We start from the raw sequence: 72,089 nt of genomic DNA, 5'->3' as shown, positions 1-72,089 counted from the left end.
GCCATAAAATACAGCTTTTCAGATTAGAACTGTGGGGCTGATAGCAGGTAAAGATATGGCTATATTTCTGGTTTTATTTCCCATTTGCCGTAGTCATTTAGAAAACACGAACAAGATGGTGTATGCAATTTTTTTAAAGTTAGAACTTTACTAAGATTTCCAGCTTTTTCTTATCCACAATTTCAAGTTATAATTGATGAGACTCTGTAAATTCGTAGTATTTATTTTTTTCAGACTGTTACAATTAAGAGTAAAAGAAACACAGATGTGGTATTTTAGATCAAATAATTTTCTTTATTTTTACTCTGAAATTTTAATCTGAGGCTTTTTATCTGCAAAACATTACTCCCAGGTTTCCCTTTCAAAGAGGAAATGTCCATTTTTAGAACTTTCTTTATCTTTTAAGGAAATATAGGAAAAGAATATTTGAATCATATTTTCAGAGAATTTCCTGAGTTATACATAATTATAGCTAAGAACCTTTCTTTTGACCTCAGTTTCTCCAGTTATAAAGTAGATATAGTAGCTTTTGCACAACAAAGGAATCTATAAGCAAGGTGAAAAGACAGCCTTCAGAATGGGAGAAAATAATAGCAAATGAAGAAACAGACAAAGGATTAATCTCAAAAATATACAAACAACTCCTGCAGCTCAATTCCAGAAAAATAAATGACCAAATCAAAAAATGGGCCAAAGATCTAAACAGACATTTCTCCAAAGAAGACATACAGATGGCTAACAAACACATGAAAAGATGCTCAACATCACTCATTATCAGAGAAATGCAAATCAAAACCTCAATGAGGTACCATTACACGCCAGTCAGGATGGCTGCTATCCAAAAGTCTACAAGCAATAAATGCTGGAGAGGGTGTGGAGAAAAGGGAACCCTCTTACACTGTTGGTGGGAATGCAAACTAGTACAGCCGCTACGGAGAACAGTGTGGAGATTCCTTAAAAAACTGGAAATAGAACTGCCATATGACCCAGCAATCCCACCCCTTGGCATACACACTGAGGAAACCAGATCTGAAAGAGACACTTGTACCCCAATGTTCATCACAGCACTGTTTATAATAGCCAGGACATGGAAGCAACCTAGATGCCCATCAGCAGACGAATGGATAAGGAAGCTGTGGTACATATACACTATGGAATATTACTCAGACATTAAAAAGAATTCATTTGAATCAGTTTTAATGAGATGGATGAAACTGGAGCCCATTATACAGAGTGAAGTAAGCCAGAAAGATAAAGACCAATACAGTATACTAACGCATATATATAGAATTTAAAAAGATGGTAATGATAACCCTATATGCAAAACAGAAAAAGAGACACAGATGTACAAAACAGACTTCTACTCTGTGGGAGAAAGCGAGGGTGGGATGTTCAGAGAGAACAGCATTGAAACATGTATATTATCAAGGGTGAAACAGATCACCAGCCCAGGCTGGATGCATGAGACAAGTGCTCAGGGCTGGTGCGCTGGGAAGACCCAGAGGGATGGGATGGAGAGGGAGGCGGGAGGGGAGCTCAGGATGGGGAACACATGTAAATCCATGGCTGATTCATGTCAATGTATGGCAAAAACCACTACAATACTGTAAAGTAATTAGCCTCCAACTAATAAAAATAAATGGAAAAAATTAATATATCTTTGACAAAAAATAAAGTAGATATAGTTATTCATTCATTGAATATATACTTGTGGGCTTATTAGGTGTTGGATACTTTATGTATGATAGTCATTTTTGTCTCAGTGTTAACAAAAAATTATGGAGTTTGTTACTCAATCAGTATTTTTACAGTTAAATTTCTTTTCATAGAAGTAAACCAAATTTGATATATTGAAAAAACAAACTTAAAACTCCTTCTGGAATCATGAGATGCAAATATATCAACTAGGTACACATTACACATAGCAAAACATGCATTGTGAATCATTACATATAAGGATACTAGAAGATAAATATTAACAATTTTCCTATTTAAGAGTAAACAATATAATATGAAATGGCTTTGTGAAATACAACACTTACCCCTAGTAAGCTGGGGGAACTCTAAAATAGATGCAGCACATTTTTAAAAAATTTATATTAATGTAGCTATATTGCTGCATCTCTAAGGAAATACTTACGGTGTCACTGTGTTCCAGAAATATGTGAGAAAGAAAATCATAGTAGAATCCTCTGTAATGGGAAATGTCATAATAATGTTTCCCCTGATAGAACTCAAAACTGCACGTCTGGGTAGATGAAGAGAGTTCAGAGTCAGAGCCTGAGGTTGGGGGACCGTGGTTCACTGTCTGTTACCAGTTGTAATCGCCTTCTGACCCTGGCCACACCAGCCGGACTCTGGACCTGCTCGCTCTCTTCTGCCGGAGCGCCTGGGGCGGCAGCGGCCGGGCAGGAACCTGGCGCTCCTGGGAGCCTGGCGACCTGCGAGGTCAGGAGAGGGGCCGCAGAAGTCGTTTGAGTCCTTAACAAAGAGCGTGTCTATTTCACATCACAAAAGGCACAGGTCCCTCCATGTCAAGTCTGGACTCAAATGAGAAGCAGATGAAGTAGAGTCAGTGGGGAGAGGTGGGGCGGAACGGATGGCCACACTCGGAAGGAGAGCATTCCGAGAGAAGGGAGTGAATGCGGGAGTTCCCCAAGAGCCACAAGTAGGTTAATACACAGAAGTTTCATGCGTTTTCCCGTGTGCCCTTAATCTTATTCAGACAAATAAAAAAATTATTTTTAAATTTTTGAACATACTCCATAGCTCACCTCTGCCTTGGCTGGCTAATTGTAAGTGAAAATGTGCCTGCTTCTTGACCAAAAGCTTGTCCTTCCTACTGCTCAAAGTCAATGTTGTTTTTATAGTATGATGTTTAGAGTCTCTTTTTTAGCATTTTTTCTACTCTGTAAATTTCTCCCCAGATATTTCTGCCCTCTATAATAGAACAGCAGAACTTGAAGCCCTATCAAATGTCAGTACTTAGATTAACCAGTAAATTGGTGGCCGATATTCATCCTCAGTCTCCGATGACACTGTTGTTTCTCAAGCAAGTAAGTGGGCCCAGAGGAAGCCTGGAATGGCCAGTTCCAGCTATCTTAGGAGCCTGCGGTCCCATCAGCCAAGCTGCTGAGCAGCTTGGACCTTTTAACTTCAAAGTGGACCTTTAAATTTCCAATTAATGGAGATATGAGCTGTGTTCTTTGTTGAGGAACAGCGGCACAAGAAGGAGATTTTTAAAATGTGTTTTGTCGTAAAAGACAACAATAGACACACGTTATCACTTTTGCCAAAACCAATGAATTCTGCTATGTGATAATCTTACAGTAATTTCTTCCTTTGACTACAACCCCATCTTCCTCACTCACTGCCGCCAAAACCGATGCCAGATCTGAATCCTGAAAATGACCCCTTCTCCTTCCTCCCGTGTCTTCCCCACCACAATTCTCACAAAACAGACAACCCTCTACAATAAACCAGGAATGAGAGGAGAACGGCCGTTAGAGCCAGCCCATGTACTACAGCACCAAGTAGCTTCCTTTATCCCTGACTTGTAACATCTCAAAGCAGCAGTGGACTCAAGATTCTTCAGGATGGTTAAAAAACTGATGCTAACCTGTGAGGCAGAAGAAATAATACAAAGCGGACCTTTGCCCCCAGAGAATGACTGAGGTCCTGCGGGAAGATTCTTCAGCCTTGCAAAGAGCAAACTTATGTGGCAGTAACACAAGCAGGTGTGATGAGAGAAGCAGATCAAAGAAACTAAAAACAGAGTATGTGGTTAAATTATTTATGATGATGCCGCAGCTGTATTGATCAGAGGCAGTTTTCTCTCTTAACCCCTACCTTCCCCATACTTATAGAAGGACGTGTCATCCATCCCCCAAAGAATTATGCCCCAATGTGAACAGGTTGGGGACAGGGTGTGGGGTTAGTTTTCAGGACCTTAGTTACGAGAAGCCTGGTAATCTAATATAGCTCTACCATATCTAATGACAAACAAACCAGTGATCTCTTTGCATATCTCATTTCCTAGGAAAGAAATGGTGTATCATTTCACAGTGTACCTTGCAGGAAAAAAAAGTTCTGCCCTCCCTGGCAAGATCATATTACCTTCAGCATCAAAAAGTCTAATAAGAAATTGAAGTTTTTAAAGTACAGCATGGTATTGAAAGGGCATTTATATTTTAAGAGTCTTGCTTATCTTGTTCACTGCTGAATCTGCACTGCCAGAACACTGCTGGGCACACAGTAGGTGGTCAGTCATATTTGATGAATGAATGAATGTTGTTGGTATACTTATCGGGACTCAGTGAATGGACATGGAATGCAGACATTCAAGTCTCTATGCTCAGCAGCTTGGCTGATGGGACCGCAGGCTCCTAAGATAGCTGGAACTGGCCATTCCAGGCTTCCTTCTGGGCCCACTTACTTGCTTGAGAAACAACAGTGTCCTCCGAGACTGAGGATGAATTTAGGCTATGTGCACACAGTTCCAACTTTGCAGTTTGGGAAACTCTGAGACAAGAATTGATCCTCTGTCCTTCAACAAACCACCCTAAAGCAGTTTGCCTCTTTGGGCCAAAGATTGTCTGTGATAAACTTCTGAAGAAAAGAAACTGGTAGAAAATACAATATCCTTTTCACCTCAAGGGAAAGGGGACTTAAAAGGAAAGCTCTTCTTAATGTTGCTCAGGTAACTAACATTTCATTTGGAAAAAAAAAAAATCCTTATTCTGATGCAGAGGGGAAAAAAAGATTGGTAGCTGATCAAGCTGGTTCATGCTAAGAAAGTCTAAGAATTTGTCCCAACTGAGTGTTGAAAAGTCATCTAGGGAAGGCAAATTATGACTTATCTCTGTAACAGACAACTTTGGCTAATGTATTACTACCCTTATTCCTAACAGCTAACATTTTATGGAATTTAACCAAAAACCACATTAGAAAGAGAAGAAAATGTGTTTAGCTTCTGGTGATAGTTAAACTGATCAGAGAATACTAGAAATTATCAGGTTCTAGCAAGAGTCTAAAATGGCATCAACCTTGGATTTTGAAGAAGATGGAAAATAGAGCCATGCAAAGGCCTCTGTTCCTTCCATTTCAGGTTCCCGGAAACGACAGATCTTTTTGCTTTTTAAAAAAATTCATAGCAGTACTAGGAAACAGGAATTGATATACTAGGCGGGCCAGAAATTATTATAAGGAATACTGAAATACATGCAAAGCAGATGGAATAATGTTAACAGAGAAAAGCTACTCAGCTAAAAATGGAAATGACTTCAAATGGGCTACTGACTGAGGGCACATACAGGGAACAGGAAGAATCCTAGGCCCCCAGAAACTGATCAAATGAGACAAATATGGGATTGAAGCAAAAATGCTGAAGAACATGTTGGTACATCAGATTCAGTAATGTATTAATAGATTTATATATCATAACCAAGCAGGACTTATCCCAGAAGAGAGTCAACACTGGAAAGAAATTAACATAATTCACTCTATTACTAGATTAAAAATGGAAATCCTACAGTCATGTAAACAGGTGCCTCATGAAAGAATTCAATTAATTTCAACATGTATATCTGATAAAAAATTCTTTTTAGCATAGTAAGAATAGAAGAAACTTTCTTACCCCAATAAAGGATATTATTAACCCAAAATCCTTAACCCCCACATCCTCAACTACAAAGATGAACTATTTGGAAGGTTTCCATTAAAATCAGAAATAAGTCCAGAATGACTTATCATTTCTGCTAGCCAACATTATAATGAAAGGTATAACAAAATGGGTAAAAAATTCTCTAAATATTGGCAAAGAATAGGAAAAGTGAGCTATGTGTATTCAGATAATATAATGTGGTTTTTTTTTTTTATTCCAGGAGACTCAACTAGCAAACTATTAGAAATAATAACAGAGCTCAACAGTGTGACCAGAAACAAGATAAACAGACAGCCTTCAGCCTTAGACCAAATGCATGTGTTCCCTCCAAAAGGCTTGTGTTGAAATCCCAACCCCCTATTGTGATGGTATTAGAAGGTAGGATCTTTGGGAGGTGATTCAATTCAGTTCAGTCGCTCAGTTGTGTCCGACTCTTTGCGACCCCATGAATTGCAGCACGCCAGGCCTCCCTGTCCATCACCAACTCCCAGAGTTTCCTCAAACCCATGTCCATCAAATTGGTGATGCCATCCAGCCATCTCATCCTCTGTCGTCCCCTTCTCCTCCTGCTCCCAATCCCTCCCAGCATCAGGGTCTTTTCCAGTGAGTCAGCTCTTCGCATGAGGTGGCCAGAGTATTGGAGTTTCAGCTTCAGCATCGGTCCCTCCAGTGAGCACCCAGGACTGATCTCCTTGGGAGGTGACTAGGTCATGAGAATGGAGCCCTCTAGAATGAGACTAGTGGCTTCTATGAAAGAGATATTTTTCTTTCACGAAAAATGTACCTCAGTTAACATTGATATTACTAATTCTTTGAATTCTTTGCCTAGTAAATTGTTTATTTTTTTCCCAAGGGGTTTTCTTTTTCTCTTTCAATTGGGACAGATTCCTCTGTCTTCTTGTTCGTTTGACTTTGTCTCTCTGAACTTATGTGAGACAGTTACCCTTTGTGGTCTTGGAGGAGTGTCCTTGTGTGGGACCGTCCTCATTCGGTGAGTGCCCAGTGGCTTTGGCAAAAGAGCTGAGCCTGCTGTGGTCCTGAGTCACATCTCCCCCAGGGCGTGCTGGCAGCTATCAGCTTGGTAGGAGGTGCGCTTGAGTTGGAGGGGCTCGGGCTGGAGCCAGGTGTGAGCTGGGTCTTCCTGTCTTTCCATGACCATCTGGGGCCGGCTTGGGTCCCAGGTTACGGGAGCAGAAGGCTTGAGGATTGGGTCTGAGCTGGTTCCATCCCCTGTTAGCGGGTTCTCCCGCCCATCCCGGCACCAGTCCCCTCACCCTGTGGGGAGGCAGTGCTGGAGAAGCAGGGCTGGTGTGGGCCCCTGGCATGAGTTGGGGGTGGCCTGTATCAGTCTGGCTGGGTCAGAGGCCCAGGCTGCTTCCAACGTGCCGCCCGTGGAAGAAGCAGTGACAGCTGCCCCTGCCCGGCTCGGAGGTCGCATCAGGCCCGAGTCACATGTGGTCTCTCTGCTGAGCCCTCTCCCTGGGCCCCGGCAGCCCCGGGCCCAGTGCAGAGCTGTGTGGTGATGCCAGCCGCTGAAGCGCCCACCTGTCTCGGGCTGGGGCAGGCTCGGGGGCCGCGGTGTGCCGTCTCAGTCCACCGTCTCTGCCGTGCTTCGGGAGCAGGCTGGTGGCCATGCCCTCCTCACGAGTGGTGTCCCGGCTTTCCGCAGGCCTCCTGTTGGTCCCACCAGCCCTCCTGCCGGCCACGGGGCCTGTCCTCCCTGGGGTGGACCCCAGGGCTAGGGGGCCGGCTTGTGCCTTGAATGACTCACTCCCCGGGCGAATCTCCACCCATGTAATCCCTGTTTACCTCTGACACTCTCCCAGGACCGCAGGTCCCAACCTGACTTTCCTTTCCCTTCCCACCTGATTCTGCTGCATGCACCTTTCGTACCGTATTGCGTCCCCAGTTACAGTGTGAATTCTTCCACAAGTGATTGTATTTTTGATGTGCCCACAGGGACAGGTGAGTTCTGCATCCTCCTCTTCCATCACCTTGCTCTCCACCCTTTCATCACTGATTTGAAGTATCACCTTTATTACTTAGAAAATAAATATAAATCATGTAAAATCTAATCACAAGTTTTAATCTAGATTTTCTATTCTGTCTTATTGATCTACTTATCTACTCTTACACCAATTGTTCTAATTATTATGCTTCATTTTTGTATTTGCTAGAGCATTGTTCTTTTATAAATTGTCTTGACTAAAATCTTGTGTATTTCTCTTTTGAATTAATTTTATAATTAACTTGGCAAATTCCTGGAAAATCCTGAGAGTACTTTTATCGTGATTATTTTGGATTTACAGACTAATTAAAAGATTGAAGGAATTTGTTGCTATCACACTGTCTTGCAAATATACTAAAGGAAGTTTTCGGAATGAAAGGAAATGACTGCAGATAGCAGAGAGTGAAGAGTACCAGAAATGATAAATCATGAGCAAATACATTGTGTACACATGTTTTTTAACTCAATTTCTTTTGCAATCTTAGACTGCAATGTTAAACTGTGTAAAGCACTAATTATAAGAATTATTCTTGGGTTTATAACATACATAAGTGTTATACATACATAATACATATGGCAATTGAGGGGGCAGAATTGGAACTACCTTCTTAAGCTGCTATGTTTTACTGGTATTAAGTCAGTATTAACCTAAAGTAGATTGTGACGGGTAATATTTGTATCGTAACTCTTAAAGTAACTATTAAGAAATAGGAATTTTGTTAAAAATCAACAGAAGAATGAAATAGGTTCATTAAAAAAATATTAAACACAAAAGAACACAGTAAAGGAGGAACAGAGGAAGAACAAAGATCTGACACATGGGCTTTTCCACCCAACAGCAGAATGCACATGCCTTTCAAGCATACATGGAATATCACCCAAAACATAATATTTTAGGGAACAGTAAACTACAACCCAAGCGCCAGGCACCTAATTTTTCAAAACTATTTTAAGTGTGTAATTCATTGGCATTATTTGCATTCATAATGTTGTACAGCCATCACCATTATCTATACCCCAAATTTTCATCATCCACAGCATAGTCTCTGGACCCATTAAGTGGTAAAATTCTCCATTCCCCGTGCCCTCCAGCCCATGTAATCTATTTTCTATTCCTATGAATTTATTTATTGTAGACATTTTATGTAATTGAAATTACACAGTATTTGTCCTTCTGTGTTGAGCTTACTTCACTCAGCCTAATGTCTTTAAGGTCTGTCCATATGGTAAGCATATATCAGAAGTTCCTTCCATATTACAGACAAATAATATTCCATTATATGTATCTAGTATACTACACTTTGTTTATCCAGTCATATGATGATTAACAGCTGGGTTGTTTATATCACTTGGTTACGGTGAAAAATGCAGCAGTGAACGCTTGTATGCAAGCAAGTATTCTCTGAGTCCTGCTTTCAGTTCTTCTGAGAGGTGGGATTGCTGGTGATTTTATGTTTAACTTTTCGAGGGACCACTGAACTGTTTCTCACTGCATCATTTTCTACTACCGCCAGCTATGTACTAGACTTCCAGTTTCTCCACAGCCTTAATGTATTTAAAAAACACTGAAATCATTTTTTAAAATGGATTTTGTTCAAATTAGATGAGAAATCAACAGGAAGAAATATAGGAAATCTAAATTATTTAGAAATTTGGAATAATTTGGAAATAAGCAATATATTTCTAAATAGCCTGTGAAAGGGGGAAATTAAAAAACATTTCTTTAAAAAATGTGTGCATTTTTACTTTTGCCTGTGCTGGGATTTCGTTGCTGCACACAGGCTCTCTCTGGTCTTGGGGACGGGCTACCCTTTGCTGTGCTGCCCGGGTGCTCCCTGGGGTGCTCTCTATTCTTGGGGAGCACGGGCTCTCGGCGGTGGGCACAGGGGCTTAGTGCCCCACGGCATGTGGGATCTTCCAGACCCTGCCTTGGCAAGCGAATTCTTAACCACTGGCCACCAGGGAAATCCAAGATTGTTTCTGAATGAATAAAACAAACCCACAGTGTATCAAAATGTATGGAATGTAGCTAAACCAATATTTACAGTTAAGATGGAGTGCTTCTCCTCTACTATTAGGAATAGGCAGGGATGTCAACTCTTGCCACTTTTATTCAGTATTATAACAGAGGTTCTAACTAGAGTGATAAGGCAAGAAAAATCAAGGTATAAAGACTGGAAAGGAAAAAGTAAAACTTTCTCTAATTATGAATTAATAAATTTTACAACATTGCAAAATACAGTCTACCATGCAATTATTTGTTGCATTTCTATATACAAACAATAAACAACCCAAAATGAAATTAAGAAATCAGTTTCTTTCACAATAATAAGATACTTTGCAATGCATTTAACAAAAGCAGTGCAATATATCTGAACAATAAAAGCTATAGAGCACAACTAGAGAAATTAGAGAAAGTCTCAATAAATGGAGAGAGGCCACCATCCTCGTTAGTATAGTGGTAAGTATCCCTGCCTATCAATAAATGGAGAGATATTCCAATGTTTTAGAAATGGATTATGAGATACCTGCATAACTCCATAATTTAATAAAAATTACTAAACTATATACCCTTATAATTGGTGGGTTTTATGGTATGTAAATCATACCTCAATAAAGCTGTTAAAAATTGTTTTTTAAATGACCTTTCTGGGTATAGGTGCTAGGGTGCATTTGTGTCAGAAAGCTATATTTTATTAATATGTTTGCACTCAAAGACTGCCGAAGTAAATATGCAAGTTTATTAAAACCAAGATATTTTTATATTCCTAATTCCAGTCTCTAAGCCTTAAACTGCTAAACATTCATCATCATAGATTTCAATTTCTAAACTTGTACAATTATTTATTTGTGTCCACAGCTATAAGAAAATTGGAATGTGTATTTTTTGTGTTATTTGTTAAAACTATTGTACTATGTTGTTTACTACAAGGAAGAGAAAATAGGGTGTCTTGGGTGAAAATGAAGCTAAAAGTTGTGGCTCTCTACGCATGCTAAGTTGCTTCAGGATTCTCCAAGCAAGAATACTGGAGTGGGTTACCATGCCCTCCTCCAGGGTATCTTCCTGACCCAAGGACCAAACCCGCGTCTCTTACGTCTCCTGCGTTGGCAGGTAGGTTCTTTACCACTAGTGCCACTTGGGAAGCCCGTGGCTCTCTACACGTTACAATTATTTCAGTAATCCACATGGCAGTCAAGCCGTTACAGTGAAAAGTTTTCCATTAGATGGAAACTAGCAATTAGATTTCCCACAGCGAGGGACTCTTCAATATTGCTAGACTTCTCCATGTGAAAAATTCACACATCATGTAATCCCTCTATTAAGTATCTTCCTTTTAGGTGGGTAAGTTCCCTATGAAGCAGCACCTGCCTTGTTACTTTTATTATTTTCGAGAAATGTGAATTCACTTATTTCTTAATTTTAGTTTCTCTGGGGAATGAAGTTAGATATTAATTTGTATACTAATCTTACTGTCTTAGAAGTAAGAGAAATAATAAAGCAAGTTTTGTTGGGTGCCTGACCCTGTGTCTAAGAAGTCCATACAGAGAACGTCAGGGGAAGTGTTAATGCTGTTTTCTTCTTTGAAGGGGCTTCCCTGGTGGCTCAGATGGTAACAAATCCGCCTGCAATGCAGGTGACCTGGGTTCAATTCCTGGGTTGGGAAGATCCCCTGGAGGAGGGCAGGACAACCCACTCCAGTATTCTTGCCTGGAGAATGCCGTGGACAGAGGAGTCTGGTGGGTTACAGTCCACGGGGTCAAAAAGAGTCGGACACGACTGAGCGACTAATGACAGAAGTGCATCTTGGAAAGGTTCTTAATGCTCCATAGTGCTGATCACTAAACTCAGTGCTGACTAAATAAAGAGCAGTAAATACCGCCAGGCACCTGAATAAATAGATGCTCCGTGTTTAACTTGTGGACACATACCTAGACTCTCATGGGCAGGGTTCACTCCCTGCCTCTACAGCAGCTGATTCTAAGACCCTTGCCCCCAGCCCCATCTTGGTCTTGCGGGGGGGAATTCAGGCAACTGTTAAGCATATTGTGCCTGAAGTATTTCCTAGTAGCAAGTAATTGAGTGGACAGATCTTTTATAATAGCAGGGGTTTTTTTGGGGGGGAGAGGGGGAAGAGCCGCTAGTGCTACCATGTGGCAAAGGGATCCTTAAATGGGAGATATTAGCACTAAGACCATGAAGAGGTTAGAGACAGTTTAGTCAGTCATTTTACAAAAGAGAAAATTGAAACTCGGGAAACTGAGTGGATTTACCCCAGGGGTAGCTGAAACTGACAGTTTCCCACTCAGTATCTGTTTCTTCTTCCTCACTAATGAATCCTGGATTTTCTTTATAGAGTGGCAATGTTCCCAGAGTAAAAGAATCACCTTTTCAGCCTTCCTTGTAGCTAGAGATAAAGACGTATGTCCCAGTACTCACAAGGGAGATGTAAGCGGAGGTCGTTGGATGGGGTTTTGGAGAAAGCTTTCTAAAGGGAGACGTTAGACTTCTTTTTGTCTCTTCCTTCCTCCTTACTACGTGTCACGCAGACACAAGACTAGTTGTTTGGTTCTAACGTGATTTTTATTATTTCTGGGTGTGAAAAAACTTTCTTTTTTAAACAATACCTCTTTCTGGCAATCTATCAAATATTGGTGGAGAAGGAAATGGCAACCCACTCCAGTATTCTTGTTTGGAAAATCCCATGGACAGAGGAGCCCGGCAGGCTACCGTCCATAGGGTCGCAAAGAGTCCAACACGACTGAAGTGACTTAGCGTCACATATTGGAGGAATCCATTCATGAATGCTGCAGATCTTACTTGAATTCTGTATCTAGCTTTTCTTATGGAAGCAAAGGACATACCAAGGTTCTACAGAGCCTGAGAAAGACAAGAAGCTTCTCAGCAAGACACATGCGTGTTTCTCAGTTTCTGCTGACCCCTCACTGTGAACCCCTAGCACATTAGCTTCTGCTGCGTGAACAGGGGATCAGCGCCAGCTCAGAGGACAGTACCACTACCACCAAGAAGGTGGGAGGGAAGTAACTCCCTGAAGAAGGAGCAAAGGGGCAACGTTCTTAGAGCTTCATGGAGATGCATGTAGGGAAAAAAGAAATCATTATGTTCTTTTGGATTTCTGGGCCAGAGAAGAAAGGGCTTTTTTTTTTTTTTTTAGAGAAAAGTTCATGCCCTTATCACTTTTCTCCTTTTCAAGAAAGATAAGAGACTGCCTATAGTGGAGGAATACAGTAGACCTCACTTTGTTCAGCCAAGTTTTCTTCTCAAGAGAAGCAAAGATTGTCAGGTTTGAATGAAGCAGAAAGAAGCCTAAGAGGCCAGTTTCAGCTGCAGCCTGCTAGGGGAGCTGCTATTTTAAAAAAGAAGTGTAAAATGTGAGAAACACGGCACTTAATGTTTAACTCCATGAAATGAAAAAAAAAGAAAAAAAGAAAAAAGAAAATATTTGGAAAGCGAGTTAGTAGTAACTAAAGGGTGAGAATGTTTAGCCAGGAAGCACACCTTGATGGCCAGAATCGTCTTTTTTTTTTTAATTAAAGGAAAGTTGAGTATCAAGAGGATATAGAGATATAATCGACCTTACACACTTTGTGTGTTTAAAATACAATCCTGGTGTTTGTTCTCATCACAGGAGCGCTGGCTTGGTCTTTGTTACCTATCGGATGTCAGGAAGGCTGACTTGAGATGCGGCGTTGCCATTTCCTGGGCCCTCACTTATTTTTTTTCCGGCGCTGTCAGCCAGATCCTTTGTTGTGCCTGCTCTGCATTCACTCTCTCTGCCCTCACACCTCCAGACAGTGGGATGGGGATTTTTCCCGGGCCTTGCAGGAAGAGCTCCGGACGGCCACCGTCTCAGGCATCGGATAAAGGACAGCTTTAACCGGCCAGCGGGTGTCGGGGCCGGCTCGGCGCCACGCCGGGAGCAGACACGCTTTTGTGTGGGTGTTTGTCTCGGCGGCCTTCCGACCCCCGGGCGGGAGGCGCGGGCCGCGACCCCCGAGGAGGCGGGGCCTCCGAGCCGGGCTCCGCCTGGTGCGGATTCACGGCCGCCGCCGCCGCCCTCGTTGTTCCGTTACACCGCCCTGTCCAGAGCTGAGAACGCCAGACGTGGCTGCCCAGGAGCCCTCCATGGCCTTCCTCCCACCCCACTCCGCGTTTTGCTTTTCCCCCTTGCTTTCTCGTTTTTCCTCGATAACAGCATCCTGGCGGGGCGCTTGGCAAAACTCAGGCTAAAATCAGAGAAAAGAGAGAAAAAGGACACATTCGGTGCACCTGCCTCGTTCCTCCAGAGTTTGCGAAGGATCTTAACCATGTCTGAGTCGGGGGAGATTAGTGAATTTGGCTACATCATGGAATTGTTAGCCAGAGGCAAGGTAAGTGCCGGGGCGCGCGGAGCTGCGGCCTGGGTTCCGCCCCCCGTCCCCGCTCCGGGCAATATTTGGCCTGTGGCTGTAGGTGTCCCGGGCCCTGGCAGCCCCCGGGGAGGGCGGGACTGGAGTCCCAGGTCCGTGTTCTCAGCCAGGACGCCCCAGTCGCTGCTGAAAGCAAGGCAGACGTCTGACCTCCCACCCTCTCCACCCCCATTAATAGCGCGGCACCTCTGCAATGAGCCAAAAAGAACTTGGCCAGCTGGGTGACGGTGGGGACTCTGGGGACCGAGAGGGGCAAGGGCTCAGCCTGCGAAGATCGGGAGGAGGGCCGGGCGTTGGCCAGGGGGCGCTCCTCGGCGCGCCCAGGGCTCCAAAGCGTGGTTGACAACGTGTGGTTGACCTGGTCTGTCCAGGCGCAGGGCGCGGAGGGAAGGCTGGACCAGACGGTGGATAGGCTATGAGGGTGGGATCGGGCTCACGCAGTCCGACCTTACGGCAGATAAGAAGGGGCAAAACCCTAGTTCGCCCAGCCCTGGTGTTTTCAGGTCCTTGGCCGTTGTCCCAGGCCCGCAACATTTCAGGCATCCTTCCTTTGGAGGGGAGCGGGAGATGCCAAGGCGCCAGATTTCAGCCAGGCACCTGTTTCGGAGTCCTTTGGAAACCCAGAGTGGCGCCTGCTGACCACGCCCTCGGCCGGGCGGAGTGGCGCCTCGCTGAAGCGGGAAGCGGAAAGCGGAGTCTACCCTCCGAGCTGCATCTGAGAAGGTGCCTGGAGAGGCTCCTATGTGGTTTACAGGCGGGAAGAACTGGGAAATGCGAAGGTGGCGCGCTGCGCGGTCCGCCGGGATTCGCCTGTGCCTAGAAAGCGAGAAACGGCGTCTGCATTTGTCCTCTGCAGTTGGAGTTTCGAGAAAAGGTTATGGCACAGACGAGAGAAGGATGCCCTGCGCAAGGTCATCATAAAAAGAAGGATGATCTGCAGCTCTGCTGTGAGCCCCTGGAACAAGAGTCTCATATCTCACCAACCCCAGCAAAGTGGATGCTTCAGGCCAGACAGTCCCACGGCTGGGGAGCAGGTTAACGTCCTCCCCGACCAAAGGGTCCTGGGCTAACTGTGGGCCTCCTGAATTCTCTCTCTTGTTGTGCAAACACGGAATATACTCACTCAAAACAGAATGCTTATTCCCTTTTCATTAGTAGAGTCAGTGTTTCAGGCCATCCCTGCCATTTACACCCCTGACCAGAAGTACAAACGGAGGACACCGGTTCGACTTTCTTTCGTGTCCCGAGGCTCCATCATACACTTCGAGGGGCCTCCAGCACACGCGTAGGGACATGCTGGCCAGCATCTCCAAGCTCTTCGTCACCCCAAACAGCTTCCCCTTGGCCACGAGCACCGCCTTCCCCGACCCCCGGTCTGGAGGGCTACCACAACCCTCTCCACCCTCTGGAAGATCGACCCTGGGGACAGAAGTTCAGAAAGAAGTGCTGAGTGAGGAGGCTGACTTCCAGGGGGCGAGAACCTGGCCTGTCTAAAGCACACAGCAGGACCCTGGTTGCCCAGGAACCAGACGGGGGAAGGACTATGCCTTTTGTAGGTTACAAAGTAAATGGACCACCCTTGATGGGATCAGGAGTAGAATGACTGAGAGGTCAGTTTAGGCCCCTGGTGCTCAGATATTCTTCAGAGTTAGCCGGATTTGTATTCGTTGGCTAATACTTCAGTAAGCAGGCAACACTTGATATTAGGAGAGAATAGTTTTGAGACAGGATCCAGGGATCTGCAAGTTGACACCCCAGGTGATTACAAAGCAGGCAGGTGAACTTCTCATAAACACTAAATGGGCAAGGAGGGCACAATCATTCATGAGCCCTTAAAACGCCTTATAATAAAGTCAGGTGAAGAAAATGAACGTCTGCAATTAGCATTGTGTTTCAGAGTACGCTCACTGTAGTGAAAAAACGCAACTCAAAGCCTTCTGGCTTTATCCACAGAATTTCTCTGCCTCACTCTCCACTAGGCGGACCCTCTTCCCTGGCCTTCAGTAGTGGGCCTGCAGGTGAGGCAGAGGCGTGAGCTCAGCTGACTTCCAGAGTCAGAGGGGCAGGTGTGCCTGTGAAATCTCTGGGGTGGGAAAGTGGGTTCCCGCAGTAGGGTCTCTGCCTTTCATTTGGGGGAGTGAGGGGTCAGGCGTAGCCTCTTAACCATTACAACTCAAGCTTCTTCTCTGCCCTCTTTCCTCACAACTCTGCTCCTCCCAGTTCTGCTTAAACCCTCCTCATATGTGTGATTTGTACAGGATTTGAACACTGAATACCTCACTGAGCATTAGCCATGGACTAACAGACCTTTGAGGTTTGACTTGCTTTCTTTTCCACTGAGAAGTTAGGTTCCACCTTGTAGCTCAAGTTGGTAATGTAAAGAACAATATGAAATGGGTCTAATTACACCAGGTTTGTGAAGTTTAAAACGAAAGAGTTGAGGCTCTTGTCTTCCTGCCCCCTCCCCTTCCCTCCCCTTCCTTCAGAGTTGGGACCGGGGTGTTGACCATCATCATCATTTCTTTCACTTTTCCTGATGGCTTTAAAGTTTTAAAGCATTTAATGTATGGTCACTGCAAAATGTTCAAACTTTACCGAAAACTTTACAGTCAGGGTGGAACTTCGCTCCCACCTCCAACCCACTGCATTTCCCGGTGGCAGCAGTTTCCTTGATGCCTACCTCAGATTAAATTAGCCTGCTGTGTGTTCTCTGAATATGGGAGGTGAGTCTTTCATCTCAGGGTAACATAAAACCCACATGATGAGCTCGATCAGCGTATTGACTCTCCTGTGACGATTACTTTAATATTTAAAGTACACAGTGATCTCTACCACTGTGGTCTTTCTGTTCATCCAACCCTATGAGTATGGGTAATACCTATGATAATTCTCAAGAGGTTTAAAAATCAATGTAAATGGGCTCCTTATATTTCACTGTCACAGAAATTTGTACCTTTTCTGGAAGCCGCTTTCTGAAGTTTGCTGGTTTTTTTTTTTTTTTCTTTTTCAAATAAACATCATATCTTGTCTTGGGGCATAGCCGATTAACAATGTCGTGACAGTTGTAGGTGGACTGCACAGGGACCCAGTCATACATACACGTGTATCTCTTCTCCCCCAAACTCCCTTCCCTTCCAGGCTGAGTTGAGCAGAGTTCCATGTGCTGTACAGTAGGACTTTGTTGGTTATCCATTTTAAATATAGCCGTGTGTAGATGTCCATCCCAAACTCCATAACTGTACCTTCCCCCCATCCTTCCCCTGTACAGCCCGCTGGCCTGCCTCACCCAGAAACCACAAGTTCCTTCTCTGAGTCTGTGAGTCTCTTTCTGTTTTGTAAGTTCACTTGTATCATTTATTTTTAGATTCCACAAATAAGGGATGTCATACAATATTTCTCCTTCTCTGTCTGACTTACTTCACTCAGTATGGCAGTCTCTAGGTCCATTCATGTTGCTGCAAATGACATTATTTTATTCTTTTTAATGACCGGGTAATATTCCATTGATACATGTACCACATCTTTCTTATCCATTCCTCTGTCAACCTGTGAACATTCAGGTTGCTTCCATGTCCTGGCTATTGTAAACAGTGCTGCAATGAACATTGGGGGTGCATGTATCCTTTCAGATCATGTTTTTCTCCGGATATATGCCCAGGAGTGGGTCATATGCTAGGTCTATTTTTAGTTTTTTAAGGACCCTCCATACTGTTTTCCCTTGTAGCTGTACCAATTTACATTCCCACCAACAGTGTAAATGAGTTCCCTTCTCTCCACACCCTCTCCAACCCTATTGTTTGCGGATGTTTTGGTAATAACCATTCTGGCTGGTATGAAGTGATATCTCACTGTAGTTTTGATTTGCATTTCTCTAATAATTAGCAGTGTTGAACACCTTTCCATGTGTGTCTTGGCCACATGCATGTCTTCTCTGGAGAAATGTCTGTCTGGTCTTCTGCCCGTTTGTCGACTGGGTTGTTTGTTTTGACGCTGTTGAGTGTCATGAGCTATTTGTAAATTTTGGAGACCTTGTTGGCCAGATCATTTGCAAATATTTTCTCCCAATCTGTGGTTTTGTTTTGTTTTTCTTCTGTAACTCATCTCTTTGGACTGAAAGAGAGCTTTCCAAATCTGTGATCAAAATCTATCATTACACAATGCAGTGTTTTCAGACTGTGTTGGTCTCTAGAAAGATGTACCTTATTAATTTGTTATCATCATCACACATTTGTTTTTTCCACACCATTGCATACTTTTCTAGAATCATATAATGAAAACTTGATGACAGGAAACCTAGAAGAATTTATATTTAGTAGACATCCTTATTTAGAGTTTATTTATTTATTTATTTCTTATTTAGAGTTTAAACATATTTATATGTATTCACAGCCAGAAAGCACTTATTTCCTACAGTTCAATAGTTACTGTTAGGGCACATCCAAAGAGTATGATGAAGTGAAGTCACTCAGTCGTGTCCGACTCTTTGTGACCCCATGGACTGTAGCCTGCCAGGATCCTCTGTCCATGGGGTTTTCCAGGCAAGAATACCAGAGTGGGTTGCCATTTCCTAAAGAGTATGATAGTTTGAGCAAAATAAAGAGGCTTTGGAAAGCTTACATTTAATTTTAATAGAGAAACAGTGATGATTCTATTACTTGGTGAATTATTACTTTTAACTTTGAATATCTTTGTTGCACAAAGAATTGAAGAACTTTTAAAAACACAAAATTTGCTTTCAAACAAGAAGATGCTTATACACTGAAAGAAGTACGTTTAGAAAATCCTCAAATCTAGACTAATGTGAAGTCTTAAACATCTCCTGTGACCAAAACAAAAATACCACCAAATGATCTGTTTCTGAAGACTCAATAGATAGTTGCTCACACAACTGAATCTAAACTGGGTGATAATAGTAAGGCTGTATCCACTGCAAAGTGTTCTTTAAAATATTTTTTTATATCTTGGGGTTGGGTAAAGTGTGTGTGTTGTGGGGAGTAGAGAACGCAAAGAGAAGATTTAGGTGTTAGCAATATCACTTGAAAACAGCTAATTTTGTATATATCAGAATTTTTCTCTGATTTTTTTATTATATTGCTCAAAGATAATTTGGGAGGGAAAAACTCTGTGAAATGACTTTGTCAAAGAATGTTTAATCACATTTTCTATGAAATTGTAAATTACGTGTTAGAAGCTTGCCTGTGGGGAGTGATAAAGTACGGAAGCTAGAGTGAGTCTCAAGTTTGAATCTTAGCTCTTGGTATGTAGGCATGTGACCTTGACAGTATTACTAAATCTCTGGATAAAGCTGGAGAGAAGTTGGCATTGTTACATGTCTCTCTGATGGGAAGTATACCTATTTCACAGGGTTATTGCAAGGATTAAATGAATATTTTGTGCAAAGTTCCTAATGCTGTTATTAGCACCCAGTAGGCCTTCAATTGCCAACATCCGCCAGATCATCAAAAAAGCAAGAGAGTTCCAGAAAAACATCCATTTCTGCTTTATTGACTATGTGAAAGCCTTTCACTGTGTGGATCACAATAAACTGTTGAAAATTGTGAAAGAGATGGGAATACCAGACCATCTGACCTGCCTCTTGAGAAATCTGTATGCAGGTCAGGAAGCAACAGTTAGAACTGGACATGGAACAACAGACTGGTTCCAAATAGGAAAGGGAGTGCGTCAAGGCTGTATATTGTCACCCTGCTTATTTAACTTATATGCATCATGAGAAACGCTGGGCTGGAGGAAGCATAAGCTGGAATTAAGATTGCCGGGAGAAAGATCAATAACTGCAGATATGCAGATGACACCACCCTTATGGCAGAAAGTGAAGAAGAACTAAAGAGCCTCTTGATGAAACTGAAAGAGGAGAGTGAAAAAGTTGGCTTAAAGCTCAACATTCAGAAAACTAAGATCATGGCATCTGGCCCCATCACTTCATGGCAAATAGATGGGGAAACAGTGGAAACAGTGGCTGACTTTTTCTGGGCTCCAAAATCACTGCAGATGGTGACTGCAGCCATGAAATTAAAAGACGCTTACTCCTTGGAAGGAAAGTTATGACCAACCTAGACAGCACAGTAAAAAGCAGAGACATTACTTTGTCAACAAAGGTCCATCTAGTCAAGGCTATGGTTTTTCCAGTATTCATGTATGGATGTGAGAGTTGGACTATAAAGAAAGCTGAGCGCAGAAGAGTTGATGCTTTTGAACTGTGGTGTTGAAGAAGACTCTTGAGAGTCCCTTGGACAGCAAGGAGATCCAACCAGTCCATCCTAGCGGAGATCAGTCCTGAGTGTTCATTGGAAGGACTGATGTTGAAGCTGAAACTCCAATACTTTGGCCACCTGCTGTGAACAGCTGACTCATTGGAAAATACCCTGATGCTGGGAAAGATTGAGGGCAGGAGGAGAAGGGGACAATAGAGGATGAGATGGTTGGATGGCATCACCGACTTGATGGACATGGGTTTGGGTGGACTCTGGGAGTTGGTGATGGACAGGGAGGCCTGGCATGCTGTGGTTTATGGGGTCACAAAGAGTCGGACACGACTGAGCGACTGAACTGAACTGAAGTCCTTCAGTAAGTAAAGCTATTACATCTACTTACTTTGACGACAGGTTTTGGTCTTGAGAAACCTTATATGCAAATTATGATCATTAACAATGGGAAGGTAGAGGTGCCAGATAAAATACAAGATGTAGAGTTAAATTTGACTTTCAGGTACACAAGCAATTTTTTAGTCTAAGTATATCCCATTCAATATTTGAGATATATGGATACTAAAAAAAGTTCATTATGTATGTGAAATTCAGATTTATCAGGGTGTCCTGTGTTTTTGTTTGCTAAAACTGGGAACCCTAAGTATAGGAATAGTGAGACGCAGTTAAAGGGACCTGCTTACAGCCTCTAAGTATTATCAATGTTCACCCTAAGTTGGCTAAAGGACCCCACTGTCTACCAGTTATGCAGCCAATACACTCCTGTCATTAATGGGAAAATGTCTGCCAGGGCAGCACTGTGTACCTCCTGTCAACTCTGAAATTGTTGGTCTGGTGCTATCAGTTAGCCGATGAATGCCTCCAGGATTTTCTTTTAAACAAACAAAAGCTCGAAATGGATGGGGAGATGCAGTTTATAAAACATCAAACGTGAGTGTATGGAATAAGAGCATGTAATCGCGTTAAACTGAGCAGTAAGGGGAGGGCTCCAGCAGCTCAGAGCACCAGACTCATGAGGATGGAGACTAGATCTGCAGCCTGAAAGGGGAGCAGGAGTTGGCCCATCGAGGGAAACCTGAACTTCCTGGCTGGCTGGATTCCTCTCCTCTGAGGTTGTTCCCATAGAAACTCTTTATGACAGGTAAGCTTGGGCTGTCAGAGACTTAGGTCAATAACTGGTAAATTCATTTCCTGTCCCTTTCCCTCTAACTTCCTGGAACCCAGCAGCACAGACAGGGCATGTGCCAGTCCACGGGGGTACCCTGTGGTTGACGTCATTGCCCCCTTCCTCACCACTTAAGTCCAGGGCTCTCCTAATCGAAAACCCAGATTGTTTCCAAACAGAGGGCAAGGTTTAGGAGTATGCTGGCCATGTCAGCTGGTTGCTCATTCTTGGTCAGGATATACTCACAGAATGGTACTCTGCTTGTTTGACCTCAGACTGAACAGATGACGAGCCAGTGGGGCCTCATGGCACTGCTGAGATACGCACCATGGCCGTTAGGACCTGACTCAGCCTGGAATTCAATCTCTTGTTGGGTATTAGGAATCGGTGTGGAAAGAGAGCTGGTTAATTTAATGAATAGTGTATAGCCTAAAGGGTATCAGGTTTATATTTTAAGTGTGAGCTCATGAACATTTTTTGGGCCTCTATTTTAACAGACCTGAATAATGTGTGTGTGTGTGTGTGTGTGTGTGTGTGTGTGTGTGTCTGTGTGTGTTTTGGGCGTGGTGGTTGTTAGCAAGTGAAGGAGGAGAAATTGTCCTTTTGGACTTCAGGAAACAGATTCAAAACAGCTTACGCCCCAGTGATAGAAGAGCAATTACACAATGCCAACAAGCATAAGATATCATAATGTAGGCAAGAGTATGAAGGTCAAGGAACTGAGTGGGTGACAGGTGTGGAATAGGCTTCCTTGTGTTGAATTTTGACCCATCTTTTAAAAGAAACTTGGAAAAGAAGGTGCTAGGATACTCCAAACTGAGGGGGAGGAGGCACCAAGGGATAGTATATGCAGGACAAATTGGGAGAATAATGATTTATAAGACAAAACAAAACACATCTTTTGTGTCATTCCTATTTAAACATCTTCAAAAGCTTCCCAGTACCTACTAAGAAGAAGCATGGTAGTTCTAGGCCCTCCATACAATACTGGACTCTTGTGTTACTGCAAGAGGATTTGAAGGCTGTCAGAGAGAGGTATGGGGAAAGGAGAGAGAAGGATTTTTAAAAATCCCCAAACCATAGGATTTTCAGTTGAGCAACTGAGAACGATCTTGGCTATCTTTGATAACTGGGAGGCTGAGATGGATGGATATTGGGAGAAAGTGATAAGATGACCCCAAGCATGGCAGCGTGGGAGAAGAAATGACTAGGTAGATGGGAGAGTGGTAGGTTAGACTGGCGGTTTTCAAATTTGCCATGTTCTTACCAATATTCACCCTCCCCTGTTTTGCTTTTAAAAGTATATGGATGAGTTTACGTAAGTTTAAAAACAGTGATGGGTTAAATAACATTGAAAATTTCTAGAACTAAAACAGGTACGTATGATAAAGTGCAAACAATACAATGTGGACAGAAAGTGTCTTCCACACCTGCTTCATCCCCTTCTTCACAACACTATTAGCATTATCTTGTGCTCTATTGCATTTTTATTTGCTTATTTGTGTACATAAACAATATACCTGCTTGTCTCATCTTTTTATTTTTGCCAAAGTGGCAACATACAGAATCCATATGGTTTTTGTTTTTACACTATTTTAGAAATCCTTTCTCATCAGTGCACTCATTTTAACTGCTAAATAGTATTCCATGGTGTGAATGTACTTTATGAATGGTAGATATTTAATTTCTACAAATAAAGTCCCTCAGAGATCTTTATACACGTTTTTGTGCACACACACAAGTCTTTCAGTGGGAAAATTATTAGAAGAGGAATTGCTTAAAAGTAGAAGCACTGAAATTTTTTGATAGGATTTGCAAAATTTCCCTTCAAATAAGCCAAACCAACCTGCACTGTTAGAAAAAAAGTTTGAAGGTGCCTGTTTCCCCCATTCTCAACCAAGTGTATTGAGGTAACTTTTGAACTTTGAGAATAAGATGGAAAATGGCAACTCATTGGCATTTGATTTGCATAATGGAAGGACTTTCAAGTTTATTTTCAGCCAAATGTTGTCTATACAGTTTTTTTCTTTAGTTCATGTTAACGAAACCTTCTAATCTCTTTTAGTCTGTACTAAAACTGATTAGTTTTGGACTAACGCACTATTGAAGTGGGGTGGTGTAAGATTAGAGCGACAGGGGAATTATTGAACCCAAAGACCATAATTAAAAACAGAAACGGATTTATAATGCTTATTAATGGTTGAGCCTTTTAAAATCTATATGAGAACATGGTGTTGGACATCATACAGGTTACTAAATTATGCAGGCATTTGCTATTTTCCTCAGTTCCCCCGGATTAGGGCGCTTCAGACCCCGTGGGGAGCAAGCAGCCTCAACTTCAGCCTGGAAAGCCACGCAACCAGGCATCAACCGGGATCGGAATAGTCCAGGCATTACTTGGTGAGGTGTTCATCCTCTCTGGACCTTATCTGTAAACTGAGGGCATTCCATTACAGACCATCGCTATGGTCCTTTGCTGTTCTCGGTTGTACCCTGCAACACCGTCATTTAATCGCCGGCTGGAGAGGAGGCTACCTCTGCTGACAGTGCTGTGGGAAGACGGCGGAACTGGTCACAGCGAAAGACTTGTCCCAAATAGGAAATAAAAGTGGGAAGCGTGTCAAAACCCAATCGGGATTCCGCGCTACAGCTCTGCGGTTCCCTCGCCCAGCTGTTTGTCTAGAGCGCGTTTTCTCAGTCTATACATAAGAGAATGGAATTATTTAGCCCGCTGGAAGGGCAGGGGCGTGATCTAACAAGACGGCTTTCAACCACCCCAGGTTCATTTGTTTTCGATTTGTCTTGAAAACTGGGGGAAACCCGCTTGGACTTCAGCAGGTGAATTTTGCGCAGCTAGTCTCCGAGCTGGAGAAGCGGGGCCTGACCACAGGCTGGGTGCGTGGGTGCGGGAGCAGTTCAGGACCACCTGGCCCCCTATCCCCGCATCCTCCGTGCCGGGGCTGGCTGGCAGGGACCCGCAGAGCGGCGGCGGCGTGGACGGGACGCACACCCTAGGCCGCGTAGGGAGGCTGCCGCCTCTAATTCCTGGCCAGTACGCAGGGAGAGGGACCCTTACCCTGCGGCCCGTCTAAGCGCCACTTGGCAGGAACGTGCCGTGCGTGACGGCGCCGCGCCCTGGTGTGTAAAAGCAGAAGCTGAGCATGAGTGGCTGGTGAGCAGCCAGGGAACGTACAGCTCGCCCTGCGCAGCGGGCCGAAGAGGAGGGGTGCGGGGCGGAGGCAGGGGCCCACTCGGGGAAACCCCCGGCCCGGGGAGGGGCGGTGTGAGCCGGCTCCTTCCCTGGTCGCCTCCCCGCGGCGCGCGGCTCCGGTGCGACCACACGGGGAAGGAGGCCTGGGCTCGGCCTCGCCCCGCCGCCCCGTCTAGAGTCAGGAAGTGGTGCTTGTCTGTGATGTTCGAGGCGCGCTGTAGCGAAGGCGCGGACGTCCGAAGGCAGAGCCGAGGGTTGGCGCGGAGAAGCGGCCCAGGATGCAGGCGGCTGCGGCGCCGCCAGGCCGCTCCACCCCGGCCCCGCCCTCCGCCGCCCCTTCCCCGCCTTCGCTTCCGCCCCTCCGAGGCTCCCCAACCCGTCAGGGGGCTTCGGCCGCTGCTCGGGCAGGCGCGAGGGGCGGCGGGGAAGCGGGCCGAGGCCGCGACTCGGGCTGGCGCGCGGGGCGGAGGGGAAGCGCGGGGATTCCGGCGCGGGCCACACCCCGCCCGCCGCGCGGCCGCGGGCCTCTCGCCCGCTTTGTGCGGTGGGCGCTGTCGCCCGGGCGACGCCGCCGCCCCGCCCCGCCCCGCCCTCCGCGGCGCCCGCCCGGGTCTCCGCGCGGCCGCCCGCCCCGCCGCAGTCCGCAGTAGCTGCCGCCGCAGCCGGCCGCGGCCCGCGATTCCCGGGGCCGTCGCAGGAGCAGAGCTCGGCTCTCCGCGCCTGTGCTGTCGTCCGCCCTGGCCGCCTCCTGCCCGCGTCGGTCCGCTGGCCGGGGCCGGCTGACCAGCTCGCCCTCCGGCTCCGAACCGAGGCTCGGCGGCCGCCGCAGGGACCCGCTCGCCAGAGCCTCCCCGGGGCCGCGCGTCTGCCTGCTGGGGTCCCTGCCGTTGATGACACCTGGCGGGAGGCTGCCATGGAGGGGGACGGCTCAGACTCGCTGGTGGGTAGGGGCGAGGGCGGCTGCCTCAGCCCGGAGGGCGGCGCGCCGGGGCTCCGCGCGCTCGGTCCCTGCTGCCCTGAGCCGGGAGCTAGCCGCTCCTCCCGAGGAGCGGGGGCGGGCGTGCGGTGGCCCCGCTTCCTCTTCGCCTTCCGCGTCCTGGGCCGGTTCCGCAACCCCGGGCGCCCCCTGCCTGCCCCTGGGAGGGGAGGGTCAGAGTCGGGGTCACCCAGGCCCGGAAGGGGGCGCCCCTCGGGCGCGGCGATGGCCCACCTGAGAGCCTCGGGGAGTTGGGGCGGGGCTCTCCGGTGGCCTTTCAGACTGCCGAATTCGCCTTAAGGACTCGGGGGCCAGCCGCGGCCCCGGGCGCCCGCACCGCCGCCCTTTTTCCCGGAACGTAGCGGGGCCGGTGCTCGAGTCCTCCTCGGACCCCCGCAAGCCCGGCCCGCGGTCGCCGCGAGCGCAGGCTCCTCCCCGGCTTTGCCTGCCCGCGCGGGGCGGGCTTGCTCCGGCAGCTGTCAGGGTTCGAGTGCTTTTGTTTCAGGGAGTGCAGTGCAGTTCTCAACTTGTTGGTTTTCCGTCGAACCTCATTTATTTTGAAATGGCTTAATTGGGGGAGCCACCACACCACATTTCTCGTAATCAGATTGCTTCCCTTCAATGCATGTAAAATGAACACTCGTTTTTCTTTTGCGTAAGAATTGCTTTATATCAATCGTGATTAGAAAGTTTGTACACTGCTCTGTGTACAAGAAAAGTGGAAATGATTTCAGATCTTCCAGTGAGAGGTAAACCTCCCATAAAGTGGGGCGTGAGAATCTGTTTTGGACTTTGAAGACAATATTTCCCTTTGAATTAGATGTCAAGTTCTTTATGAAACGAGATAGGATGTGAATATTCTGTATTCTTTGATGTGAATTGTGAAGTGTGGATATCTTCCTGATTTTCTAAAACTGTGACGTGATGCGGGCTTTTACTAAGTAATTTATTGAGTGATGCAGCAAGAACCGCTGCATTGCACGACTCACTGACAGTGATAAAGCCCGTTGGCTGAAGTGCTGTCGTCAGGGTTTATTAACTCACTGGGTATCATTTTAAGGGGAATAGACTCACAAACATTTTTATTTAACTAAAAGAAGTGAATTAATTCAGTTTTAATTTTCTGTGTGTTTCCAGTAGTTGAAATGGTTGACTAGCATTGTACCATCCTTACAGTTGCAAGGATGCTAAATATAGATTCATAGCACCTGAAGCTTGGGATCCATGGAGGGAAAACTGCACAGGCAAAGGATGGGAAAGCTGGTATGAGGTTATTAGACCTTTATAGTTGTGATGAGTCTAAGTGTTTCTCATTGAAAATATTGTAAGCTTGTACCATTGAGAGCACTTACAGTGGTTCTTTGTAATCCTTGCTACCCTTTTAGTATTCATAAAGTGCTTTCAAGATAACTGCTTTGGTATGCAGCCTGAGAACCTCAAGTATTTTACATACATTACAGTTGCAGCATGTGGAAAATGGTCACGTTTAATGTAGAAAATTGCTGATAATTCAGCTTGTAAGTAGATTTCAAATAGGGTCCAGGAACATAATGGCTAGCCCAGTTTTTAACAGCTCCTGTTATTTGTCAGTTACAGAGCTTATGTGCTAAATAGGAATAATCCTGTTCTTAGTGCTGTATCCTTTTTTTTTTTTTGGTGCTGTATTCTTAATTTTTATTAAAGTAATCTGCTTTCAGAATTTCACTAAAGGTGAAGTATTATGGTTGGCAAATATTTTATGTTGATTTTTCTCATATTTCAAATATATATATATATTTTTACCATCTCATGTCCGTTCACTTCTAGGCCATGTGATGATGAGGGGGTGGATAAATAATGGTGTAGACTTCCCTAGCCAAAAAGAAACTTCAGATTTTAAGAAATCTTTAATTCTTTTCGGTAGTATTTATATATGTATTTATACATGGGGTATAAGCAAGTTAACGTATTTACACACTAAAAGCCTTTTATTCTGATTTCTGCTTCTCATTAAGGTTACCATTAAGAATATCGAAAGAGAGCTCATTTGCCCGGCATGCAAGGAGCTGTTCACCCACCCGTTGATTCTCCCTTGTCAGCATAGCATCTGTCATAAATGCGTGAAGGAGCTCTTACTGATGCTTGATGATTCATTCAATGATGTGGGGTCTGACAACTCCAATCAGAGCAGTCCTCGACTTCGGCTTCCCTCCCCTAGCATGGATAAAATTGACAGAATTAGCAGACCAGGTATGTGGTAGAACCAGGTGATGGAGCTTGTTTATATGTTCAGAGATAATTGTAGAAGGGAAATTTCGTCATTTTGGGGGTTAATCTTTCCAGGTGAATAAATTAAAACTGTACTTATAAAAGAATCTCTGTCTCTCTTAAAATGAACTTTTAAAATATCAGAATGAACTTTTAATTGTGTTTTGATATTCATTTAAAGTGGATATTGGATGTTGAACACCAGCTTTGTGTTAAACCCATTGTTAACTGTGTCTGTATTTTAGGGCATGTTCTAAGCCTGTGATGTCCTTTACAGGAGGGTTGAAATAATGGACTACTGAAGTACTTACTAGGGACTCTTGTATGTTTGGTAATAGGTAAATAAATATGCAAACTTAAAGGATGAGACCACATAATGCCTAGTCCCAGAAGCCTTTTAGAGGAATGTTATTTGGTGTCATTTATTCTTCATTTTATTCTTCAGCCATTTTTTTGATCCAGATTTTAAAATAACTATTTTGAACATCAGCTAAACAGTAGTGGAATTCTGTAGTAGTTAAAAAAGTGGATCTCAGTTCAGTTCAGTTGCTCAGTTTCCAACTCTTTGCGACCCCATGAACCGCAGCATGCCAGGCCTTCCTGTCCATCACCAACTCTGGGAGCTTACTCAAACTCATGTCCATCGAGTCGGTGATGCCATCCAACCATCTCATCCTCTGTTGTCCCCTTCTCCTTCCACCTTCAGTCTTTCCCAGCATCAGGGTCTTTTCCAAGGGGTCAGTTCTTCACATAAGGTGGCTGAAATATTGGAGCTTCAGCTTCAGCATCAGTCCTTCCAGTGAATATTCAGGACTGATTTTCTTTAGGATGGACTGGTTTGATCTCCTTGCAGTCCACGGGACTCTCAAGTCTTCTCCAACACTATTGGGATGGTATTTTTTTCTTCTGAACATCTATTGCAGGGTTAATGTAGACCAAAATTGATTTGAAATCACTGGGAACAAGGCCATTGGAAAATTAAGGGCCAAAATGAGCAGTGAGAGTCAAGGGGAGGCAAAGGATTGGATAGAAATGTCACAGCCTTATGCTCAGCACTTCCTTCCTGTTGAGGAGAGTACTTTAGTGGTCATGAGCACCAGATCTCAAGGCTTCAGCTCTGTCCAGTTTGGGCTTTGAAGTTTCCAGTTTCATCCTTTGTCCACTCTATTTCTCTCTCTTTCGTTTAGGAGTAACTTTTTAATATTGTAAAAAAAAAAAAAACCCCGAAAACAAAACACTCTTTTTAAATCAGAAAAGGATCTTTTCCTCCTCATTTGTGTTTTAGAGAAAGTCGTCATTTTTGGTTGTGCTATGATATGGATCTCCTTGGGCAGTATTTGTGTCTGTGTGTTCCATTAGAGAGTGGATAAGAGGAGATCAGTTCTAAGAGTGGTACTATGGTATTTTAAATCCATGAATTTTTCTTTAAGTGGTAATCACCAGTTGCTTGGAGGACACTTTATGCACATCAAAGTGGTGTGTATACACATAAAAGGGAGCTTTAGGTAACGGGGAGGTGCAGGGTGCATGAGGGTGGGCAGGGTTTTGCACTTTGTGATGTCATCACTTTCATGTTTTCCTCCTGAGAGGAGGCTGGTGTACTGGGGAGGCTAGGAAAGACGGTGATAGCTTGAAACCGCTCTACCAGATAAAAGTTCATCTTCTGTTAGTAGATTCTTAGAGAAAAATTAGGGACCCTGGCTTGATGGACGAACAAGATTCACTTTTTGTATATTAATGTTCAGCACAGTCCATTAAATGAGATTCTAGTTAAATACTAGTATTTTTACTGATCTTTAGATTGAGCTCACATGTGTATTTCATGAAATTCTTTATTACGTTTAGGCTTTTAATCTTAAGACTTGGTTAGTTTTTATGGGATCAGTATAAAATATGAATGAAAAGTAGTTAACTGTTTGTTTCCAGCAGCTGGTAGCCATTCAATAAATATTTGTTGCGTGGATGTTGACTGGCAAACATCTGCTATGAGATTTGTACAGATCATGCCATAATGGCTTATCTTCATTGATAATGGTATTTTTTTCCAGGACAAGAGATCAGAAATAGATTTACTAGATATGTTCTTCCCTCTTCTTTAGGAAGAACCCTTTTAAGCCGAACTGTGTCCTGACAGGGGGCAAGTTAGAAAGCTGCTTTCTGGAGACTGATTAAAGGAAATAATGTTTAGCTGGGAGAAGGGTGTGACTGCAGAATATGAGGGCTGTCTCATGAAAAAGTAGTGGTGCTCTGGGCATCTTCGCAGCAGACGTTCCAGATCTGTCCAGTGTACTAGCCACATATGGCTGCTGAGCATGTGAAACACATTAGTCTGAATGGAGGGATACACTTGAAACTCTTAGAAGGAAAAAATGAACATAAATATCTCTAATAATTTTATATTGACTACATTTTGAAATGATAATTTTTGAATATATTGTATTACTAAATATGTATTTCTAAAATTAGCTTCACTTGTTTATTTTTACTTTCTAATGTGGCTATTGGCAAATGGAGGAGGAAATGGCAACCCACTCCACTATCCTTGCCTGGAAAATCCCATGGACAGAGGAGCTTGGCGGGTTACAGTCCATGGGGTTGCAGAGAGTCGGACACGACTGAGTGCACACACATTGGAAAATGTAAAATGACATCTGCCTTACACTTTCACATGTATTTCTTTCAAATTGCATTGCATCGTTCATTTGACAGATTTTAAAATAAAAGGATGCCTTGAAAGGAGAGCAAGGCTTGTGTATATAACTTAGCATGTCAAGTTGTAAAATCTAAAAGAGCTGTATAACTGTTCGTTTTTGGTCATATATACATATATATGTACACACAAGATTTTTCTCCCATTTTATTGTCATGTCCCATTTGTCTGTTGTCATTAAGATACAATCAGTGTTAGCAATATTTATTTACTGTGCTGATTTCGGTCACTTAAAACAAGCAAAGATACTTTATTTTGACTTTGTATTTTCAACAGTAACCATAAGTAACTGTTTAAAAACACAAATGTGCGATTGTTTAAAAACACAGATCTACAGGATAAAGTATAGGCTCTTAATTGCTGCACGAACAGTGTTTAATTCTGAACTGTGGTAAAATAATTTCGATGAATGCTTTACATTGGTGGCTTTGTATAAATACCACGTGTACCAGGAGGAACACATTTTTTACTGTCAATTCAATAATTGTGTTATGTGTAGGACACAGTTACTGCTTTATCTTTTGTTAACATGTTGTGACTCTTCTCTTTGAAATTAAATTCTAAATCCAGCTTTCTGTTCATTGTTCACAGCATCACAACGGAGATCTTTGGGGTGGAGAGGTAGAAAATGCTTTATTGCTTGTGTGGCCGCAGGCAGTATAGTGTTGGATTTAAATTAAATAACTTTATAGAGATAAATTTAAAAAAATCATCATCAGTGGTCAAGTCTTCAAAATCATGTAGAAAGTGAACAAATTGGGCTGACATGACTTAAAGGTCAACAGGACTAAATTTTCAAGCAAGTTCTGATGTTTTTAAAGGAAGTTCTGATCATTAGTGCTTGCATTTTGTTGTATATGCACACACACGTATGTGTATCCATGATGGGATATTTTTAAAGAAAAAGCATCCCCTTGTTACTGTTTTTTTTAATGTTCCCTTAAAAATGCTTTACATTTACTTACTGGAGCAAAGCTTAAATTAACAGCCATATTGCTACCATGGGAAGGTTAAATAAGCCAGCACCTTAATTTGCTTAAAGGTATTGATAACTTCCCCTGGTGGCTCAGATGGTAAGGCATCCGCCTACAATGTGGGAGACCTGGGTTCAATCCCTGGGTCGGGAAGATCCCCTGGAGAAGGACATGGCAACCCACTCTGGTACTCTTGCCTGGAAAATCCCATGCACAGAGGAGCCTGGTAGGCTACATACAGTTCATGGGGTCACAGAGTTGGACATGACTGAGTGACTTCACTTTCTTTCACTTTATAATTTGGTAGTTAATACCATAAATCTTAGCTTGTTTATGCATATGGTGTATTTTTTGTTAATATTTTAAAGTATTTGGAATCTTGAGTTTTAACATTTGGGTCTTTCTCATTCATGAGTAAATAATGTACATTGCTTTTGTGTGAAAGGTGGGCCAACTCATCGTATTAAAATAGTTTCTTTTTTTATTCCAGTTGACCTTTAAAGTAAAATTGGCTACTTTTTTTGAGGGAAAATGCTGGTGATACCTTAAATTTTGGTGGAGAAAATAAACACCTGAAATGTTACCCTTTTCTGTTTTCCTCACCTTCTTCTACATGCCTCAATTTTAAAATCTTAAGCCACTTCTAGAAGCCACACATAATCCATTCTCTTATAGGCTTTAGTGAGTCCCTGAGAACTTGAAGTGTTGAAATTTAATAATTAGGAGGAAAGGTAGGAACAGTTTGCTTAAAAAAATAATTTCTCATTACCCACTTTTGATTCGGAGGGTAGTCGAGAAAAAGGTTTTGCAGTTTGAAAATCCAGTACTCAGAGGGATAATGTAACTCATAGGCATCGATGGTCAGGATGTGGCTGCGTTAAGGTGGTGTATGAGGTGGCAGCCGCTCTGCGGCTCCAGGAAGCAGCGTGATGTCAACGTGAGGAGATGCAGTCTGCCACGTGGCCAGGTAGTAGCAGTGTGGAAGTTGTTTGCAGCCAGAATATGGCAGAAGATACGCAGTTGGAATAGGTTGGGAATTTGTGATGAATTTTTGTTTTGAAATACTCTATTTTGAAATGCTTTATTACTATTTTTTATCATTTAAAAAGGAAAACATGTGACGGAAAGATGACTTTTGGGGGAGGATTTGCTATAAACCAGTTTGAAATAATTTTGGATTCTTCATTTTTACGACTGTGTCATGGTTTATGCTTAACTGGTTTAATCTGTCTTTGAAGTTAAAGGTATAGGGGGAAAGTGTTGATTCTGTGAAATGACAGTTCAGATAATTAGCAGATATCATTGACCCCATGAATGGAGTTTGACTTGGAAAATTGTATCGCTTGGCCTATTTTGCTTCTTTACCTTTCTAAGATGTCATTACTCCCCCCCATTATACCATGCTTTTGAGTAGTACTGTCCATAGACCTTTGTATAATCATAGAAATGTTTGACTCTGTGCCATACAAGATGGTAACCAAAAATGTCTTTTGACAATTTAAAATATGGGTACTACTACTAAGGAATTGAGTTTTATATTAATTTTTTTTCCCATTTATTTTTATTAGTTGGAGGTAATATTAAATTTTAAGTAAATTTAAATAGCTGCACTTGGCTAATAGTTAGTATATTAGCAGAGTTATAGAGAAATATTGATTCTGTTAGGTTTTATTCTTGGTTCTACTGACTTGATTTTTTTTCCCATCTGGCTTACTTCTCAGAATATCGTTAGATTTATCTTGTTTTCTTTATTGCCCTGAAGTATATTTTATTGTTTATTTTTATGAAAATGATGGTAGAAGATAAGAGACAAAATAAAAGTTCTTTAGTATTCATAAAAAAATTTTGAGAGCTTTTAAGATGTTTAGAAAAATAGCCAAGATACATTGATTTAATAGTTTGTCTGGTTTAAGAAGTTCAGTGTGATGCCTTACACCTTGTCTTTTATTATAAAAACAAAAGAGGTTTACAGAAAAGGGATAAAACTTGTTTTTGAAATTTCTGAACTTGAGGGTCAAAATCTGGGTGTCACCAGTGTACATGTTAAAGCATGATTTTATTGGCATAATTTACTTTTGTTTTTTCCCCATTACTTAATTGAGCACAACTTTCAATTCACAAAACCAATAATTCATTTTTTAAAAACATTGACTGTTAAGATTAGTTACCATTTTAATTTTTATCACCTAGTTCATGTGTGGAAGCATGTAATTAAATATGAATTTCCATTTGTTTAAACTTGACCACTGCACTGTATCACTTCCAGAATTATTTGGCTTGTTTTTTCACTAAATGAAATTTTCATTGGCATGTGTTTTAAAAATAGTTCTGCTGCTTATTTTATTATGTGCCTGCTGTGGTGTGAAATATCTCATACTATATTGCATGTTTTTAGAATTATTACAAGAATATATTTTACATAGGATTTTCACATTTTTATGTGACTGCTTTCTTGGGTATATTTTTAAATGTAAAGTTTAAAAATGTCTTTAAATTTTTTTGAAGATATTTAAAATTTAAAATAATGAAGCTGCATGCTTGTTGCGTAAGTGGCTTTGGGGGCCTAATGCTGTTTTGCATGTTGTGAAGTCATTTCAAATGTCTCATACCGTGGACTGATCACTAAATGTTAACCTGTAGTGATTTATGTAGTGATATGTCAGACATTGATAGTATATGTTGCCTAGGCAATATTAATACAGCTGTTTAAAGACCTTTTCTAAATGTGATTTTCACTTTTGGGATTGGATAGTAGTATGAAAGAAGGCTATAGCCAAAACAGTTTGTGTTTATACTTAGGGAGTTATTTTGTGGGCAACCAAGACTACCTGCTTGGACTAGATTTATACAGGAGAGGTGGAAACAGGATAGGCATGCACCTGTGTTAAACTAACCACCCCAGATTCCTGTGAGCCTGTGGGTGAGGACTGTCATGCCTTGGCTTCTTGATTTGTTAAAATCAGGATACCACTGAGGGAAGGTCATTCAGTGTGTTGTAAAGTTACTTGTATTTTTGGTGTATCTTTTGGCTTACTGAATTAAACAATCTTAATGATTCTTTTTTTCAGGTCATAAGAAGATATTAAATGGTTGGTTCCTCTTAAAGTCAGTAGATTCTAGGTCTATGAATAAGCTTTTCACTCTTTTATAGATTGCACTGAATTAACTAATGATTTTGCCTACTGAATTTTCTAGATAAAACAATACTACAGTGGGATACCCTCTATTGTGGTGCTTCTTAACAATTTTGTTGTCACGTATTCTTCTGAGAATCGGAGCTATGGATTTGATTGTTTTTTTAAATTTCTAAATTTCTTTTAATTATTTTTTTGTGCTATGGATTATTTAACCAGAAAGTATGTATGGATACATAGATGCAAAATTTTGCATGCAATTTCAAATAGTTTACCAAACTATTTGAATCTTCCTGGAGTCAATCCATGGACCCTGCCTGGGTTAAGGGCTCCTGCCCTTTTTTGTATAAACTCAGTTCCTATCAATCAGCCAAGGATATTTTCATTTAAATGCAAGCCACATTCCTTTGGGTATGATGTATGAAAATAACCATTTTTATATAATTGTATACTTTCAAAAGATCTTGATCCTGTGTAGTATTGTATGCTTTGTCCACATATCTGATTTAATATGGCATTTATATGGGATTTACTATAGAATAATTTCTTTCATCTTTGATTTGATAACTTAGCAGCTTGGGCTTATCTTTTATATATAAAACCATTAAAAAAAAAGAATTTCCAGTACATGAACTGATTTATATGTACCACTTTTGGAATATATATATAGATACATATCTTTGCAAAACATGACTCTCTTTTTTAAATTCTATTCATTTTCCTACCTATGTAACTGAACAAGAACTTATTAATTACACAGGCTGGAAGCGCAATTCACTGACCCCTAGGACAACCACTTTTCCTTGCCCTGGCTGTGAGCATGATGTGGATCTTGGAGAGCGGGGAATCAATGGTCTGTTTCGAAATTTCACTTTGGAAACTATTGTTGAAAGATATCGGCAGGCAGCCAGGGCAGCCACAGCCATTATGTGTGACCTTTGTAAGCCACCGCCTCAGGAATCCACAAAAAGTTGCATGGACTGCAGTGCAAGCTACTGCAATGAATGCTTCAAAATTTATCATCCTTGGGGTACCGTAAAAGCGCAGCATGAGTATGTGGGCCCAACTACGAACTTTAGACCCAAGGTAAGTGAGGTTTCTGTGAAGTTAGCGGATCCCAGGGACGGGGGAGCCTGGTGGGCTGCCGTCTGTGGGGTTGCACAGAGTCGGACACGGCTGAAACGACTTAGCAGCAGCAGCGGTGTAGTAAACAATGTGATGAGATAAGTTATACCAAGTCTAGAACCTGACAGAAGGAAAACAATTTTAAAAGCTGAGAGGAGAAATGAAGGCCTTATAGTTGGAGTTATTTAGTGTGTTGCTAAACATCCCCAGAGCTTAGAAGGCTCACTCTGTTAAAACACCATGATGTACAACACATGAATATTTGTAATGATAACTGAGAAATAGAGGAAAGGTTATGTCACATATACTCTCTATAGTCTTAAGACTGAGATGGTTAAAGTTAAGAAGCTTTTGTCCTTTAATATGACAAGCCTGTCATTGTCTAAAAGGAGTGGTTGGGCAACATTCTGACATTTTTAGTTACCTAAATTGTACCACGAATAAATAAGAGTAATTACAGCCTAATAGTTTGAAGCTTATGACTTAATGGTTATATAGTATCTGAAGTGGGATTTGCATTTCTTAAATATTCAGGTAGTTTCTGTAATAATGAACAAAGGAACTTCATGAATGAAGTTTTAGATGAAACAAAGTTGTCTCTAAATTGGTAATTGTTGAAGCTAGATAAAGGATACATTGTGATTTATTTTATTATTCTTCCATGTAAATAAATAAATATTACTCTTTTTTTAAAAAAAGGATTCTATGTATTGCAATTTACCCTACTATGTGATTCAAAAGCAGGATGTGTTTTTGATATCTTCACTTAATACTGCTTTCTGATTTATATAGATTTAAAACATGTAATTGATTCTTTTGATTGATGTTCTCATTCCCCTAAACCTAGTAACTTGTGTGAGTATGAATTCTATTTATGTTCTTAAACATAAGACACTGAGCATAAGACATTTCCATAGAAAAATGGAAAAAAAAAAGACAATCTTCAGAGTTATCTTGAAACTGAGCTGAATATTTCTCATTTCATATTAAATGCTGTGGGACTGACTGGTGGATTAAAACAAGAACAGTCTGTGCTTATGCTTTTTAAAATGACTTCTGTCTCAAAGTATGCCAGTGTGGCAATAGATTTATTAAATACTTTAAAATTCGCTGTTATATTCCTTAGCTCCTCTTAAATGCTCAAGGTCATAGATTTTTAAAAATTTATGACTTCAACCTAGTGTTTGATGTGTCTTTTAAAATATTAATTAAATTGATTACTACTATTCTATCATGAAGGAACCTATAATTATTAAGTATGTTGGGCTTTAGTTTTTAGGAGTTAATTTCAGAAAATTGACCATTTTTTAGTATAAATTACAGTCTTGTTGTATTTACAAATGTGAGATTGATAAGAGAAATATGAATAAGTTATACTGAGGAGAAATGTTTTTTCCCTCCAAGTGTTATTCACTATAGTAAAATTCTAAAAAGATGTCTCTTATCCTATAGAATATTTACTTGTAATTTACTTGTAATTTTGAGTTCTTGCATTCCTTGCAGGAAGCCAAGCTTTATATTCTAATTGTAATGGCTTTGAGAATGTAGGAACCTGGATATGCTTAAAAATTTGAAATCTTTTCCATTTTTTTTCCTGGAGCTACATATTAGGACTTTTTGTATTAGAATTAAAAAAATATTTCTAAGCTATCAGACCAGTTGTAGCTGCTTAAAATATTATCTTTTGGAATAATTAACAGCTTTTTGATTAAAACAATCCTTTTCTTCCAAATGAAAACAGCTGTATTATATAAAATTCCGTTTAACTATGATGATAGTTTATGGAATAAATAAAAAGATAGAAGCTAAAATCAGGAAAGCACAGTTCTAAATTTGTTCAGTATGTGGGTAACCAATATTTAAAAGCAAACAGTTGGAACCTTATGAAGTGTTCCAAGTTCCTTAGTAACAGATTTCTTGTGAGGATAATGAAGCTATAGGTTCTCATAGTTGTTTGTTTTAATACTTTATAAACATTTATCATAATCATGAATAATTGCCTAGTCATTGTGGTCAGAGGACCTTTCTAGCTTGTTTAAGCATTTTGCTTAAATCTGATAGGAAAGGAATTTTCAACTTCTTAGCACTAAGTTTAGGGGAAATAACATTTACATAGTTGGCCATTTGAACCCTTAAATTGAACAACAGTTCTAATGTAGAGAATTTTCATACAATGGACCAAATGCTTTTATTTCTTTTTACGTTTTTATTACTTTACATGGCTTGTTAGTGATTTTATAATGCAAATCCTTGTGTTTTGGTACTTTATCCAATCACCTGACACCTTTTGAGTGCCACATAAGCTGTGAGGACCCTTAATCCCACTTTTATCCTTCATTCTGTAGATTTTGATGTGCCCAGAGCATGAAACGGAGAGGATAAACATGTACTGTGAATTATGCAGGAGGCCAGTCTGTCACCTCTGCAAGTTGGGCGGTAACCATTCCAATCACCGCGTAACCACCATGAGCAGTGCCTACAAAACCTTAAAGGTAGAGCTGATTTTAGAGCTAAATTTTGACTCTTTGTAACTTTAGACCTTTAACTTTTTTTTCTGTATGAAATCATGGCAGACTGTGTGATCTGTTTTACTGAAATGAGTTAGCAGTCTGAAGCATTCCTTAATGATCTGCTAATGTTAGGTGGTTAGTATATGTGACCAGGCAGTTCTTCGTCCTTGTAATGTGCCCGTTCTAAAGCCTGAGTGCTGAGAGGGACAGAGGACGCTTCATTATGGTCCATCACGGTGTGAGCCCAGCGCCATGACCTTGAGTGTGGTTACAGGTGTGACAGCGCTTTGAAGGGTACTAGCTTTTTTAAGACGCTTGATTCTTGCTGCTTGCCAGTAGAATAGGTATAAACTTTTTTGTCTGTTCTGTGGATTCTGGCTAAACCTGAGTTACTTGCTGTCTATTAACATTGTACATGGCCCTCTTAATACTTTTAAATTTGGGTTTTTTTGTTTCATTCTTTTTTCCTTTTAAAAAAGGAATTCATTCATTTATAAATCTACCACCCATTTACATTATTGTCTCCTTTAACAATACATTATGTGTTTTTTGCCCTGTATCTAGTTTGCATATCTACCTACAGTTTCATGTTTTGTGTTTTATGGATCTGTCATGCTCAGCCTGACCTCTTGAACATGTGGGTTACAGGTTTTGTTTATTGTCCACCTTTGTTTACCTAATTCTGTTAACCTGTGTCATTTGTAGATCAATTTCAACTGATTTTTCTCATCATTTTGAGTTGGATTCCCCTCCTGCCTTGCAAGCCTGGCAACTTTTGATTGGCTGCCGGGTATTGCAAAGCTTACCTTGTTGAGCACTGGATGTTTTTGTATTCCTACAGTTCTTTGAGAGTTTTCTTCTGGTGTATGATTAATTTACTTGGAAACAGTTTGTTCCTTTTGGGTCTTAGTGTTAAGCTTTGTTAGACAGGACAGAACAGCATTTTGGTCTAGGGCTAATTTTATCTGACTATTAAAGTTAGGCTGTTTGTTTACTCTTCCCAAGGCCCTATGAATTTCGAGGGTTTTGATGTTTTTCTTTTAGTCTGACTGGTGGGGAATAGGCACTGTTCTCAACTTGTGTGAGCTCTGAAATTATTCCTTTCAATTCTTCTGGGTGATATTTTCCCCAGCCTGTGTCACACACACGAATTGATCAAAGCTCTTGTGAATAAAGAAGAGAGGCCCTTGGTAAATCTCTGGAGTTCTTTTTTTTTGTGGCCATCTGCTCTTAGGTGTTACAGTCTATAACCTCTGGCTTTGCCAGACTCTCAGCTCTATCTCCCCTTCTCACAGGAGATCCTGAGCCTAGATTGAACTCTCTGCATCAGGTCTGGAAAGTTCTCCAGACAATAAGCTGGGGTCACCATATTCCCTTGTGGCTCAGATGGTAAAGAATCCTCTTGCAATGCAGGAGACCCAGGTTCCATCCCTGGGTCAGGAAGATCCCCTGGAGAAGGAAATGGCAACCCGCTCCAGTTTTCTTGCCTGGAGAATCCTATGGACAGAGGAGCCTGGTGGGCTATAGTCCATAGGGTCGCAAAGTCTCGGACACGACTGAGCGACTAACACTTTCACCATAGGCTCATCTTGTTTCGCATCCCTCAAGGTCACTGCTTTTTGTTTCTTGATGTCCAGCGTCTTGAGATCTGTTCCATTTGTTCTGTTAGTTGTTTCAAGTGAGGGAGTAAATCCTGTCTTTGTTTCTCTCTTGTGCCTCACAGTGGCAATACCTCTGTTTGCTAATTTTACCTTTGGCTTCTTGTTTGTTTGTTTCTTACTGGATGAATATTGCACAAGTTGTCCAAAAAAATTTTTTTTCTGTTACCTGGAATTAGTCTTTGGCAATAATATACACCTAAGTTAGCCTTTGCATTCTGTTGTTAATTCTCTCATTTATGTTTCAGACTTTAGAAAAAATAGACTCCCTATGGAGTTTTCAGTTTATTCACTTTTTAGTAAGGATAAAATGATTTAGGTTGGCTAAAAATAGCAAGAAGATCTCCTAAGATCGTCCTTCTTACTTGGTTTTAGGTTTTACTTCAGAGGGCTTCATGATCTAGGTGACAGGTTTATGACATCATCTCAGTTTTGCTCGCTGGAGTGTTGCAGGGGGAGATTACTCACACTGGTGGGCCTGAGAGTCTCCTGGGACACTTGGTAAAGTTACAGAGGCCAGTCTTGACCTCCTTCAAGGAGCTTGGGCGTCTGTGTCCTCATGGACTCTCAGGAGATTGGTACTCACCAGCATTTAAGAACGAAGCTAGGTTTGAGCAACTGTGGGGTCCTCGAGAATTTAGCCTCTCATCAGTTCCTGGAGAGCTGGGGTCTTAGTAGAACTAAGGGATTTCAACCTGCTCCCCAGATGAGATGAGCTTCCTGGGTAGAGTGTCTAGGATCAGTGTCTGGTGCATGTACTTTTTGGAGGCTTATGAATAAATGCACCCCTGATTCTTGGTTAAAACAGATCTAGTCTTAACACAGACTGCCCAGGTTTAAGGGGACTCAGAAGACTGGAGCCATCTCGGGTAAAGGCTGCTGTGGGCTGCAGACTTGCTCTCAGCATCACAGCTCACTGGAACCCCTCAGACCTCGGACTGTGTTTCTGAATTCTGTCCTCTCTCCCCCTCTAGCCTGTTTAGCCCTGCTAACATCATCTGTTTCGGAGCTAAGTCCAATTCAGTTTAATTGTCCAAATTCCTTTCTTTGTTGCTTTGCTGAAAAGAGTGCCAGCACTCACGCCCGGTGGGTTTGGTCCTAACATGGGCCAGGCAGGGGTGGGGTCCTGGAGAAGCTGTCGTCCTCCTCGCAGCTTGGTGCGGAGGCAGCGCCTCTCTGCGGGTGGCAGCGTGGTTAGTGTGCATGACCAAGTTTCTAGCTCAGCTTCTTATGCGTGATGTTTGTGTTCAGCTTTGGTTTCCTCATCTGTAAAATGCTGTATTAAGATACAAGATTTTAATGTCTCTTCTGATCCTTAACATCCTGCAGTTTCCTTCTTGGTCCCATCCTGCCTTGATTCCTCAGAAATCTTGTTCCTCCACCTAACAGGCCTTTCCTCTGTCCCACTAGCGAGCCATGAGGGAAACTCACTGGGTCTGATCCTGGGTGTCCCAGAGAGTTGTAAAGGTGGGTCCTGCCAGAGAGACCTGTTACTTTGATTTCTATACACTTTCTCTTACCCTGTAACATGGTATAAGTGAAAAAAAAAGATGATGATATAGGAAGGAGATTCACTTCTTTAATTCCTAAAGCTTTAATTCTCTGCCCTGCTCCTTAATAACCCTTTTCAACCCTTGGTCCCCAGTTATGACCAGGAATGCCCAGATCTTGTGTCAGGACTACAGCTTGCGAGGTGTTTCCTGACTTTTCTTAGTCTTGCTCAGACTCAGAATACGTTGTCTGTCACAATTTTTTAGCCCATGGCGCTTCAGGGTATTATTGTTTGTTTAAAAATACATTTTAGGCGTACTGTGTTCTGTGGGCTGTGCTAGTGATCTCAGCAAAACCTGTGACCGTCTCCATGGTAAACTATACCAGTGCCCAAATGGCTGCTTTATAAACAAGTTGTCCAGTAAGCTGTGAAGGTCACCTATAGTGTATACATCTGCATTTTCCTTATTGTGTATCTGTGACTGTTTGATGAATACCTAGGCTGGGACGGACCATGAAGATTATTTTGAAAGGTTCTTTGTTGTTTTTCCTGTTGTGTGTGGGGTGTGTGAGTGTTTGTGAGTGTGTTGTAAAATCTGATGGAAGAAAAACTCTTTGGATTGCCACTCTTCTGTTTGCTTTGAAGCTTCGTGAGGAATCATTCTGGGAGTAATGATGAGCCAGCCAAAATGTAGTGTGTAGATTCGGACCTTTTGATGGATCTTAGCATCACTACCTTGTTCTTTTTGTTTGTTTTTAGGTGACCTGCTTCTAATTGCTCTTGTATCTTTGGGCCTGTGTGCTTAAAGCCAGCGACTGTTTACCCTGGGTTAATGACAGTAATCACTGTAGTTGAGAGAGGAAGACGCTGTGTTAAGAAAAATTCTGCAAGCCCTCTGTTACACTTCTCTTTCTACTTATTTGTGTTTCTAATATGTTCTAACAGGAGAAGCTTTCAAAGGATATTGATTACCTTATTGGCAAGGAGAGCCAGGTGAAGAGTCAAATTTCTGAGCTAAACTTGTTGATGAAAGAAACAGAGGTAAGTGATATTTTTCTTTTTTTTTTTTTTATATTTCAGAGGAGAGGTTTGCATATTTTTCCTTTATTCATCTAGATGTTCGTTTATTCCTTCATAAAATCCTAAGGGTATTTTATGAGCTGGGAGTACAGAGTTGTGTCAGATTTTCACCCCCGCTTTTCTGGCACTAGGAAAGCAAATATAAGCTGTGTGACCAGTGCTGAGAGAGGTAGTGATTAGATGATACTGAAACACACATGAAAACATTTTCCGTACGTTGCTGCTTTTGAGACCTATCTTTTTTTTTTTTTTGAGATATGTCTCGGAAGTGGCAACATGAGGGAAATAATGGCTTTCACAATTATCTATTGTTTTTTTTTTTTTTACAAAACTAACAAATTGCATTTGAAAAATGTATTGTATGTTAATAGGACTAGGTTTATTTAAATTTCCCAGATATTCTTAAATACATACCTGTCATATGTTCCCCAAAAGATATGTATTAGAATGTTCATAGCTGCAAAAAAAAAATATGAAAAGGATGCTTGTAGCTGTATTATTTGTAATAGCCACAAAATGGAATGCGCTCAAAAGCCCATCAACAGTAGAATATAAATAGCAATGGTGAATGAATTATCTACAACTGCGGGCAATAATGTAGATAAATCCTGCACTAACATTGAAAGGAAGATGCCGGACACAAGGAGTACCTGCTGTGTGAGGCTAAGAAAGGCGGAACTAGGCTGTGTTGTTCAGGGTAGGAGTTGTTGAAGAGGTGGAGGGTCAGCGCCTGGAAAGAGTATATGGGGTAGCTTCTGGGATGCTGGCGGTATTACTTAATCTGAATGCTAGTCACATGGGTGTGTTCACAAAGACTGTGATCCTTACACTTACGTGTACATTTTTCTCTTTGCATATTATATTTCAGTAAAAAATTGGAAAAATTGATAGCATTTTAAAAATATAGCAAAAGAGGATAGAATTAGGTTATTTTAAAATTCTAAATATTCTTCACTGACTTTGATCCCTGTTTCTTTTCTTTATTTGAAATAAATTGAAGGTCGTTTACTCTTGATCCCTTGAAAAGTTTAAATTAAATATAAGAATATTCTGAGTAGCATGAGACTTATGTATTAAAACGAATACTTTCTAAAAGTGGGTTAAATTATTGAAAAATTAGGTGAATAGCACATTACCAGTATTGCTTTAGTTTTTAATATTTTCTCATGTTCACTGATTGCTTTCGCCATCCTAAGTAAGTTGGTTTTATGTGTAATTTAAAAGGTAGGGTTTTGTTTTTCATATTTGTGTCTGACTGACAAACTCTTCACAGTTTACTGTAATCCCCGAACACATAGCACATTATCACCTAGACAGTAGGTCTTCAGAGATTGTATCTGTCGTCATTTTAGGTTTGTCTTTCCTAGTTTTCTCAGTCATTCGCCTTTATTTTTTAAACCGTATTTTTTGGCTGCTCTGGGTCTTCATCGCTGTGCAGACTGTCTCGAGCTGCGGCGGGCCGGGCTCCTCTTGGGTGCAGGGCAGGGGCTTCCCATCGCAGTGACTCCTCTTGTTGCGGAGCGCAGGCTCTAGGGCGTGCGGGCTTCAGTAGTTGTTGCGCATGAGCTCAGTCCCCCCACGGCATATGGATTCTTCCTAGACTAGGGATCGAACCCGCGTCCCCTGCACTGCCAGGCGGATTCTTATCTACTGTACCACCAGGGAAGTCCTGCCTTCACTGCTGAGATAAGGAAATCCAGTGCTTATTTTTGAGTTTGTCATCCAGTAGCTTGAAAACTGAGGAATTCAGGCATTAAGCATTCATGTAGGCACTGACTCCTTGAGATCCTGGAGAAATTATTTAATGTTTCTTGTACCTTTGACCTAAGTTGTATTTGTAGGGTTATCAGTAAGAGTCTTCTGTACTAGAAAATTTATCTCCATTCTCAGTGAAGATTGTGACACTGTCTTTTTATCTATAATTATACTTTGCTGGAAACAGTCTTCTCTTTACCTATGTATAATGATATTTCTGAATTTAATGTGATATGTCCCTGAAAAACTACCAGAATGTCATCACCTTCTTTCTCTCCTCCCATCCCCCCCTTTAAAAACTTGGCTGTTGGCATTAGACAACAAGAGAAGGAAATCTGGAAAAAATTTCCTTTCATTATAAATGTTGGCCAGAAGCCACTGGAAAATGTGCAGGGCCCTTGTGCCATATATTGTCAGCTTTTAAGAGTTTTCTCGAAGACTCTACTGTTGGCTGCTGCTATGAGTGTTTAAGTGCTTGTAAGTGCTTTGCTAGTCTTATCTCCAAAGTCAAGTCAGTCTCTGATTTTCTGGACATCCAAAATGTTCCATAAGCACTCTAGAGAGGATCATTTTATGCCAAAGTAGTGGAACAGCTGTGTATATAGTGAAAATATGAGACCTTGAGGTATGCATTTATGTATTAATAAGTAATCTTTCTCAATCTTCAGAAAAGCCTACATGGTCTCTCTTATCCCTAGTTTTCAGAACAGAAAAACAAGAATAAAGAAGTTAATTTGCATAACATGTAATTAAATCAGTATTAATTAAATTACAATTTATTTATAGTTACTGGGTTGTCTGAAAAGTTCGTTTGGATTTTTGCATAAGATATTACAGAAAAACCCAAATGAACTTGTTGGACAACCCAATATATCACTAATACTAATTTGAAGAGAAAAGTTACAATTTTATATTTTAGTAATGTAATTTTTTTCGGTTTTATATCTGTGGTTTACCTTTTTTAAAAATTGGAATATGGTAGAAAGAATTAAATTTCTTGAATTAGAAATGAATAGATAACTGCAGAATTTTTTTTTCCTGTGTCCTCGGTTAAATCAGATAATTTCTGCCTAAGTTCCTTCATATACAAATTGAACATTGCTTTTTATTTCATTGAATACATTGTTTATTGCTGGACTTTAGAGACTGAAAGCTTAAGGAAATACAGTTATTATAAAATTACAAACCATGTCTGAAAGTTGCTGATCACCCCTCACTAAGTGTATTTGGTGTCAGGCTATTGTTCTGACAGCTTCAAGGCATCAGACGAAATCTTCCTTCCAGGCTTTGGGTTTGTTGCACTGAATTTTGACTCCTTCATGAAAAGACATTTGGATTTAGCAGATGAGCTAATGCTTTGCTTGTTTTACAATAGTGTAATGGAGAGCGGGCTAAAGAAGATGCAATTACACATTTTGAAAAGCTCTTTGAAATCCTAGAAGAGAGGAAATCATCTGTTTTGAAGGCAATTGATGCTTCTAAGAAACTAAGATTAGACAAATTTCAGACTCAAATGGAAGAGTACCAGGGGCTGCTGGAGAACAATGGGCTCGTGGGGTACGCTCAGGAAGTGCTGAAGGAGACGGACCAGTCTTGCTTTGTCCAGACGGCAAAGCAGCTCCACGTCAGGTATTTGCTTTGAACTGACAGTCTCTCTAGCAGCGTCATTAAACACTGCTCGGAGTTTCAGCTGTAGCTCTGATGGCTTCGGAATGCTGTTATGTGCAGTACTTCTTGCTTCACTCTTAAGCAAATGTTGAGTGAAGCTCTCTTTTGTTAATCTCATTGCAGATATTTAGTCTGATTTGCCTTTTTAAAGAATCATTTTTATATAAAACATTTTATATCTGTCTCTAGAATACAGAAAGCTACAGAATCTTTGAAGAGCTTTAGACCTGCGGCTCAAACTTCTTTTGAAGACTATGTTGTTAACACATCTAAACAAACAGAACTTCTTGGAGAATTATCTTTTTTCTCAAGTGGTAAGTTTTAATATCAGCATACCTTCGCTTTTTTGGTTGGAATTCACACTGTGTAGACGACACATGGGCTTTCCTGGTTCAGTGCTAAAGAATCCGCCAGCCAGTATAGGAGATGCAGATTTGATCCCTGGGTTGGGAAGATCCCCTGGAGAAGGAAATGGCAACCTACTCCAGTATTCTTGCCTGGGAAATCCCATGGACAGAGGAGCCTGGCGAGCTACAGTTACGGGGGTTGCAACTAGTTGGACTCGACTTAGCAACTAAACAACAACAGAATATACACAAATTCTCTTCAGCTTGACATTATAAAGCAGCAACTCAGTTGCCCAGACCTCCCTATCCTAAAATCGTATGCCATTTATTTTTTTATAACCATGTTTTTATGCCCCAAAGCTAGGTTCTATTGGTTTGTATGTTTTTAAATATTGTGTGAATGGCATCACACTGTATGTGTCTTTTTTGGTAAATTGCTTTTTTGAGAAATTAAGTTTAGGATTAATATTTGTTAATATATGAAGTTCTGGTTTACAACTGTATTTTAGCTTTAATACTCCATTATATAAATAACTTTCCTACTGAGCGACAGTCTGTTCCTGTTTTTTATCTATTGTAAACAGCTCTATCAAACATCTTTGTCAGTGTTTCTCTGTGCCTGTGTACGAGTTTCCCTAGGGCAGAAGCCTGGAAATGGTATCTCCAGGTTAAAGGTGACTCTAAGATGTTTAAGTATTTACGAGCTATATGAGTTGCTAGAGCTGCTGAAACGAAACACCACTGATTGGGTGATTTAAACCCAGAAATTTGTTTTCTTAGATTCTGGAGCCTAGAAGGCTGAGATGAAGCTGTGGGGCAGGGCTGGTTTCTTCTGACGCCTCTCTCCTTGAAGTGCAGATGGCGTCTTCTTATTCTCACACGGTCTGCCCTCTATACTTATCTGCATCCAGATTTCATCTTATAAGGATTCCAGTCATATCAGTTGTATTGGACTAGGTCCACCTTAGTGACCTGATTTTAACTGTGGTACTTCTTTAAAAGCCCTCTCTCCAAATCAAGGCACATTCTGAGGTGTCAATACTAGGGGCTAGAACCTCGGCATGTGCATTTTAGGGCACATGCTTCAGTCCCTAGTGTCTGCTTGTGTTGTGTTCTGCTCACCAGTAGGGAGGCAGTCCGTTCCTTTTTTCTCCTCACCTTGTTCATCTCCTTCAGATTTCTCTTCTAGTCGTGGTGAACAACTGTTCACCAGTCTTGGGAAAAGTATCTGTGTGTGTGTCCTTAGTTGCTCAGTCGTGTCTGACTCTTTGCAACCCCACGGTCTGCAGCCCGCCAGGCTCCTCTGTCCATGGGATTCTCCAGGCAAGAATACAGGAGTGGGTTGCCATGCCCTCCTCCAGGGGATCTTCCCAACCCAGGTCTCCTGCATTGCAGGCAGATTCTTTACCATCTGAGCCACCAGGGAAGCCCAAGAATATGGAGTGGGTAGCCTGTCGCTTCTCCAGGGGACCTTCCTGACCCAGGAATCGAACCGGGGTCTCCTGCATTGCAGGCGGATCCTTTACCAGCTGAGCCACAAGGGAAGCCCTTGGAAAAGTATAAGCTTAGTTATTGTGTAGATACAGATGTGTAGATCTGTATTTAGTCAAAGGAAATATGTCTTGTTAAAAAGTTAAACACTGAAGGATTGTTACTGTGACCATCTTTCTCTTCCAATCAGTGCCTGAATCTCCTATTGGCTATATACCTTTCTTATCTATTCTCTTTTTCCAAAATGTATACTTGAATTGTTTTTTATATATCATGTTATTGTTTGTTTACTTAGGAGTACAAGGTCCTTCCTCCTCTGACGGGGGCGTGGGAGGGGGGTCCCAAAACTGTCTTTGGAAAGAGGAGATTGAGGTTGGGTAATCTCAGGCTCTGCCAGTGCATAACGAAGAACCAGGGAAACCTGTGGGCCAGGATGTGCGGTGGTCACCCAGCTTCCGCCTGCGGCGTGCTCTCCTCACTGTTTCCTGCATGAACATTTTTTTTGTAAGCTGTGGTTTTAAAAAAAGAAAAGGAAGAGGTGTAGGGTGAGGCATACCAGTCATGATAATTTTTTTTTTTTTAACTGTAGAATGTAGTTTGGATGATTTTTTAGATCCCTTGGCTGCATAAAGACAGACACAGACAAACTTACGCTGTCCATTGCTCGTACACAGCTGGAGGATAAGGGAGACTTCTGCTTTTCATTTCATGTGTTTCTCTGTGATTTGATATAAATGTGTGTGTGTTTATGTGTGCATGTGCATGTATAACCATTACAGCTTATTTTTACCATATGACCAAAGCAGTTAAGCTGTTTGGAATTTATTCTATGGAAAAGATTATGAATACACACAAATATTTAGCTGTGAAATTTTAATCATTGTATTTTTAGTGAAAAATTAGAAACATGTTTCTGAAAACAGTTAAGTATTGCTATAGTGGAATGCCACTGGAAGAAAAATATTGGCAGGAGCTATACAAAATTATTGTAGTGATAATCTTTGAGTTACTTGTGTGTGTATGTGTGTGTTTTATGTAGTTTCTGATTTTCTTACAAAAATATGTAGCTTGTTAATGCCAAGAAAAAGTCATTTTAAATTGCTTTGCAATTCTGAGAAAGATAATATGAAAGGAAATTATATAGTATTTTGACATTTATTATTATACTAACCAAACTTATATTTTAAAACACTTACTAAAATAACTTAGAAGAGGACAGAAGTTAGAAATTTCATGTCCAGGGTTATTTCAGTAGATGGGCATTGAAGGGTATATGGTCAAAAATTTTGTTTTATGACATTTTAGAATTAATATGGAAAGCTAAAATGGTTTTACTAATTTTGTTTTATTTTTCATTCTTCTTTCCCCTTTCAGTTTTAAACATAAATATACACTTTAAACATCTCTATTTTTTTTATTACTTTTCTTTTAAAATTTTACTGTGATAAAACCTGTCCTGAGATCCACCCTCTTAAAAATTTTTAGTATAGAATGTGGTTTTGTTGTCTGTAGTCACAGGGTGTACAGCAGATCTCTAGAGCTTATTCATCTTGCTTAACTGAAACGTTATGCCTGTCTATTAATAAGTACACATTTCTCCCTGCCCCTCAGCCCCTGGTAACCACCATTCCAGTCTTTGAGGTCATGAATTTGGCTGTTGTAGACACCTCACATAAGTGGAATCATGACATCAGTATTGGTCTTTCTGTGTCCTCTTTGCTTCATTGAGCCTGTCCTCAGAGCCTATCCATGTTGTTGTATTTGCAGGAATTATTCTTTTGCTTATACACCTTATTATAAATATAGAAAGTTCTTGGACAACAGAGAAATCCTTTAGTTTCTGTCAATAAATTATTTTTACTGAGGAAAAAATAAAGGTTCTGAAATAATAGTTTAATGTTGTTTTCTGTTTTATAATTTTTTTCAGGTGTAGATGTGCCAGAGATCAATGAGGAACAGAGCAAAGTTTATAACAATGCTTTGATAAGCTGGTACCATCCAGAAAAGGATAAAGCTGATAGCTATGTCCTTGAATATCGCAAGATTAATCGAGATGAAGAAATGTTGTCTTGGAATGAGATAGAAGTGTGTGGCACAAGTAAAGTTATTTCCGATCTTGAGAGTAATTGTAACTATGCTTTCAGAGTAAGAGCCTACAAGGGTTCCATCTGCAGTCCTTGCAGCAGAGAACTGATTCTTCATACTCCTCCAGCTCCAGGTAGTGTGAATACTGGGAATAAGAAAAGCATACAGTTGGAAGAGACCATGATAAAAAATAAACCTGCTGATGTGTCTGTGCAGACCTACATTAAAGCCACCTTTCATTTGTAAAAGATTCTAGAAAAGTAGATTCTATATCCAGCTAGGATTTAGAAATAGAATGACTACTTGAATTTCACCATGTAGGCTGAGAATAGGATTAGACTTCTAACTGATAACAGATACAGAATAACATGACATATGAATGTGTAGGGTAATTAATTTGGAATTAAAATAGTGTAAATGCTACCTTACAAGTTTTAAATAGTATAATTCTATTTTTTTAATCAGTTTATAGAGATCTCTATTAGCATAGGATCTGGGTAGATATTTTAGAAATTTATTGGTATAATAACATGAAGTATAATTTTAGTTAACCTAATTCTGACTTATCTGGCTTTTCTAACCCAGTGATTAACAGCCCATGGGGATGGAAGGCACATATTAAAGCCACATGGATAGTCCTCCTTCCCCTTCCCTCTATACTAAAAGCTCCTTCTACCCAGCACTGCCTCTCCTGTCCAACTTGGTAACCACTGATACTACTTAAACCCGGCCTGTACATTTTTATAGAATGAGAACGACGTACAGGTTACTTGGTGTTCACTACAGTGTTTCCATGGATAAGGGACGTATAGCAGCAAAGTTGTGCTCATCCTGGTGACCAGGAATCACTTTGCCCCGTTGGTCCTTGCCTTAGGCAGTCCTTCACTTGGGTTTTAGACCCTGCTGCTCCTGTCCATCTTTCGTGGCTTATGTACCCGTATTTTGTGCACTCTGCCCTTCCTTGCCATGTTGTCCAGGGTGTGCTGTTCCCTCTGTTTTTCATGTATATTGTAGCTAATTAAGAGAAAACAACAACAACAACCAAATGCACAAGGTAGGCTAAAATTATTTTTCTTGAATTTTAATAATATCCAAAAGAGAGTTTTAGGGTGCATTTACAAGTATTAAGTAAATATTTTATGGTTTATGCAGTTTCCGCTTTATTTTCTAGTCTGACTGAAAGCGCAAGAAAAAGGAAACCTGAAAGTAGCTGCTGTTTTTAGGGACAAAGTGGAGGGGGTGGAGGAGGGGGAACATTAAAAGCTGTCTTCTGTTTCTCTGGGAGAAGCCATATGAATAGGGTGACCTTCTAAATTTATTTTGCAAACTGGGAGACATTTGAGATTGAAAGCAAGCGTGAATTGTCATGCCAGGACAATAGGCATTACCGGGAAGACTGGTCAGATCTCACTCATGGAAAATGGTTTTAGCTTGTTAGCAACATGGCAACCCACTCCAGTATTCTTGCCTGGAGAATCCCCATGGACAGAGGAGCCTGGCGGGCTACAGGCAATGGGATCGCAAAGAGTCAGATATGACTGAGTGTTAAAATTTGCCATTTTAGCTATTTTTAACTGGATGCATCAATGGCATTAAGTACATTCTGTGCACCCATCATTATAGTCTCTGGAACTTTTTCATTTTTCCAAATCAATACTGCATCCATTACACAGTAACGCCCCCACTCACCCTTCCTCCAGAGTCTGGCAACCTCTACTCTGCCTCTGCCTCTATGAATCTGCCTATTCTGAGTACCTCTTGTGTGAATGGATTTGCATAATCCTTTTGTGACTGGCTTATTTTCAAGGGTCTTCCATGTTGTGGCACGTATCAGAATTTCCTAACTTTTTTAGGCTGAATGGTATATGCCATTGTATGTATATCCCACTGTCAAGTTGAAAAAAAAAAAAGCCTAATGTGAGCGTGTTATTGGGGGCAAAATGAGGACTGCAGTCTGGGAAAGCAGCCGCTCAGATAGCTCTGAGAAACTGCTCCAAAGAGGCAGAGGGGAAGGTCAGTATATGTGTGATTTTGGTGAAGGGAGAGTCCGTGCAATCAAGCACATTTTTTTTTTTTTTCAGAAAGTTTCTGCTAGTCACAAGGAGCAGTCGTCACCGTGAAGGATTTTAGTGCTTTTTTAGATAGGAGGCGATAACAAGAACTGGGCTCATAAACTAGGCTCCTGAAAATAGAGCAGTCCTACCAGTCCGCCCGCCCCGCCCGCCCCCTGCACAGAGGGCCTCGTTTCTGCCCTCCGCCCTGAACTCCTCTCGGGTGTTGAAAACCAGCAGCTGCAGCAGCACGTGCTTTAATCCTCGCAGGGATAGATGGCAAGTGCCAGTGGCAAGTGCCAGTTTGAAGTTGACACCGCATTTTCTTTGTGCATTCATCTGTTGACGGGCATTTGGGATGTTTCCACTTTCTGGGCTAGCCGCAACGAATGTTAGGCTTAATGGGTTTAAGTTGATAGGCTTACGAGAGTAGTGTTGTCTCCATTCTGCAGTTGAGGAAATTAAAGTTTAGGTTAAGCTCCAGTTAAATGTTTGAGCCAGGAATTCAAACCCAGGTGTCTCTGAACCCAAAGCCTGTGCTTTTTTTTTTTTTTTTTTAAAGCAAAACAGTTTCTTGTGCCTGCCATCTTGACTGGTAAGGAGAAGACTTTATTAAAATTGCTAATATTTTCCGTATTTATAAAATTTGGGCTTCCCTAGTGGCTTGGTTGGGAAAGAATCTGGCTGCAATGCAGGAGACCTGGGTTTGATCCCCGGGTCAGGAATAGCCCCTGAAGAAGGAAATGGCAACCCTCTCCAGCATTCTTGCCTGGAGAATTCCATGGACAGAGGAGTGGGACAGGCCGCAGTCCATGGAATTGCAAAGAGTCGGACACGACTGTGACTAACTTAAAGATAAAATTTGGAATAAATTTTAAGAAAACATGCGGATGTTTTTGAAAATATACAGCCCCTTATTTTAGGGATAAAAAAGAAGAGATTCAATAGTATAAGGTGTTTAGGTGTTTAGGTTCGCTGTATCTATTCCAAGGAGCTACATTCATAAATTTCTCCTACACTGAAAATGTTTCTTCCACTTTGAAATTTCTGAAAATTTTCAGGTATAGAGAATTTGCTGGAAATCATTTCTAAGTTGGGGTTTTGGTTTGTGAGTAGGGTATAATAACATCCTTCCTCCTATCTCTTTTTAGTAATTTCTACTTGAAAACCTGTTAAATTTAGCCATAGAGTGTAGAAATGCTAATAAATAATTTGCAGGCTAATTTTAAGCTCTGTTTGCAGTTTTCAGCTTCCTGTTTGATGAAAAGTGTGGCTACAATAATGAACACCTCCTGCTGAACTTGAAGAGAGACCGTGTGGAAAGCAGAGCTGGATTTAACCTCCTGCTTGCTGCGGAGCGGATCCAAGTGGGTTATTACACCAGCTTAGACTACATCATTGGAGATGTTGGGATTACTAAAGGGAAGCACTTCTGGGCCTTCCGTGTGGAGCCGTATTCGTACCTGGTGAAAGCAGGTGTCGCTTCCAGTGACAAACTGCAAGAATGGCTCCGGTCTCCCCGGGACGCAGTTAGTCCAAGGTAGATTCTTTTATTGGTCTAGATCTTGATAATTCTTTAATTCTGTAAAATGTAAACCTCGTTTAGCAAGGCAAGCCTGAAAGTGGACTTGGATTTACTGACTGCATTTAGAGTATTTAGTATTTATAGAGTATGCCTTTCTTAGATTCAGATGTTTTGGCTGTGCTTATGTAGCTGGCTAAGAAAAGATGTCACGTCGTCTTGTATTCACACAGTGACTAATGAGCTTTAGCAGTTAAATTCTAATGCTGTGAGGAAACAAGTCTTTTTTGGGTACACCTCTTGATTATGGTATAGCTTCGCAATTTAGAATATTCAAAGGCTTTCATATCAGTTGTCTTAATTATAAATAAAATTGCATAAATAATGTTTTCTATTTATTTTAGTCACTCAGTCGTGTCCGACTCTTTGCGACCCCATGGACTGTAGCCCTCCAGACTCCTTGTTCCATGGGATTCACCAGGCAAGAGTACCGGAGTGGGTTGCCATTCCCTTTGCCTCTAAATGCCATATTTCACAATTGGTGCTGCTGCTGCTAAGTCGCTTCAGTTGTGTCCGACTCTGTGCGACTCCGTAGACGGCAGCCCACCAGGCTCCCCTGTCCCTGGGATTCTCCAGGCAAGAACACTGGAGTGGGTTGCCATTTCCTTCTCCAATGCATGAAAGTGAAAAGTGAAAGTGAAGTTGCTCAGTCGTGTCTGACTCTTAGCGACCCCATGGACTGCAGCCTACCAGGCTCCTCCGTCCATGGGGTTTTCCAGGCAAGAGTACTGGAATGCGGTGCCATTGCCTTCTGCCACAATTGGTGCTAAATGGATACAATTTCTTTAAACCGTCCAATAAGTATGTTAAAAATTTGATCACGGTAAACATGTTCCCATGGCAAATTTCAGTTTCTTGAGAGTGACTATTTAATGTTCTGTACAGTTTAGTTTTGTTACACGATGTAGTGTGAGCTAGTCCAGACAGATCATTTTGATCACTTGTGTCTCCAGAAATGCCAGAGTAACAATCTGAGTGATAGGAAAAACTTGTTGCCCTAAGATGAGAAATTGAAATAATAGTGAAAATTGAAATACGGAAATAGTTAATTAAACATAGTGACATGTCTACTTGGTAAATTATTAACAAATGTTAAAAAAAGTTTATAACATGGGAAATACTAGAAGTGAAAAGACCTGATTAAAATGGTTGATGTAGTATGTTCACAAATGTACTAATATAAGAAGCACACTGCATAGGGAAAAAATGGAAGGAACTTTGTATCAAAATTTTCTTTAAGGTGTTACTGTTTTATAATCAGAGGAGAATAAAACTCTTCATGATACTTGCTTGCATCATAGAACCATGTAGAAAATCCCAACCAGGAAGTAACAGTTCTTAGCGGGAGAATGAAACATGCTTTTTTCTCCTGCTTTATTTTGTAGTGCCCATTTATTTTACTTAGTCTGATAAATTCTTTGGATTAGGGGATCTGTGTTGGTTTCTGTTTTCTTATATATGATTTTATGCTATAAATATTCAATATTTGTCAAGTCCCTTCCATTTCATTCCCCCCTGCTTTATTTTTGATAGGCCAAAATTACTAATTATTTATAACTTCTCATCTATTTATATATATAGGTAAAAATGGATGATACTTTATGACAGAATTTGGGTCTGAGTCTTGGTGTAATTCTAAGTGACATTGTGTAGTCCTTAGTTTCTAATTGATTATGGTTTAACAGAAAGGTTTTGATGTAAAAGCAGTTACAATTGATTTTAATTTAACTCAGTGTATATTATCTGGTGAAAATGAAGGCCTCGGGGTGATGATACAGATAAGACTGCTTTGTCTGTCTCTGTTGTGTTTCAGATACGAGCAGGACAGTGGGCACGACAGCGGAAGTGAGGACACCTGTTTTGATTCTTCACAACCCTTTACGTTAGTCACTATAGGTATGAAGAAATTTTTCATTCCCAAGTCACCGACTTCTTCTAATGAACCTGAAAACAGAGTCCTTCCCATGCCAACAAGTATAGGAGTCCTCCTGGACTGTGATAAGGGCAGAGTGGCCTTCTACGACGTGGACCACATGAAATGCCTGTATGAGCGACAGGTGGACTGCTCGCATGCCATGTACCCGGCCTTTGCCCTGATGGGCAGCGGGGGTGTCCAGCTCGAAGAGTCCATCACAGCCAAGTACCTCGGCTACCAGGAGAGCATGTAGTCTGCCCATCTGGTGTGGTCTAGGGTGAAAATGGGAGCAGAGTGATGCCTTGGTGTTAACCTCTGTAACTAATACATATCATCTAAGTGTTGTGTCACCACACTTATTTTTGTGTGTTTCTTCTTCAAACACAGAAAACCTAAGCAGCCTTTCTGCCTTTCACAAATGCCGGGAAGACGTGCTTTCCCAGTTCACACTGAGATGGGTGACTGGGCTCTTTTTTATGCGCAGGAAATCTAATTTATGTGTATCAGCTTGTGTTGCTGACACTTAAGACATTCCTTGTTTTGGGGTGGGGGGAAGGGATACAAAAGTATTTATTACTCTTGCTTTGTGTTTGGTTTTTCATTTTTGTATCATGTTTATGTCCTCAGAGAAGATATTTTTTAAATGCCTTATGGATAGAAAGTAGTACTAAGCATGGTGTTGTGCATTTGTTTTTAATAGGAAAACAAAGGTATAGATAGATAAAACAAAAACGGCCATAGAAATAGTAGTATATTTAAATGGAAAATTATGTATTTAAGAATATATTGCCTAGAAAATGAATACTACTGTTTGTTTTTTTCTGAGACCACTGACTGTAAGGACATTTTAAAGAGTTTTCTTGGCTAGTAATGCCCATACTTGCATGTGTAAGAAACACGGTTTCTTGCGGGAAACACAGGATTCTTGGCTAACACATGAAGCTTTTCACTTCATATGACTTTCTGGGAAATTTTTTTCTTCAATTTTTTTTCTTTTTACTCTGTGAGCATATTTGAGCTTATATAAAATATTTATTTTTCATAAATACTAGTGACAATAATGATGTCATTCTTTTGCTTTTTGTGTTTTGTAATTTTCATTTAGGGACACAAATATTACATATCAGATTGTCCTGGTTTATGTTTACATGTTTGAAAAGTTCACAATATATTTTCAGTGTCATTAAATATATTATAAAATGTGAAATAACTATCTGGTCAGTTGTATGGCATTTTCTGTGGCTCATTGGTAATAAGCATTTATTATATAAGGAAATAAAAGGATAGATTTGTTTAGAAATAATAACTGAAATCATAATGATTGTGTATACCCTTCTTAAAAGCTGAAAGTTCTTTGAAGAATTACAGTTTATCTAAATTTTATCCTCATTTTTGAAAGATACTCTTTCTTGGGTGGTTTTATTTAAACTGGTTAGTTTTTTTAAAGTTAGAATATTCAGAAACTAGGCTCTTAAGTATATTTAGCGTCAATCATTTCGGAATTCTTTTGACACATTTTAATTGACTAAGCAAAACTCTTAGCTCTGGCTTTGTTGTTGTTGTTATATACATATATTAATGGAAATCTGTTATTCAGGTTGGTAGCACTAAATAAGTACCTTTCCCCCCCGATCCAAGAAGGAAATATCATGGAGAGTTTCAGTGTTTAGTAAGCTTTGTTCCTTTCCCACCTATGAATAGCACTTTATGACATAGGCTGAACTAAACAAATATGCGGTGTTATGTGGATCGTTGTGCAATAAAGCTGCTAACGTCACAAAAATGGTAAAGTCTGATAGTCTCAAGCCTGTGAAGCTCATACCATGTAGACATTTTAAATATAAAGCTTTAATAGGGATAGGAAATCCGCTTAAAACATTGTACAGTTGCATATAAATTGTTCTCTTGAACTTGTTCATTTTTAATAAAAATTAAAAGTAAGTCAAATGTCATTATTGAAGTTTGCAATCCAGGAGTTCTCAGTATGTTTATATGGAAAATAGAAGCTGTGTATGAAAAGATGTTTGACTGAATATATTAACCTAGAGGTAAAGTTCTATTTAAAATTATTTGGGGCATTTGCTAGCTTTAATTCTTGTGGAAGTGATCATTAGAAAAGCTTAACATCAACAGGAACTGTTGAATAATGCAGAGTTAGGGGGAGTCCACTCTGTATGCAGTTGAAAATCCCAGTATAACTTTATGATTGGCCTTTTGCATCCTCGGTTCTACATCTAAGGAACCAACCAACCAGGGATTGTATAATACCATAGAATGTGTTTACTGGAAAAAAAAATCCATATATAAGCAGACCCATGCAGTTTAAACCTGTTTTGTTGAAGGATCAATGGTCTAAACTGGTCAGTTTGTCTAATATTTCTTTTTTTAAATCATTTATTGTTTGTGACTGCGCTGGTTCTTCAGTGTGGCATATGGGGCTTCTCCTGATGAGGCTCACGGGCCGTGCAGCACACAGGCTTAGTAGCCCCCGGCGTGTGGGGTCTCATTCCCCGACCAGGAAGCAAGCCCAAGTCCCCTGCATTGGAAGGCACGTTCTTAACCACTGAACCACTGGAGAAATCCCATCATCTTTCTTCTTTGATCTATAGTAGGTCAGATGTTTTCCAGATGAGCAGCCCCTCCATCCACATTTATACTCTTGGGTTATGAGGCTCTGGTAGTTAAGTCTGAGTTGCAGGGAATTGTTACTCGTGGTTGATGGGTCTTAATTTTAAAGTAAATAAGAGTATATTCACAAATATCCCTGATAGTGTGTAATAACTTCATTCTCATATTCACAACTGCTTTCTTGAAAGTAGTAGAAATCAGACTACTTCTGGGGGATTGAACACCATCTGAACCTGTTATTCTTCTAATAGCCCCCATCATCTGATAGCCCCTGAGAATGTACACTGTGTGGGAATATGATCAGTCATTGGATTGCTACAGGAAGCAGCTGTGAACTAGTGTTGTGGGTAGGAATACTCTTAAGAAATGATGTTCCACCAGACAGATTTGCATTCATTTTAAATGAGTTTTACCTGCTTGTGGGAATAACACTGCATAAGAATTGGAGAGTGTCTTGGGACTTGAGTTAAACTTGAAGAACTTTTTTCCCCAGGTTTGACTTGGAACTATGCCATTTCACAGAAGTCTTGGACTCCTGCCCTTATTAGACTCTGCTGTGTAATGGGTAAAAACTGAACAAGACAGCGTGGTTAGGTTCCTGCCTTTAGGAGCTCACTTTCTAGGAAGGAGAGATGGTAACAATGAAAGGGACTAAGGGGGTGCTGGAGGTGGGAGCTAGTACTTGATTTGTGGTCCGGGAAGCCCCTCTGAGGAGGGTGATAGGAGTCTGACACTTGATCTCCAGGAGCTGGTCGGTGTACGAAGGGCCGAGTGCTGAGCATGTTAGGTATAGTGAACATGAAGTGCAAAAAGGCTTTGAGATAATAGAGTTCTGGCTGGTAATAGAATTGCCCTAGCTGGTTCAATTGAAAAGAAGTTAATGGAAGAGTTGCTTAGAGATACGGGCAGCCTTAAAGTCGTAAGATGGCCGGAACGAGCTAGACACAGCTTAAAGCCATTACCGCATCTAGAGCAGGGAGGACAAGGGGAAATAGTGTTACTAGATCCCAGGGAGAGGGAGAACGGGAAGGGAGGGTTGCCGTGGAGGCAGCTGTCGCCACAGGTGGGTGCCAGGCGGGGAGGGAGGAAGACATAGCGTCCTCCGGATCTGCTGGGGCTGCCTACCGACCAGACCGCCTGGCCGCCAGCCGGCCCTCTGGAGAGGCTCACCGCGGGGGTCTTCTTGGGGGGCAGAGGTGGGGTGATGGTTGTGGTGGGGGGTAGTGTAAGGGGAGAGCAACGGCAGAGCGGGAAGGAGTTTGTTGTATTTGAGGGAGAAGAGGGGAGGCTATAGACCAGTGTGCTGGCTGCTTAAGTGAGGTCACTTATCTGAAATGTAAACGAAGGGAGGCGTTTTGATTCCTAAAGACTTAGACAGCTAATGCACTTTCCCCTTTCAGCCTCCTGGTACTTCTCTTCTTCGTTGGCTGTTCTTTACTGAGATCTGAGTCCAATGATGCTTTTTTTCCCTCGAGTTTGCTGTCTCTTGTCTGAAATACCTTTGAATAGGGAAGAATAATTAAGTGTGATGGTTAAGAAAAAAAGTTTCCTTGAAGTTCTGGGCTAGACTGATGCCTGCATATAGAAGTAAGTTGGTAATATACTGTCAAAATAAAATTGAAATGTACCATAAGTGAATTTTAGACTATAACCTGCCCATGGATACTAAAAATATTTTTAATAAAATTATTTCCCTTTTTTTAAAGGTGCATTTATTTATCTTATCTGAACACAATGGTTTATTAGTTTTTCAAATGCCATCTTGCATATTTTTAGAAGACCTAAAAAAGTTCCTTGACTTTGTTTATGTTGGGATGTGGTTCAGTTGAGTTTGAATCTGTGCTCACTGGCCAGATTATATGACTGCTTCTGAAGATCTGCTTGCTTTTCTTCCAAGTCTTGGTCTCATTAAAAGACCATAAATCTTTTAAGTGTAGAGCTAATGTCCTTTGGAATAGTGTACCTGTCATGTGATATTAAAACTGTTGGAGCAATACTGATTTTCTTTGCTGGGTAGAGTGGTGAGTACTCTCAGCTGCTGTAGAAGTGTTTTCTCTCTTAAGTAATATCTGTATATCTCCAAAATAATAAGTGCAGGGTTTATTAAGTTAAATAATAGTAAAAAATCATAACAAAACCCAGAGACCTCCCAAACCCCCACCTGTACCCCTTCTAGCTCCCTAGAGTCAGTGACATTAACTCTTACTTGTTTCTTGTGTATTTATAGTAATGTTCATTTTCTCCTAATATAAGACATTGCTTACCAACATCCTGTAATATTAAATGAAGGTTTTAACTCTCTAAGTAAACATTGTTCCATATTCAGCTAAGTAGGTCTGTTATGTCTGCCTTTCTTGTACAACTTTTGTTTTTCTCTTGGAATTAATTGCCTATTTTGTTGAGTTACTTTTCTTTTGCTGTCTGTCTAGCTAAATTGTCCTACCTCTTTGAGAGGTCTGTAAAATGCCTCTAATGTGGCAATTCCAGAGGTCAGACATGTTTCTATGTTGTTATTCTTCCTGGGGAATCTGCTAGAGCTCTGCCCGCCTACTCCAGTGTGGACTGCTTCGTTCCTGGGCCTGCTAATCTCTTGGGGCTTCCCTTTGCCCTTATGCGAGGAATAACCCATCCTTCTAAGCTGAAGCCCATTTCCTGGATCCCATGTTTTTCTTGTAATTGATTTATGCCCTCGTTTTATGAGTAAGTATCTTGAGAGATGGTTCAGAGAAGGTAGAAGTTTTGGAAATCTTGCATTCTAAAATTTCTTTGTTCTAACCTCCCACTTAACCATTTGAAGTAATTTTCCTGTTTTTCAAGGAACTTGTATCTGGTGAGTAGATTCAGTATTTGATAAAATTGGGGCATTTTAAGATTCTGTATGACACCTTAATTTGTTTTACCCATTTGAAATCTTCGTACCCTAGATACTCCCTCCATTTTTAAGCACATCTGACTTAAGTGGAAATATTTGTATTCCAGAAGTTATTTTGCTGGTAAAATTTCTTGGGTTGCCAGTTCTGCCCATAACTTTGACATGTAAGCATTTGAATTCCCTCTTGGAGAGTCCCTAATACTGAGCAACTTTCATTTTCACTTAATACACCTTAAAACTGTTGAGTGACAGAACATTTAAAAGTGTTGTAAAGGCTAGGACATCGTGGTATCTAAAGGGTGATACATCTAAAAGCAGTTTACAGGTATGGAGGAAAGGGGAGGACTCCATGAGCAAATAAGTTTGGCTGATACTCCATAAATTTAAATTAGATATTTGATATATTTTTGACTGCAGGAATTTTCACAGCATTTACTGCCTGTTGATTTGGCTCAGTCTCAGAGTTCTGTGGACCACATGGACATAGTTGCTGTGGTTATTGTGAATATTTGGCTTGGACTTATATCTGAGATTTGTCATTTAATAACTGTATGATCTTAGACAAGTTCATAACCTGTAAGCTTTGTCTTCTCTGTAAGATAGTTCTAGTGCCGTGTACTGAGGCTCGATAATGTACACAAAGTACTTAACACCGTGTCTTGTATAGAGGAAGTACTTATATATGGCGGCTTCACATACACACTCTGCTTTTAAATAGCACTTCTGAAAATAGTATTTAACTTTATAAGATATCTTTTACAAATGATGGAAATATACTCAAATACAAAATTGTACTAGGGAAGTCTTAGAGTTTTCAGCTGCTGTTACTTGCTTATAAAGTTCAAAACCAAACTGGAGAGGTACAGTGGTTCCCCGCCCCCCCATCCACATGGAATGTGTTCCAGGCCCCTCTGGATGCTAAAGCTGCTATAGATAGTGTTGAACCCTATATATATATATATATATTTTTTTTTCCTGTACATACATACCTACTGTAAAGTTTAATTTGTAAATTAGTCACAGAGAATGACAACAAACAACGATAAAATACAACATTTGCAACACTGTGTGTACTTAGTCGCTCAGTTGTGGCCAAACTGTGACCCACCCTGGACTGAGTCCTGCCAGGCTCCTTGGGAATCTCCAGGCAAAGAATGCTGGAGTGGGTAGCCACTCCCTTCTCCAGGGGATCTTCCCAACCCAGGAACTGAACCCAGGTCTCCTGAATTGCAGGTGGATTCTTCACCGTCTAAGCCACCAGGGAAGCCCCTTTGTAACACTGTCCTATAATAAAAGTTACCTGAATGTGGTCTCTCACAGTATCCTATTTTCCTGTACTCATCCTTGTGAGATGTTAAAATGCCTACATGATGAGATGAAGCAAGTGAGTGATGGAGGCATTGTGAATATATAGGCTGCTGTTGATCTGATTCTGGATGTCTGGTGTGGACCGTGTTGATGGTTGAGGGTCCTGGGCAGGGTGCGGCCAGACAGCGTGAGTTACATCACTGTTAAGCAAAGCAGCACATAATTTAAAACTCAGGAATTGTTTCTCTCTGGAGTTTTCCATTTAATATTTTCGAACTCTGGTTAGCTGTGGGTAACTGAAACAGCAAAACTGTGGCTGGGCAGGGGGTGATTATTGTATATAAATAATCAACTTGAGGAATAATTTAGCCAGTAAGATAATTCAGTTTTCTGTGAGATCAAGATAATAAGGTCCATGTGTTTCTTTGCCAAAGTTACCTAACGAGCGAGAGAACATAAAACACAAAGGAAAAGGACTTGTAGCCTGTGTCGGCTCTACAGGGTCTCAGATAACTCAGTTCACCCTACATCGTTCAGTGGCCCCTGGAACCTTGTGAGGATCATGCTATAAAATGCAGCATGCACCAGGGCTTCCCAGGTGGCGCTAGTGGTAAAGAACTCATCTGCTGATGTAAGAACTGGGGGTTCGATTCCTGGTGGGGAAGATCCCCTGGAGGAGGGCACGGCAACCTGCTCCAGCACTCTTGCCTGGAGAATCCCGTGGAGAGAGGAGCCTGGTGGGCTGCAGTCCATGGGGTCACAAAGGGTCGGACATGGCTGAAACGACTTAGCACAGTACAGCACACATGTACTGCGGGGCAGTGCTTCTCCAGTGTTAACGTGCCTGTGGGTCCCCTGGGGGTCTCAGTAAGATGCAGATTTTGATTTGGGAAGGCTGAGAGGGAGCTTAAGAGTCTGCATTGCTAGCTAGCTCCAGGTGAAGCCAGTGGAGCTCTTTGACAGACCTCAGTGTGAATGTTGAGAGCAGGACTTGACTGAGTGACTAAGCAGAGCCCAGCCCAGTCCAGCAGCAGAATGGCTCCTCTCTGTGAGTATGGCTGGGGAGCCCCGGGGTAGGAGAAACTATAAAAACATACGGCAGTTTGCAGTGAAAATTTAGCAGTCTCAGTGCAGCTGGACTGGGAATTATCATCTGAGTTTGGCTTCATGAGATTTACAGGTAAATCTTCTTTATGTGTTAAGCTTTGAATTGACTCCACACTTGAGCAAATATTCAATTGAAATTTCCAAGCTACTGAGTTTTACAGTATTAAGACTGAGTTTGGGCTTCCCAGATTAAGTCCATGGGTTATAGAACCCATCCATTTAAAACAAACCAGCTGAACTCAACACGTGTCTTCCAGAATGTGCCTTGTGTAAAACTGCTTGATCCTAACTTTTGGTCCTTGGTAATACTACAGTGAGGTAACTGCAAAATATGTCCAGTTCAGTACAGTTCAGTCACTCAGTCGTGTCCGACTCTGTGACCCCATGGATCACAGCACCCCAGGCCTGCCTGTCCATCACCAACTCCCGGAGTTTACTCAAACTCATGTCCATCGAGTCGGTGATGCCATCTAGCCATCTCATCCTCTGTCATCCCCTTCTCCTCTTGCCCCCAATCCTTCCCAGCATCAGGGTCTTTTCCAACGAGTCAACTCTTCACATGAGGTGGCCAAAGTATTGGAGTTTCAGCTTCAGCATCAGTCCTTCCAATGAACACCCAGGACTGATCTCCTTTAGGAGATCTATATGTTAGCATTCCACTGAGGTACAGTTTAATTTATGGACAACTGAAATGAAAAAAGCATTGATTAAAACAAAAAAATCACATTGAAGATAGTCAAAAATATTTTGATGATGGAGATAAATGTTAGAATTATTTGAATCAGTTGTGTTGGTTCCCAATCTCGTAATGTAATTGACTCACCTGGACTTAATTTATGGCTTTTAATATTCTTGGGTTATGTTGACCCATGAGTTTGACTTTTTTCCCCCAACTCATCAATTTCCTGAGGATGTTTCCAAGTCTTTCCCATCCAGACTCCCTGTGAATCGGGACATGAGCCAGCCTTTGCAGTTGGGTGACTTTTGCTGGGAATCTAGACATCTGAGAAATCTGTCCTTGTGTTAATAGAAGACAGAGGCATGCCACAGAAACGCAGACTGGAGGGTAGGTTCCTACAGGCACTGTGAAAAGGTAACTGAAGTTAGGCTTCCTCTCCTGGTCTCCTGTCCTAAAAGACTGGATTGCAAATGAGTTACTTTGAAGAGATTAGATCTCTTATAAATAATTAAGTCTTTGGAGGAAAAACAGAGAATCTGGATCATTGCGTTTTTCTGCTGCTGACATTCTAGGAGAGAATCTTGAGTCATTTTGGACCATCTGTGTTTGCTCTGGGTGTTTAGGACTTTGTCATTCCAATCTTTCAATTGATTAGCACTGGGAGCAGAGTGTGGAGAAGGCAATGGCACCCCACTCCAGTACTCTTGCCTGGGAGCAGAGTGGGGCCCTGACTCACACATTGTCTTATTCCCTTAGGTGCTCTCATCTTTGCACCTAGTTTATTCATGTTTCATGGTTCCATAGTTTATTACCTCCAGCCTATATCTCTCCTCTATTTCCCAGACCCATTTATATAACCGCCTACTTGCCATGGACAAGCTCCCTCAGAACTAAGCTGCAGGTCTCTTGACCCCAACCAGGCAATTCATTTAAAAAGGAGAGCTACTAAGTTTTTTTTTTTTTTTTTTTAAAGATAGAATTGTGAGTCAGAGAGATAATTTAGATAGAAAGTTCTTTGGGGATCTTCAACTGCTCACAAGCTGCACCAGAAAATCATGTCAGCAGTTCACGGTCCCTCCTCTGAAAGCCTAATAGATGGTGAAGAATAACGGCTTCGGTGGTAAATTCTCACCACCCCAACTCCTGTCTGGCTCAATTGCTTTCCTGGTCTTTAGCAACAGTGTCCTCATTTGGCATGCTTACTGGATCCACTGCCTCGGGATTGTGGCGCCATGTAAAGAATTTCAGAGTGAGGTTGTTTGTTGTTTAATAGCTCAGTCATGTCTGACTCTCTGCGACCCCATGGACTGTAGCCTGCCAGGCTCCTCTGTCCATTGATTCTCCAGGCAAGAATACTGGAGTGGGTTGCCATTTCCTTCTCTAGGGGATCATCCCGACCCAGGGATTGAACCCAGGTCTCCTGCACTGGCAGGCGGATTCTTTACCACTGAGCTACGAGGGAAGCTGTTGGAGCAAGGTAGACAAGTTCAAATCTTAGGTCCACTATTTTTTATGGAATAGCCTTTGCACAGTTTCACAACCTCTCAAAACTATTATAACAGTAGTTATAAAATGAAAAACACCCACATTATAGAGTTTGTTGAGTATTAGATGAAGTAAGTATGCCTGGTGTAGAAACACTCAATGAATATGAATTCCCTCCTGCTTTTACAAACTGGGAGCAAATGTCACAGGGTCCCCATTTCTCTCTAATTCTCCCACACAGTAAAACATACTTGTTATCTTCCTTCAGTAACATGAGCATCTCTCTTGATCTTGGTAGACCGAGGAAGTAAAATTCTTTCTTCTGTTTTCTATTTTTTTTGTTCTCCTGTAAAGTGTCCTATTAATAGAGTATGTTCAAAGAAAAACAGTTTTTTTTTTTCCTGGTAATTTAACAATTTTATTTTTTAAGCTAAACCAATATCTTGAATCAGATGATAAAGACTTGTTAGATTGTTTTACTTCTATTAACAATTACCTTGAAATTATCTTTTGATGTGACTTCCTGCAGTAGCTTTCTTGACATAGTATCTGGCCTATAGTAGGTGCTAAACAAATTCTAGACCTGATGAGCTAGTGGTACAACTGTCATTGTCTCAACAATAACACCTAGGGATTTCCCGGGCGGTCCAGTGGTCAAGCCTCTACACTTCCACTGCATGGGGTGAGGGTTCAGTCCCTGATTGGGGAACTAAGATTATGTATGTCTTGTGACATGACCAAAAAATAAACAGTTAAAAAAAGACCAATAACATCTAAATTATGATGACAGCCTGTAGACTTGCAGCATCAGACATATACTCAAGATCAGGTTTGCTCGTGTATTTCACTGTCAGTGAGCAAAAGACTAGATACTTCAGAAAGGAGGAAATCCAAAAGACCAATGCATGTCTAGAGATGCAAAACAAGACGACATTGAGACATCACTAACACCTCTGGTTGTCTGACAAGTACTTGTAAAATTGTGGATTTTACAGGAACTCAGACATGGCTGGTGAGATGGTAGATAGGTGGAACCCTTTTTGGATAGTCGTTTTATTTTCTAGTAAATTTGAGGGTTTGCATATCTTAACGGCCTAGCAAGTCTACTCTCTACTCATAGATATATGTCCTAGAGATTTCATTCTTTTGTCCATCTGGATACATACAGGAGAAAACCCAGAGTCTCAAAGTGGATGCAAACCAGATGTCCATCCATAATGGAATGAAGAAATATGAAATATTTGTATGTGGGATACTGTGTAGCACAGTGAAAGTTATCTATAGCTAACACATAATGAAGTTAATATCACAATATTGTACAGAGGAAATATGGTGCTATATGTTTACATGATACTTAAATCAAATTCACAAATTTGCTAGAATGTAAGCTCAGTGAGGGGAAGGATCTTACTATTTCACATGCCTCAGAGACCCTAGCCCACATTAGACAGATGCTCAATGAATATTGAATGAATTTAGCCATATTGATCAGGGATTTGTATGTGGATATTAAAATATAAACCTTTAACATTAAAGTCAGGATTAGGTTACCTCTAGGGATGAGGGCCCCAGTTATGACTCGGAAGGGACTAATGGAAAAGTATCTTCTCAAGTGCTGGTAATTTCTTGACTTTTGTGATTATAGGAGTGTTTGTTTTATATACTTTCTTATATGTGGTGTTTCACAGTGAAATAGCTAATGCAGCAGCCTTGCAGTTTATCTGGTTTCATTTTCACATGTTTACTTTGGAGCATAGGTGAAGGAGGGTGGGGACCATCATGTGGCAGCTCTTCTCCCCGGGAGGCACGTGCACATTGGGGGTCAGATTGACAATGGCGACCACACAGCTTTTCTGTCTGCACCAGGACACCTTAGGAGATGCTTAGACACCGGGGACTTGGGTTCAATTCCAGCTTTACCACCTACTGGCTGCGTCACGGGGAAATGAGGCAGGCTCCTCAGCTGTGAAGTGGGCATGATAGGAGCCATCTCATAGGGGTGTAGTCATTAAATGAGGATTAAACAGGATAAACCATGGAAGGCATCTTCACTCGCAGGGTCTCTGCTGGTCCACGGGGTGCTCTGCGTGAATTAGAACACCCTCCTCCTCACAGATACTGCCTTGGGGGTACACAGCTTGGTGAGCAGATGACACCCTTGTGTCGGTTAGAGGAAGAGGCAGTGCTGAGTTTGGGCCCCTGAGCCAGTCCTGCTGGGCAGTAAGAGAGTTCTGCAGCCGCCTTGGCGTTTGGCGTAGAGTAAATGTTTCATGTACCTGCCGTGATATAGATGCAAATTGCTATCCACTCCAAACTGAGCTTGTCCAAGGAATCAGCTGAATTACTGTGGTGGAAATGGAGTCTCAGTTCTTCCTGTTAGAGAAGTTTTTTTTTTTTTCCTTTTTACACCCCCTGGAGGAATCATTTTCTGTCAATTCTATTAGGATGTTTGTAAATACAGCTTCACTGAAAAGAGCAATGTTTTGGGGTTCCCCAGGCTCTGGTCTCAGAGCTGAATCTGGAAGCTATGAATAGGAACTAAGTTTCTATTTCCTCCTTTCACAATGGGAGTTGCATTGAAAACTGTGGTCCGTGTACCTGCTGGGTGAAAGACGGGTGGGTGCTTTGAGGTCAGCGGGACCAGATGTGATGAGGTGGGGTCTTACTCTTGGCGCATAAGAACAGAAGTCATTCACACTGGAAATCACAAGTTCTAACTGCCCAAGTGAAAATCAGAATTCAGGGGCCACTCTTGGGAGTTTTCACAATAGTTGGAGAGCAAATCTTTCACAGTCCCTAAGCGAACTCTCAGTGGCATTTTATTTTATTTTATTCTTTGGATTCTTACCTTTAATTGGACAGATACCCTAATATGGAGGAATAAAGCCACAACAAAGATGTGTTAGGTGTGTGCAAGTGTGGATCAGATTCTGAATGAGGCTAGTGCCCCCTAGTGCCGAAAGATAGCCCAAAAAGGAGCACCCCCTTCCCCAAACCACAGCTGCACAATTTTGAGCTTTTCATGTTTGCCCCAAAGACCCTATCACCTGATTTTGATTTGATTGTGAGTGCTCAAAAGAATTAATGGTAATCACACAGTGTAAGAGAAATGTGTAACTAACAGTTACTATTGCCCCTTTGGGTGCTGGTTGGAACACAGGCACAGCCATTTTCAGGGACGGGGATCTCGTGTATGAGAGGTGGCGGGAACTACGCAAGTAGGCAGCTCATTTCAGGAATGAATTTCAGTTCATGAGATCTTCTTCCACATATGGTGTCTGGGTGCGTTGGGGCATGAATCTGGCCACTAGGATATGGAACTTACTGTCCTTCATGAAAGAAAATCTTCATGTGCCTTTTATGTACCTTGTGTTAGATATCACTGGTGTCAGATTCTGTGAACAATATAAGGATATTGGATTCAGTTTTTTAATTTGGAAAACTGGCCGGGCCAAAGTCTTATCTGGGTTTTGTTATCAGGTGGAGCAAGTGTGTGAGAACGGCTCCTCCCTCTGAGCACCTGTGTCGGTCAGGGTCCAACCAGGAGACAAAGACCACATGGTAATTTGAAAAGGAAAAGTTAAAGTGTAAATATTAACTATTACTGGGGGTTGGAGTAACAGGGAATTGGCTAGTACGGAGGACAAAACCTTCATGAATGAGAGTAATACCCTCACCAAAGAGGCCCCTGAGCACACACTCCTGTTTCCACCAGCAAGAGGACGCTGTTATGAACCAGGAAGTGGACCCTCATCAGACGCGAAGACTGGCAGCTCCTGGGCCTCTGTGTTTTAATTTCTGATATATATCGGGTCTGCCTATGAGATGGTGATCACAGAGGCTCTTTTACTTAAAAAACAAATTCCCTTTTACCGTGGCTAAAAGGCCAGTGAAGCTGTGTGCCTCAGGTCATTTGAAATACAACTCTCGCCAAACCTCCCTTTCTCTCTGGTGCCCACGCAGCGAGTGTAAGGCTGGTAGCGGGAGAGAGACTGGGGGCACAGGCACTTCTGTGACGCTTGTGCGACCTTGTTATCCATCCTGAAAACTCAGAAGATGCGATAACCAAGGCTCTCCTGATAACCGAGGTGAGACATCCCTATCGTTTTCCAGGCCCGCCTCCCGCGGTTTATCTTTTCTTCTGTATTCCCCCTCCTCCACTCTCCTCCCGCCTCGCTGCCACCTGCCACGCTCCTCCAATACGTCACTGAACAGCTGGCGTGCTGTCTGTGCGTTTCTGTTCCCGCCGTTTCCTGAACATGCTCCGTTCCGGCTTCCGTCTCCATTCAGGGGTGGATGCTGGTTTGTGGACCCAATTTTCTGGGTAGGGAAGCCTCTGTAAGAAAAGGTCTAATTATGAATACAAAACTAGGCATGAAAATAAATGTGTGGAGTGAAAAATAAATCACTACAAATTAAGATTTTTTTTAAAAAAGCTGGTAGAGATCACAAGCGTTACAAAATAAAACCAAATTTTTAAAATAGGTATCTGATGTACCTGTATGTAACTTGTCCCTTACCTTTATTGGTTCTGCATGTTCTTTGTCTCTTCATATGACAAAATTCTGTAATGTAATTTTTTTACAGAGGGATTATAAAGATAATTTAGTCTTTCCTCTAGCTTAACTGACCACACTTTTAAAAATAGTTATTTTTGTTTATTTATTTGGCTGCATTGGGTCTTAGTTAGGGCGTGCAAACCCTTAGTTGTAGCAAGTGGGATCTACAGATTTGATCAGATATTGAGCCCAGGCCCCCAGCATTGGGAGCTTGGAGTCTTGGCCACTGGACTACCAGGGAAGGCCCAACATTTGTGTTTTATTATTGATCCTTGGAATACATAAAACATACAACTTGGCACATCACATTTCATTGCTACAGGTTTATACCCAACAAACACAGGAACTCTGACAAAATCTGTTTTATATGATTCACAAAGAAAAGGAAATAAATAGCATATTTAATAGTTGTCTCTACAGTGATATCAAGTGTACTCCTGATAGAGAATTTCCGTGTTGACAGAGTGTTGGTGATGAGAAGGAACACCTGCTCATAACGGGGGACTTGGCACAGGCTCGCTTCTCGCTCCATGTTCCTCGGGCCTCTCCTCTCCCACCACCCAGCTACTCCACCTGCAGGCTGCCAAGCCCGGAGGCCCCTCATCCCTCCTCTGCCAGCAGGACCGGATCACCCCCTTCTCAGCTCAGATCAGTCACTTAGTCGTGTCCGACTCTTTGTGATCCCATGGACTGCAGCATGCCAGGCTTCCCTGTCCATCATCAACTCCCAGAGCTTGCTCAAGCTTATGTCCATCGAGTTGGTGATGCCATCCAACCATCTCATCCTCTGCCGTCCCCTTTTCCTCCTGCCTTCAGTCTTTCCCAGCATCAGGGTCTTTTCAAATGAGTCAGCTCTTCACCGCTCCGGGTGCTTCCGAGCAGGCTCCGTTTGTCCGCGTGGCCGGTGCTCCAGGAGGTTCCGAGCCGGCTCCCCGTGTCCGCGTGGCCGGGCTCCCGGCCGTGCTCCGGGTGGTTCCGGGCGGGCTCCGTGTGTCCGCGTGGCCTGGCCGGTGGCCGCTCCTCTGCCCTGCTCAGCCCAGCCCCTCGCTGCTCGCGCTCCTGTGCCGGAACACGAGGAACGAAGTCCTCCCGGCTGTGGCTCTTGGGGTCGCCTAGTCCGCAGCCTTTTCTCCAGCCGGGCGGGTGACTCACTCCCGCTTCAGACGGGAGTCATCTCCTCAGAGGGCTGGTCCTGGCCGCCCTTCCAACCTCACTCGCACTTTCCCCTTTGCTTACCCTTGCATATTTTTCTTCATTGCCCTCGTCGCCGCCCATCATGACTTCGTGTTTATCATCTCTCTCCCTGACTATAAGCTTTAGGAGGCTAGGGATTTTTGTCTGCCTCCATCCAGGCTGTCTCTAGTACCTAGAACATTCTCTAGTACATTAGATGCTCAATAAAGGCTTGTTGAATGAATGAATGTACGGAAGGTATTGGATTAGTGCAGGGATCATCTCTCCTCTTTCTCTATTTTTTCTGTGGTAAGAATCTTGTGAGTTTATGCAGTCCCCTATTATTAATGGATTGACTTCTGTGGACCTTAGCCCAGTTTAGGTGCATTTTATTTCATATCGTCACACCTAAGAGTGGGGTGATGAAGTGGAAGAGGCCCAAGATTTAGTGTCAGTCGTCTTGGTTTTTCTTTGCTCCAGTTGCTGACTTTGGGAAGGAGTTGGAACCCAACAAGCACCGGCTTTTCTTTGGTAAGACAGGGGCAGTGACCCCACACCCACAACAGGGGTACAGTCAGGGTTAATTGCATGTAAGTCACGTTTTGGGGGCTTCCCAGGTTGGTGCAGTGGTAAAGAATCCACCTGCCAATGCAGGGGACATAAGACACATGGCTTAGATCCCTGGGTTGGGAAGATCCCCTGGAGGAGGAAATGGCAGCCCACTCTGGTATTCTTGCCTGGAGAATCCCATGGACAGAGGAGCCTGGCGGGCTGCAGCC

At 41.7% G+C, this 72,089-nt stretch overlaps 1 protein-coding gene across 2 annotated transcripts; it reads left to right on the top strand.

Annotated features, from left to right (window-relative positions):
- Window positions 1-25,122: 25,122 nt before the first annotated feature.
- On the top strand, window positions 25,123-56,545 carry TRIM36 (tripartite motif containing 36). Of its 2 annotated transcripts, XM_043470636.1 has the most exons (12): window positions 25,123-25,639; window positions 27,670-27,904; window positions 31,224-31,253; window positions 34,675-34,695; window positions 35,501-35,826; window positions 38,211-38,357; window positions 42,471-42,566; window positions 45,736-45,989; window positions 46,218-46,342; window positions 49,794-50,084; window positions 53,245-53,542; window positions 55,398-56,545. In XM_043470636.1, exons 1-12 carry the CDS (start codon window positions 25,613-25,615, stop codon window positions 55,750-55,752), a joined length of 2,205 nt encoding a protein of 734 aa, XP_043326571.1. In that variant the 5' UTR covers window positions 25,123-25,612; the 3' UTR covers window positions 55,753-56,545. The 2 variants fall into 2 exon arrangements, with proteins under 2 accessions (XP_043326571.1, XP_043326572.1); XM_043470637.1 differs by lacking the exons at window positions 31,224-31,253; window positions 34,675-34,695 and having other exon boundaries at window positions 25,126-25,639.
- The last annotated feature ends 15,544 nt before the right edge of the window (window positions 56,546-72,089 follow it).

The sequence above is a fragment of the Cervus canadensis genome, chromosome 6 (genome assembly GCF_019320065.1).
Source record: "Cervus canadensis isolate Bull #8, Minnesota chromosome 6, ASM1932006v1, whole genome shotgun sequence".
NCBI classification, from domain to species: domain Eukaryota; kingdom Metazoa; phylum Chordata; class Mammalia; order Artiodactyla; family Cervidae; genus Cervus; species Cervus canadensis.
The sequence above is the reverse complement of the archived record's forward strand: the minus strand, read 5'-3'. Positions and strand labels throughout refer to the sequence as shown.

What these genes read in the sequence shown, in the direction of transcription:
- TRIM36 (XM_043470636.1), top strand. Translation starts at nt 25,613, where the DNA reads ATGGAGGGGGACGGCTCAGACTCGCTG. An exon ending in GCAAAGCAGCTCCACGTCAG is followed by an intron (nt 45,990 to 46,217) that starts GTATTTGCTTTG and finishes ATCTGTCTCTAG; the next exon opens with AATACAGAAAGCTACAGAAT. An exon ending in TCATACTCCTCCAGCTCCAG is followed by an intron (nt 50,085 to 53,244) that starts GTAGTGTGAATA and finishes CTCTGTTTGCAG; the next exon opens with TTTTCAGCTTCCTGTTTGAT.